Below are 65878 nucleotides of genomic sequence, written 5' to 3' on the forward strand. Positions count from 1 at the left end.
TCCAAGCAACAGAGAGGTTGCATGAAATTTCAGAGTGTAACTTCCAGGAGTCTTTTTTTTTTGTTGTTTTCTCTTGTGTTTTTTACCCCATGTGGCAGAGTAAACAGTGCTTGGTCATAGCTATGTATTTTTTTTCTTGCATATTTATTTCTTCCTCTACCCTACATTCACCTCTTCTGAGGGAAAGGTAAAACCATTGTTTTTAAGAGAAAAGAAACATCAGCTGTGGTACTAATAGGGTATTATTCAAAAATCAGAAAATCCTGCCTATTCTTCTTGAGGCTTCCGTATTATTTTGCTACAATTCTCCAAGTCCAGTTTCTCAGTGTGACACCAACAGCTATTGAGTTTTGATATGTGAGGCAAAAATAGGATCTGTGATTTGGTGAAAATTCCCAATCTTAAAGTAAGTAAACTAGTAGATACTTAAAAAAAAAAAAAAAAAAAAAAAAACAACTCAGCTTTGCGATCAATTGGGCAATTTTTGACAAACACACAACCTACTATTTGAAGCACGTGTTTACATAAACCACATGCATACAAAATCTTAGGCTTCACCCATAGTCCTTATTTCTAAGGATTCTTGAGCGCTCACTTCCCAAGGCAAATTTAATTCTAGGATTTCCATTTTAGTGCTACACAAATTACGCTCTGGGAACCCCATGCATCAAAATTACATGACAGCCTTCTCACGAAGTTGGCACTGAAAGTAAAGAAAGAAGCCCCTGCCCTTTCCAAAGCAAAAGATTTCAAGGCCAAGAAAGTAGGGCTGAAAGGCATCTATAGCCACAAGCTCCATATATCACCCAACTTTCAGAGGCCCAAGACACTATGACACCAAGGGCAACCCAGATATCCTCAGAAGCATGCTCCCAAGGGAACAAGCTGGACAATGGTGCCATCAAGTTCCCTCTGACCACTGATTAGCCATGAAGAGGATAGAAAGCACTTGTGTTCATTGTAGATGTCAAGGCCGACAAGCACCAGATCAAGCAGGCTGTGAAGAAGCTCTATGACACTGATGTGGTCAAAGCCAACACCCTGATCAGACCTGATAGAGAGAAGGTGGCAGGTGTTCCACTGGATCCTGAGATGCTTTGGATGTAGCCAACAAAATTGGGATTATATAAACTGAGTCCAGCTGACTAATTCTAAATATAATTTTTTTCGCCATAAAAGAAATACAAAATTAGACTATGGTTGCCACTCCATATCAATTGAGTCAGAATCTATTTATGGAGAATGTCCCAGGAACCTTTGTTTTCAAAGCTTCCCAAGTAATATTAGTATACCCTTAAATATGAAAAGTCCTATTCTAGAATTTTAGAGTATTACTGGGATTTCTGAGTTGTAGTGTAAGATATTTTTGTATCACTAAGGTAAGAAAAATTTCCTGTAAAGTTCATGAACTTTAGTTTGTCAGTAAAATATAATTAGCAATCCTTGTGGACCAAGTTCCTTTAAAGTTCTGTGACAAAAGCAGCTATACAAATAGTTACATGACACAGAAGACCTTCAAATTTAAATATATTCACTCTAAACAGGTCACCTATTAATGCACTGGATAAGTAAATGCCATTGTAACAGACTTTTGTTGTAACAAACAATACAATGTGGTATCGTTATAATGGGTACACTTCATGAACTGACATGATAATTAAGATGCAACTAAAATTAATCATAGATTGCAAAATTTTATAAACTCAATAGAGTTGTGAGTTTTCTTCCAAGCAAACAACTTCACCCCTTTAAAAACAGGACTTTGTTTCTAATCAAAACAAGCAATTAGAAAACAATGCACATAATCTAACTGTTCCCACTGCAATACAATAAAATTGCCCACAAAGTCCTGCAATTTAGAGCTAGAGGAGCCTTAGGAAATGTTAACTCCTATTCCTTTCCCTACAGAGGAGGAAACCCAAGACCAAGTCATACCTGATAACAGAACAGGAAGAAAAATCCAGGAGTCCTGTCTAGTCCTTTTCTCACTAGAGTATCAGGAGCACTCATGGATACCAAAGCACAGAATCAAATGTATCTTTGGGTGTGAGTGGAATAGAAAAAAATAAAATAAAAAACCTAAGACTTGAAGTATTGATAATTGCCACTCAGCCACCCTATTCCTTCCTCTCTCTTAAAATCCAGGCTACATTGGGGGAAACATTTTAAAAACCCAATGATAAGACAAATTCCCTATCAAAATCTGACAAAGCCAGAAGAAGAGAAAAATGTGATCCCAAAGTAATTGTGGGTAATTATTTGATATTCAGATTAGATCCAGTGTGGTTGAGACAAAACCTGGAAAGGCTTTTAAGCTCTTCTCAGATGATTTAATGAGCATCTGCTATGGGTCTGTTTGTGGGTTTCGTTTGCTCATTCTGTAATTCAATAGATATACATAAGCACTTACTAGGACCTAGAAGCTATTGGTAAGTCTTAGCCCTGAGATAAATAGATAGGGGAAGTAAAATTAAAGCCACAGGGCCTCCCTGATGGCACAGAGGGTTAAGCGCAGCACTGTGAAGCTGTCCGCAGCCTCTGCAGCTCCTGTTCGATTCCCGGCCCGCCAGGGATAAATCCACATGGTGCGGCAGACCTCTCCTGCCTTGCCCGCTGCTCCCCTCATCAGTGTACTTTGGTCCATCTGCCTGTTCTGCTCCCCAATCTGTCTCTGGTGAATCCTCTCACACTCCCGCGCATCTGGCCTATACCCCGTTCTTGTATAAAAATAAATAAATCTTTTAAAAAATTAAAGCCACAGTTACAAATGTGTTACATTATAGGTTACAGAATCAGGTGTTAAAGAACTAGTCAGTTAGGCTGAATAAGAGAAAGCTTTAATGACACTCTGAGTGAGTCCTGAAAGACCACCAGGAATTTATCTAATAGAATATGGAAAAGAAAGAAAAAAATCAGTCTAGGTAAGGGGAAGAGCATATGCTGAGGCACGAAATGGTGAGATGTAGTCAGACAAACAGTTGGAGAGAGGGATCTAGGTTAAAAAAAAAAAACCAACAATATTATAGATACAAGCTTTGTATTTCATGCTACCTAGATGAATGTGGGCAGAGCCAAACGATTTTTTTTTAATATTTTTTTAATGTACCTTCCTTGGGCAAGAGAGTCCAGTCTAGTGCCTAAGCAAGTGTGCCCTGGAGAGCTGGTTTCAATAAAGAAAGAAAGAACATCTGTTCTTTCACTACCTACTTGTAATGTACACCTTTCCAGTTCTCAAAGGCTACCTTCCAGAAAGACTTCTGAGGTTTCCAAATTCTCAATAGAGTTCTTGGAAGGAGGAAAATAAAGGTGTTTTAATGATGAAATTAATAAGAGAACTTATGCATTCTGAAGTATATCCAATTCCCTTGTATACATATTATTAAATTGATGGAGAAAGTAGATGACAGACATGAGTTCAACCAGGTTTCCGAAGAAGAAGTAAGACCATTCACTATGTGAAGATTACAGAATATACATACATAGAAAACCCTAAAGATTTCACCAAAGAAACTATAAAAATAAGAAATCACTACAGTGAAATGGCACACTACAAAATCAGTCTACAAAAGTCTATTGCATCCCTCTATGCAAATAAGAATCCAGAAGAGGAAGAACTCAACAGAACATCCCATTTACAACAATATCACAAATATCAAATAAATAGGGAAAACATCAAATAACAAAAGATGTAAAAGTCCTTTACAATGAAAACTATAAGACTTTGCTAAAAGATTTAGAAGAAAACACAAAGAAATGGAAAGCTTTTCCTTACTCATGGACTGGAAGAAAAAGCAAAAATAAACAAAGGGACTACATCAAACTAAAAAAATTCTTATGTAAATCACCCATGTCCAAAAAGCTAGGAAAAAAGAGTTTGTGAAGGTGTGGAGAAAAGGAACCCTCGTGCGCTGTTGCTGAAAATGTAGACTGTTCTAGCCCCTAGGGAAAACAGTATGGAGGTTCTTCAAAATATTAAAAATAGATCTACCACATGACCCAGCAATTCCACACCCAGGTGTCTATAAGAAGAATGCAAAACACTAATTCACAGGGATCTATGGACTCCAGTGGTCACTGAAGCACTACTTACAATAACCAAGTTATGGAAACAACCTAAATGCCCAAGGACAGAGGAATGGATTAAGAAAATGTGCTATATGCACACAGTGGAGTATTACTCAGCTATTTTTTAAAAAAGATGAAATCTTGTCATTTGTAACATGGATAGACCTAGAGGGCATTATGCTAAATGAAATCAGAAGGAGAAAAACAAATACCAGATGATTTCACTCATGTGTGAACTATAAAGAAAGAAAACAAAGGAACAGATAAAACTAACCAAAACAAGCCCTAGACATATAACTGCAGAATTACTAGCTGGTAGAGGGGTAGAGTGGGGGAGAGGGAAACAACTGGGGGATGGGGAAGGAGAGTGTGAGAAACCCAATGGACTGTGGTGGAGCATGATGGGTGCTTTGATGTTGGGTGTGCTGCTGGGCTTGATGTTGGGTGATATGAACCTATACCCCTAAACCATAAACAGTAACATAAATCAATGTTACCTCCCAAAAAAGTTACAAAAAAAAAATAATAACTACATTGCAACCACCCTCTCAGGTAGGTGTTTGTTTATAAAAAGAAATAAACAGGGTGCCAATACTCATCAGCTATGTGGCTTCAGGGAATTCTGATGCCTCTCAGAACATTTTTCTCGTTGTTGACAGAGACTCATTTACTGAAAGATTGGGCATGAGGTGAGGGAGACCTCCTGGATGGGTCCCCCAGTGGGGCAGCTGCTGGATACTATTATTTTAGTCACTCAACAGCTCTTTATTGAGGACTTACCATGCAGAAGCCAAAAAGAATGCAAAAATAATAAATCTGGATTGGACTTTACTCTCTAGAAGTTCACAATCCATACTGGAGCTAGAGAACAGACTCAAATTCTACACTATAAGGGGGAAGCAGTTACTACCCAAGAAATCTCTAAGGAAATGGGGAGGCCAGAAATTACCTGTAGTGTGGAGGGAGCTGGAGAGCAGAAAGGACTCGGGACTGATAATGAAGGGGCCCTGAGCTGGGCACTCACACCCCCTTCTGCTGTGGACGTGGCTAGTGTTTCCCCTCTCACAGGCGAAATATGAGAGGTTCTGGGAAGAGACAACCTACATTCACACTCTGGGCACAGCAGAGCCAGTATGAGAAGTCAGAACTGCCCCCCTCTGAGCTCAAGCATCCACCCAGGACCACTTTCCACCCCATAAGTAGGGTCAACTGCCAATGTGCAGGGCAGGACAGGGAAAGCAGCAGACAGGAGGCCACAGGATCCGAGGCCTCTGTCCCGGGTGGAGGCAGAGCAGAGACTCCGGGTGCCGGCGGGGTGGGGCGCAGGGGAGAGACCGGAGCGGGGTGGGAGGGCCTACCAAGGGGCGGGGAGAGGGGCGCGGGCCAAGCTTCGCGGCTGTCGGAGACACCAGCCCAGCTGAGAGAGCCGCAGTCTCTGGCCATGGGGCGGCTGCCCCGCGAGCTTCGGCCGCCGCTGGCGCTGCTGCTGCTGTTGGCGCCACCCCAGGCGCTGCGCGGGGCGCACTGCCCAGAGGCCTGCAGCTATCAGCCCCAGGGCGCACTGCGGTGCCCTGGCCCTCGAGCTGGCCTCACCTTACTGTAAGTAGGGAGCCCCTCCTGGGGGATCCTCGTTCGTTCTGGGTTGCCTTCCCTCCTGCTCTTTGGTTTCTCTGCCTAGAAACTGGAAAAAGGCAGTTCCCCAATCAAACTTCTCCAAAGCTTGGGGGGCTTCTTTGCCAGCCCAAGCAGAGCCTTGGATTTCAGCCCCACCAGCCCTGTTCTGTACCCCTTGGTTGGGGCCAAAGCAGTGGGCTTGGAACTTCCCAGAAGCCAGAGCAGGAGGACTCGCTCCCTGCAGCTGTGGGCAGGAGGCCTGGGTGTGATGCTCCTCAATCAGCAGCTGTCTCTGCCAGGAGAAGCCTCCCATAGTCTTTCAGTCTTGGCTGAGCCAGGTCAGAGGTTACTGTGGGTTCTGGCTGCCTGTGGTTTTGTAGCATGTGTTGCTCAGGGACTATGTTAAAGAATCAGATGACCTGGCCACCAGTGCCCACCAACCAGTGCCCACCTACCAGCACTGAGGATAGACGCCTCTGCACCACCCAGCCCAGGCCACTTGCTTTTCTGTCTCATTGTCAGACCTACTTGCTTTGCCATGTGGTTGCCTAATGAATGAAAAGGCCTTGTGTGCCATGGGCAAGCCACCCAGCCTGCAGCAGAGATGGCTCCAGGAGCTGTGGTATCAGCAAGCAGTGGGGGGTGTGGTTTACTGCAGGGACCTGGTGAAGAAGTCATGGGGGGCTCATGGGTAAGAGGACCACCAGGACGCCTCTCTTTGATTTAAGACACCACAAAGTTTATGATTCTATTTTCTGTGAAATGTTCAAATAGAAAATAAATCTGTAGTTGTCAGGTTGAGGCAAAGACCCCAGTGAATACCAGTGATTGTGGCCTTGGGGGTGGGGGGCACGGGCAGGATAATATTTGTCTGAAGTTAGATTGTGGTGGTGGTTGCACATCTCAGTGAACAAACACACTGGAAACAATTGCTTTGTACACTAAATGGGTGAAGTATATGAATGACATCTTAATAAAGCTATTAAACCAGAAACTGAAAGGGGTGGGGAAGGGAGAGAAAGGGTGTGGAGGGGAGAAGAGAACTATAAAATTATCCAAAGGCCGCAGGCTGCTGGAGGTCTTGGTTATGTTCTAGCCATTAGAGGTGATGGAATTCCACACTGAGGGAGGAAAGAGACCCCCATTTCCTTGGGCCCCCAGCAACCTGTCAGGGGCCCTCTTCACTGCTGGAGCCCCCCTCTCTCCTGAGGGACTGAGCGCCTCCCTTGGAAGAGCTAGTGGCCTTCAGGGAATGTTTGCAGTTGAGAGATACAGTTTAAAGGTTGGGGGATTTCTGTTAATTAGGTTCCATTAATTATCTTGTCAGTTCAATTCCCGGGAGGTGAGGACTGTGCTGACAGAATGTGCTTCACTCAATCAATCAGCAAATCTGTAGAAACTGCCTTCCAAGTCACAGGTCTTGTCCTTCCTGGCAAGCCTCCCATCTAGCTCTTGTGAACGATGTGACAGCTTTCCTCACTTGCTTGGTGCTTACACAGATCACAAGAAACAGATCCAAAGAGAGGGACTAGCCTGCTCAAGATCTCAGAGCTTTGAATAGTAAAAACAGGGCTTTCATCTGTTAATTATCTTCTTAAATTTGCTATCTTTGCAAGAAAGTTTTTCTTCTCCAAAGTTAGCCCTGAGTAGAGAACCTTTTGGAAGAAAGAACGCGAGGTGTGGGGTGGGAAGCTCAGATGCCTGCTGATGTTTGAGAACCAGGGTATCGCTCTCCATAGAGGATGTCACCCTCTGAAGAGCACAAAGTATTTTGTAAGCTTCTTACTGTCATACGCTTGCCTTCTCGAGACATCCCATCACACACACAATGCCTATTTTTTGCAAAATGCAGATGTGATCAAATTAAAACCCCAAATTCAGAAACACAAGAGAGAGACAAGATTTGAGAAAAATTTTGTTTGTTTCCAATGGGGGAAGGAATCCATGGAGAAGGACAGACTGAAGATACAGAGAGGAATAGTATTTGATGGAGAAGATCTCAGTGGCTAAGGGCACAGCATCAGCCTAAGATCAAAGGCGTTGGGTTAATCTTAAGGGGCGGGTTATCCCAGCATTGGGGCAAAGGACAGAGAAAGTCAACAATTCCTGCTGAAATCCTCTTTTCTTGATGATGAATGAATGAGACATTAAAGAGTAATTACAAGATAAAAAGTACTATGAATAACAAGTTATCAGGAGTTCATAAAAAGAAAGGAGTTGAAATTATGAAATAAGGCTTCCAGAGAAGAGGGATGTTGTCTGCACAAAGTAATCCATAGGGTTTTTGACTCTGCAGACAGGAGTAAAATCTCCATTCTGAAGGCTAGAGGAGGCGAGTACCACACCTGAGAATTCATCAGCAGCCTCTCAGTAGATACTAATTTATATTTTAATCATTTCAGGCCTTTCTAGCCTTACCTTCTGTGACTGCTATCAAAAGCTCACTATTTGATTTTTAAAGAAATGTAGATTATATCCAATCACAAATGATAAGCCCAATGCCTACAAATTGTGAAAGTGGCAACATTCAATCATTCTTATCTTTCTGCCCCTTTCATATTTTATTAAAAACTTAAATATCTCAAATCTAAACTGTGATACAAAAAATAGCCTCCCACAGTTTCACATTTTTTAATTGGGAATAAAAAAATGTGAAAGAAAAAATTAATTTTAAAATTTTCCTTTTCTTTCCTTATTAGTTCCAGACAACTGGAAAGGAGAGGGAAAAAAAAATCTCACCTTGCCCATAGTTATATAAAGATCTTTGTCTCTATGACAACAGAAAGGTTGATCTGCTTGATATGGAAACAGCTTCTGGAAAAGTCTGTTAGTAAGAAAATGCTAATAATAATTATAGCAATTTATTTTTTGCATGTTGTGCCTACTGAACAGAGATTAAATTTTGAGGCTTTATTGTAAGACACGATCTGGAGACTTTGAAGGGATAACATGCTACATGCACAGGATGATATGAGTCTCTTGACATCTTTCCTGGATGTCTTTCTCCTCCCACCTCCAGTGGAAATCAGGGTCCAGAACAGAGTTTAGTGCTCTAGAGGAATGTCCAAGGGGAGGATGTAGTCTCTGTCCTGAGTTCACAATAGTGCTGGAAACACCCAAGTGACTGGTGTAGAAGGGGAGAGAGGCAATGAGACTCTAAGAGACTCAGAGAAAGACCAACCAATGTGTATTGAAAACTCCCAGGGAAGGTTCCATGAGCCAAGGGTCCAGAGGCTGACCCATGAAGGAGAAACTGGTTAGAGTAGATGGAGGTCCTTGCTGTGAAGCAAAGAATAAGGCTGAATGGATTCTTCCATTTCATGCTCATCGCAGGTTTTTGGCAGAATTTTTAAGGAAAAAATATAAAACCAACAGAAATATTTTATAAAGCTTCCCAGAGGGTTGTGCAAAAGAGGATCCCAATATGTAGTTCTTAGTAAATAAACTTTCAATCAAAGTCATTCTTAGACAACTGGCTACCAAGGAATTAAAAATTATGACTTGGAGTCACTTTCCCATGAAGCTTTCCCCGAGGCCCCTCTTCACTGCCCTCCCGCCCCCTCACACTCACTCTGATACCCTGTGCTTGGACGTGTCCCAACATAACTAACATTTATTCTATGTGAGCCGCCTGGGATAGAGCAGTGTTTCTCAACCTCAGCACAGAGGACATTTGGGGCCAGACCATCGTGATGTAGAGGGCTGTTTCGCTTGTAGGATGTTTGGCAGCATCCCTGACCTCTACCCACCAGATGCCAGGGGTACAGCCTTCCAAATTAAGACACCCAAAAATATCCCTAGGTATTTGCCAAATTTCCTCTGAGGGGAAGGGAGCAAAATCCACCAATAACACCCACCTTGGCTTTTGATCACTATGCTAATGTGAAAAGCTCTTAAAGGGGTCATATTGAATTCAGGATTCCCAGAATTTCACACATGGTAGGATTAAAGTGTTTATTGAGCTACATGATGGGCAGACTGAGTAGATAGCTAAACAGGAACAACGAACCAATGCAAAAAGGAATCACATGTTTTACTTAGCATGGACATCGAAATGTCGTTTTTAAAGTCTCCATCCTAGAGAAGGGGAAAGTGAGGGCGTGTCGATGGCTTGTGGAGAGAGTTGTGTTATATCAACATCTAGGACCTAGATTCTGAAGATCCCGATGTGCCCTTTGAGCCTAATAGATAAAGCTTCTGAGAAACAAGACCGCAGGCTCGCCTGTATTAGTACATCCCAGGACGATTGCTTTGATTTTTCTTGTTTGCTTTAGCTCATTCATTAGAAAAAATCAAGCCCCAGTCCAAAATCTATAATATTAGAAACACACACACCAAGGCTACTTGAAAGGAGACTCATGGGTTCAAGGATAATCAATTCGATAATTTGGGGGCTGTGTTGCTGTGTTGTGTTGTGTTGTGTTGTGTTGTGTTGTGTTGTGTTGTGTTGTGTTGTGTTGTGTTATACCAGAGCCCCTTGAGTGACTGACTAAGAGAGAGGTGAGAGTCCACAGGACAGAGGGAAACCTACCAGGCTCTTGCAAGTAGGACTGATTGATCTTACCCTCAGCTTCTCTGCAGCTGAGTCAGTCAAAAGTATCTCTGCATTCAGAAAAACTCACGTCTGCCTCCCTACCACACCTCACCCCCAGAAAACCCAAAGGGCCAAGTTAGAGGTTGATCTGGAACCCCAGTTCTGACTCAGCTCTCCCAGCTATGCCTTCAAGGCAATTGTTAAACCTACTACCACTATAAACAGACTCCTGGGGGAAGATTCACTAAGACCAGATTTTATTAGTTTGAAAATCATCCTTTGGGGGAAAGTGAGTGACAGCCCCTAGCAGGACAGTAAAAACCAAGCAAAAGAGTTTCCCAAAGTCTCAGTGCAACTATATAGCTGAAGAGGTTCACACACAGGTATCCTTTTCACTGGACCCAGCTCCCCTTGTGGAGAACACTCTTTGGGCCTTTTCTTCCTTATTCTTTTTTATTTCAGCCAGTCAGATGAATTCAGAGCTCCTTTACCCACCTCTATCTTCTTTCCAAGTCCCTCAATTCGGCTTCTTTTCCTGTCTTGAAATGAGGCACAAAAGGTTTCTTTCCAAAATACAATCTCCCAGAGTGGCTGCACCAGACGGTGTCTTGGCCGTGTGCAACTGATCTCACACATGGAATTTTAATGTCAGTTGAGTCATGGTGGTGGAGCGAGGCCCTGCTGCTCACTTCCAGACCCAAGAGGGTTGCCTCCATGGAAGCAAATGTGTTCTGTTCTGGCAGTTCCCCTCGGTGTGCCAAAAAATCCCATTTAATTCAGATTTTAGCAAATTTCCCACCAACAATTTTTTTTTTAAGAAGGGAGTTAAAATAATCCCACCCACCAGGCAGGTGGGCTCTCTGACTCAGTGGGCAGCTTCTAGCAGCTTCTCTCTATGGTACTTATTTACTCCCAGCTTCTGTATCACTGGGAGATAACACCTCTCCAGCCAGCAAAACCCTCCAGCTGCTCGCTGTGTGGCCCTGAAGCACAGCTCTCTAATGCCACCTGAGCCAAATTCAGAAAGGTCCAATTTATAAATAAAACTTAACTTTCCGAATGAAGGTTTTGTCCCTTGCTGCTGTTAAATTTGTCCTTGACTCTGATGAAATGAGGTTATTCTTGGGTTCCTAATTCTCCCTCCTGAGCAACAGCAGACTAGCATTTCTGCACTTGCACTGGTGGCAAAGCTCTGGTATGACAGGGGAGGGCCCAACACAGACCCCAATGACCTGAACTGATCAATAGGACAAAGACCAAGCAGACCTGAGTCCTGGTGCATCCGCCTTTCCGTAATTTGCACTGTGGGTTCGGGCACGGTGATAAAACTCTGTGCTGTCTGAGGATCCCTGCTCCTGAACAGGGCTGACTGTGGGGAAGACAAACGAGACAGCAGAGCCAAATGTACTCAGAAAGAAAGCTTTCACATAACTACAAAGAATTATTGTAACTATCTATTGATGCAGAGATGTCTGAAAAGCCCACAGCCCTTATATGAGGTTGAACAGGAAATATCTATCATCCAAGAGACAAGCCTGATGGAATAGTTTTGTTCCTGGGAGGTGTTAATTAGAGAAAATGACCCAACAGGTCTTCTCAGCCTGGAGGGTGAATAAGTTAGTACCCTGAAATAGCAGACCTCATTTTTGCCTGGAATCCCATATGCTGGTCTTTTCAACCCAGGCAAAGCTGCCTCTCCAATATGCCACCTAACATGTGATTATAGGCTATTTTCTGTCATTCAATTAGGTCAGTCCTATCTACCTAGCTAGACAATCCAAGCGCATTTTTGGTCTTGCTCCCCGCGTTGCCCATCCTGAAGCCTCAGACTGCTGCATAGAAAAGCTTCCTGTCACTTGTGGATCACTCAGAAATTACAGACTGAAATGTACAGAACAGAGTTCAGGGTCCACAGCCACTGCTCCTGCCCTCCAGGAGCTTAATCTTCCAGCCATAGGAGAGAGAGGACCCTGTCTCAGATGACTACAGGGAAAAGCAGAAGGGGACAAGCCCCAGGCAAAGCTTAGAACCAAAGTTTATTGGGAGTTCAGAGGAGGGAGTCTACCCATCCCTTATGGCCAGAGTAACAAAGAAATCCTGGTGGAGGTGCCACGGAGCTATGATTCTTTTCATCTCGTGGTTATCCTCTAAGCTCAGCCTGATAGAAGAGGCCACTGGGAACCACTATTCGAAGCCTCTGCCCTCTCGCTGACCACTAGTGCAAGCCCTGTCTGTGCCGAGGATCACCAATGAAACAGTGACCACTTCCCCCTGATTTTGCAAGCACCAAAATCAGTTCTGACAAACGTAGTCATAAGATATGAACTTAACAAAAGAATAAGAAGGTAGAAGGCTGTAGAGGCAAGACCCAGAGATAATTTGGCATCTTTGCGACAAGAGGCCAGGAAGCCACTCTCAAGATTTCACCTTTACAGTGAAATCAGCTCCAAAGACTCCTCTCTATCTATGAAAAGTTTTAAATTCCCAAGAGAGAGAATCAGATTGCCCCCTGCCCTGGCCCAGAGATGGGGACATGGGAACAGAGGGATAGAGTCTATGAGATGCTTCCAGAGATAAGCAGCATTTGAGCCAGGCAGTCATGCAAATCAGGGTCCACAAGAGCAGAAGAGTTAGCAAAAAGTGAAGGCACATGGACCAGTAATTTCAAGCACTTCCAACCCATCCTCAAATTCATTAAAAGTGTGTGGTATATCAGTTGCAGCCAGTTTTGACCAGCTTACTAAAAAAAAAAAAAAAGAAAGAAAGAAAAATTTTTTCAGTGTCTGGAAACAGAAGTTTATAATGAAAGGGCTTCCTGAAGCATATCTGCAGTGTCACTTCCCTGACAACATAACATCTTCCACTTTGAAAAAATATTTTTGAGAAATCATTACAGATGATGCGGACATTCCCTGGGGAGAATTCAATGTGTAGTTTTATTTATCAGAGTTATTCTTGTCATGTTCTATTATTGCTAGAAGAATTCTAGTTTAGAGGGTAAAGATTGGGTTATTTTGTTTTGTATCTTTAAAAAACTTTAAATGGGTTTTGAGTAAGGGCTTAGATGTGTTTACCATTTTCCTCTGAGGCTTTATGTTTTTAATTTAGTTGTTGTAAAAATGACTTGGAAAATCCATTATCCAGGGAACCTTCTTGAACATCTTGGTTTACATTATAATTCATAAACTCCTTGCAGCTTCCTGAGTGCTCTGAAATGGGTGTCTTGGAGGAGTCCCTCAAATTGCACCTTCCAACAGGAGAGCTTCCACTGACTGAACTTTTTAAAGTCAGTGCACAAATGCAAACTCTGCCGAGTCCCTGCAGTTAAAATATTTAATAGAAGGTTGTTTTTTACCATTTCTTTAAAAGACTATCAGTTGAGGCTAGTAAGAGATATCTGAGCCCAAGAGATAAGAAACACTGGGAGTGGTTACTCTCCCTCTTCTCGGTTGTCCTCGGAAAGTCAAAGGTCAGGGACAAGACATTTTATAGGCTCAAGGGTGACCCATGACGTACAAAAGAGTCCACTCCAAAGTGCTGAACTCACCCTACCCCCCCACCCACACCGAAGCTTCCACCCCCAACAAGAAAGCAGAGTGGTTGTTTGACATAGTTGGGGTAGCTTGCATCTTTCACAGCTGCTCACTGTGAATTAAAAATACTTATTGAGCTCTAGAGCCAGATGCTGTATTAGTATATTATAAACATTTTCTTACTTAATCAAAAAAAAATCTCTGGGGTAATTAGGATCATCCTCATTTTGTAGATGTGGAATGAAGCTATGATTTGAACCCAGATGCTCTGGTTCCAGAGTCTGTCGTCTTCACTACCCAACTCTGCTGCCTCTAGACGTCACATGCCATTGGTCATGCAGACACATTCCATAAAGTCCACAGCACCTGGGGCAGATCTATAACCAAGGGAAGACCTGGACCAGCAGGGAAGGGTGGATGCACCAAATGGTGGAGAGAGGGTGAGTGAAGGCAGCAAAGCAGGGGGGAAATTTATGGATCACGGTGGTGTGATTTGTCCAAGGAGGTGCTGTCCAATAGAAATATGTGAGTCACATGTATAATCTTAATTTTCTAATAGCCACACTTTTTAAGTTTTCAAAGCTGAAATTAATTTCAATAAAATGTTTAATCCAGGGCCTCCCCTGGTGGCTCAGCGGTTGAGCGCTGGGCTGCAAAGCTGCCCACAGCCTCTGCAGCACCGGTTCAATCCCCTGCCAGCCAGCGAGGGTCCCACATGGTGCGCAGACCTCTCCTCCTGCTCACTGCTCCCCTCAGCAGTGTACTTCATCATCAGTCTACCCGTTCTGCTCCCTGTTCTGGCTCTGGTGAATTCCTCACCCTCCCACACTTCTGACTGTACCCAATGTTTGTATAAATAAATAAATAAAAATCTTTTAAAAATATGTTTAATCCAATATGTATATGATCATTTCAACATGTAGTCAATATAAAAGTTAATGAGATACTTGGCATTCTTTTTCCTCCCCAAGTCATTGACATCTGGTGTGTATCTCAGTTCCACCTGGCCATATTTCAAGTGCTCAATGGTCACTGTAGCCAGCAGCTGCGTATTAGACAGCACAAGTTTAGTGGACTTACTGTATGTGGGAGTGGTGAGTGATAAGACTGACAGTGAAGTTTGAGTCTTCATTTGGACGGGCTTGAATGCAAGACCCAGACATCTATAGGTAAGTAGACAGGTCAGGCAGAGGCACAGGCCAGAGTGTAAGAGACACCTGGTGGGAGTTGACAAGAAGATTAATCTAGTGTGGGAAGGGAAATCCAGGATGGGATGAGGGGAAAGCAACTTGGGGACTATAGAGTAGTCTAGTTGGAGAAAAGAGTGGCCAAGAAGGGAGGCAGTGGGAAAGGAATAAAGAGCTGGAAGCAAGAGACAGTGTGAAGACAGAATCTACCAGACACTGAGAGGGCACAGCCACACTGGTGGCACAGAGGCAGCATTCATATAGGGGACCCAGTGAGTTCTCAAGTAAGAGTCCAGGGGGAATGGGCCATTCAATGCTGTGGAAGACAGAGGAGAAGAGAAAGACTCTGGCAGACTCTGCAGTAAGCAGAAGAACGGGAATTTGAGCAGCATCTTTGAAGGTGAAGACGGTGGGGGTATGCCCTTAAGATGCTAGCATCTCCATCAAAAGGCCAGGTTTTCAAACAAGAGCCACAGGATTGTGTATGGGGGGGTGTTTCTACAGACCTTAGAGGATCAGTACTGATGTGATTTGATTAATAAGCCCACAGCACTGGGCCAGGAAGGAAGTGGCCTGTCCTCTAGTTCAGATCTGCCACTGAACTGTTATGTGCTGTCAAGGACATCATTTCACTTTTCCTAAGACTCTTCGTCTGTAGAGTAAGAGCTTGGACCAAACCATCTGCAAGAGGCCCTTTCCCTCTGATTCACTGAATCTAATACAATAAGTGCTTAAAGGATTGGTCAAGCAACAATCAAAATCAAATGAGTTAATTTTCAAAGCACATTTCCAAGTTTGGGGGTGTTAAACTTAATATATTTGATGTCCATATAAAATTAACACGTTAACATAAACGTAACATGTTTGATATCATATTGACTCACATGTCAGTTAAAGTGAGTCTCGGCTGCCTCTACATAAATGCTGAAGAGAGGAGCCCATAAAGGAAGGCTTGCCTGATAATGAAGTTGCCAAATAGAGCAATGTATTGATATTTGAAAGTGTAAAGATTTGGAAATGGGGAAGCTATTTTATTTCATTTCAAGATGAGAACAAGTTTATTATAATTACTGAGCTGCTTTAAAATACAGAATTTCTTCTAGAATACAGAAATTTCTAGAATACAGACACTCTTACGTCTATTAAGTAGAGAACAAGTGCTACGTAACAAACACAAAAATATTAAGTCTTTTTAGGGCCTCTCCTGGTGGCACAGTGGTTGAGCACTGGGCTGCGAAGCTGCCCGCAGCCTCTGCAGTGCCAGTTCGATCCCCGGCTGCTGGCAAGGGTCCCACATGGAACACAGACTTCTCCTGCCGCCCGCTGCTCCCCTCAGCAGTGTATTTCATCGTTCTATCTGTTCTGTTCCCCGCTCTGGCTCTGGTGAATTCTCTCACCCTCCCTCGCTTATGACTGTACCCAGTGCTTGTATAAATAAATAAATAAATCTTTAAAAAAAATTAAGTCTTTTTAATTTAAGTATGATAATGCTTCCCCCTTCTATTCTAATGAGTTCCGTAGGCAAAAAAAGACTCTGACCATCTTTGATTTCTCTCCCCTTTCCCTCTTGATGGTATGTTAGTGTTTTAAAATTCCAGATGTGCAGCTCTAGCAATAAATTGTCTGTGAAAGATGGATGGGTATTATAGGATCTTACATCGATAATATAGATTTTTTTTCCTAAACAAGTAGAGGGAAGTGAATAAAAACATTTCATTTCTGTCGTACTGGGCAGAAACAAAGCTAAAAGCGCCACCAACGTGACCAAAGATCCCATACAGGATTTGGAAACTCTAGATTGATATTGGATTCTTTCCCTGATTCCGGTCTCCCTCTGGCCCTCTCAGCCTGTGGGCTTCTGAAAATGGTCCTGTCATGGGGACCATCTATGTGCTCTAAGCTCTGAAAAACCAAGGGTAGGTGGGGAGCCTTCCTTGTAGCCAGGCTTGTCAATGCCTGTCTTTAAAAGGAGAGAACCATATTTTCCATTCATCTAGAGAGTTTGCTTTTTAAAGGCACCTTTCATGGAATCTCTCTGTAGAACAAAGAAGCCCTTGATAATATGAATGTCTCCCAATTGCTAGGTTTTTGTAAAGGATTTCCAAATCTTAGGTTTCTTTGAAAGGGGACACACAACCTCCTGACTCTGAAGCTCTCCAGCTAACATTATTTTGAGTATTCATTCACAATCCTGTGAGTCTGACAGATTGTCTCCTTTCATCATCTGTGTTATTAAACTAAGAGAAGGAAAAAAGAAGAGGGGCCCAAGGCCCACCCTTGTGAACTCAGGAGACATTAGGAATAATTAGGAAGGGCCTGGCAATGTGGCATCCACCTCTTCTAGATAATTGGGTTCCCCTGAACGCAGAGCTTCCGGTGCTAGGCTCTGACACGTGGTGCTTTCAGGGCTTGGTAGCTGGGATTGTTAGGAAAGGGACTGAGTCGAGGCCCAGGTGAAAAAAATTGATGGGAAGGAACTCAGAAGGTAGGGTATTCCTTGGCAAAGGGACCAGACCTTTATTCTGTTCACTGACTGGCCACTGGATGCAGGCTGTGCAGACAGAAGGCATGATTTGGGGTAAGGTGGCAATCTTAGGAATACTAGGAGAGCAACTCAGCTGAGAGCTTAAGCCACTTACCCTTCCAGTCCCTGAGGGCTAAGTGCCTCCTTCCGAAGGGTGACTTGGTAGTCCACCATAGCATCCACTACAGGGAATAATTCAACTACAGTAGAGTCCCCATGTGTGGAAGTCAGAACCCAGCAGTGAAAGCTAGAGATTGATCCTAACCAGAGAGCAACTGGGAACTGTTCTGGGACAGCAGTGTCCTCCAAGGAACAGAGATACCAGCATCAGGATCTGGTGATAAGAGGCAGCATAGTAAGATTCCACACCTGGATGGATTCTGGAGAGACCAGGCAAGCCACAGGATAAAGAATCAAGGCAAAAATTAACTCCCACATGGGACAGGGGGAGCAAGTGTAGCTCAAGACTTCTGACTGCTCACCTATTAGTAGGGCATGTGCCATCCACACTTTACCAGCAGTGGACACCCATGTTGCCTCCAGATGCCACAAGGCTGGGAAGAACATCTTTGTGCAGGTTCTCCTAAGTATCAGCATGAGAATTTCTCTGGGATACGTAAAGGAGAAGCGTTGCAAGTTATTAAGACAATTGCTCACTTTACTAAAAATGTCTGGCTCGGTGGAAAGAATCACAGATGCACACATCAGAGAAGGGGGCGCCTTTAAGGGAGTACATTCAAATGGTGATGAGCAAATCACAGGCCCCCTGATCAAGCAAGTTCAACCTGGGAGACAGATACTTGACTGCTCTGCTGCCAATTGAGAACACATCAAAAAAGTAGACATGACAACTCTGAAATAAAAATGTAAGTCAGTGGGAAAAATGGTTTTGGATTCACAGAACCACATTTTCCACATCACTCCACAGGACTACATCTGTTTTGAAAGGCTCAGTCTACCTGCCTCCTCCCAATACTTTCCCAGCATCTGGCCCCCAGGCTTCTTTCCAGCCCCAGTCACATCCACGCAGCTACCTGCTGTTCACTCAGTGGTTCTTTTATGGTAGGGACTCTATTTTTACTCTCATCACCGCTGCCTTTCCTGCTCTGCAGCATCAACATCAACTCTGCAAAATTTCATTTTGCACCAGGGCTGTTCCATAGTCACTGGAGACAGCCAGTGCATGATCTACAGCTTCTCTCATTTCTGGCCAACCTTTGCTCCTCGTCCGTCATCCTTATATCAATCAAAAGCTCAGGCAACCTCTCTGGTCAAATCTGAGCCAAACTGCTCTCCAGGGGGCCGTGCCGGGCTCCCTTTTGGAGGAGGAAGCTGCCTGTTGAGAGGCTCCAGCTTCTGGGCTACATTTGCATGAATAAACAGCTCTGAAGGGTTGGTTGAAGCATCTATGTAAACACTCTCCAAAATGTGTTCTGCACTGCATTATCCCAGCAATAAAGATTCTGGAATCAGAATTTGGCTGTCAGTTTTATTGATGTTACATGGGGTACAGTAGAATACAGCTTTCTCTTCTGGAAATTTATTGACTTGGCAGTGCAGAGAGCAATAAAACTGTGTTTTTAATCAGTAAACCAAGCAGTCGTGATTCCAGAAGAAATATAGGATGCAAACAGGCCATGTTAAAAAGATTTTCCCCCCACCACCATCCCTGTTCTATTTGGATGCCTGTTCAATGAGTGTGGGCACTGAACAGTGTGCTTGGTGGGACTTTGTTTTGAGGAATAGAATCAGAGGACCAGTAGGCTGTACCATCTATAAGAGACAGTTAAGTGAAAGCATTTTTCTGAAATGAAATTTTCTGTTAGTCCCCAGAGAAGAACTGTGGATAAGCTGCTTTGCAGGCGAAATAGAGAGTGTGATACTCCTCCTCCTGAGAGAAACAAAGTTACAATGCCTGTCCCAACACCTTGCTCACTGACAGAAAGAAGTTTACTGGGGTATAAATTGAAAGGAAATTAAATCACTATCTCAAAAACTGATGAATGGATAAAAGAAAATGTGGCACATACATACAATATAATATTATTCAAGCAGAAAGAAAGGCAATACTGCCATGGATGCAACTGAAGGGCATTATACTGAGTAAATAAGTCAGACAGAGAAAGAAAATACCAAAGGATATATGTGCAAACAAAAATCAAACAAACAAACAAAAAAATCCAATTCATAGAACTAGACAATAGAATGGGAATTACCAGGGGTGAGGGGAGAGGGAAATAGGGAGATGTGGGTCTAAGGATACAAATTTTTTGTTGTAAGAATATGCTCTAAGGATCTGATGTACAGCTGAGTGAGTGTAGTTAATAATCTGGTTTTGTGTACTTGAAAGTTGATTAGATCATAAGCATTCTCACCACAGGCACACACAGAAGTTAGCTACATAAGGTGACAGATGTGTTAATCATCTTGAACTTGTTAATCATTCCAAAATATATCTTCATAGCAAATAATCGCATTGTACACTTCAAATATATGCAATTACATTTGTCAATTATTTTTCAATAAAGTTGGGGGAAAGAAAAAACAGAGTGAGATAAGAATTGGGTGCTTTGGCCCAATATTGCTCAGTTAAATAATATTGCTCAGGTTACTTAATTTCTTTGTGATTCATTCTCTTCTGCCATAAAGGGAAATACTTATTATTATACTATATTATATATAATAATATGCATTATTATTAGTGAATAAAGTAAGATTATAGATGGGTGTGCACCACTTCCCAAGCACCTTATAGCAGTAGCAAGTACCTTCCAGCACTGGAAAACATCTCACTGATTCACATCTACTCATCATAGAGAAGATCCTCACTCCCAACAACTATGACATCACATCTCTGCTACTGACACATGAAAAGCAAAACAGCATCTCTCACCCTGTTCTCATATTCCTGGTGTTCACTTCCACCTGAGATGTCCTGTCTACTCCTCTCTTCTCTGCCATTTCCTGGACTAAAACCTTTAACCATTGTAGATGCTTGATAACTCCAAGTTGGACATTCATCCCTGCCTTGGTGATACCTTCTCCTGTGTGAGCCCCAAGCTCCTTAGCACTCATACACTATCCTGTTCTGGTTGGGTTCTTGCTGAGTCGTCACTCTTTTCTCAACTCATGTGATACATAACTTTTATCTCAATAAAAACATTTGAAATGATTCTCTGGATAGAAGTGAGTACCTGAAGGAAACACTCCATAGATGCTTCCCTAAACTGGCATAAGGTGCCTATGTGATTTGAAAGGGATCAGGTTGGAATAATACTGAAATAGGCTGCATGGGAAGATGGTATGGGTCAAAACAGGAACATGTGCTTCGTGAGTCTTCCCCTCTCCTACCTACCTGGTTTCCAATTGCATTTTCACCGTTGCTTCCTCCACTCTAGCCAAGAAAGCTTTTTCAATCCTTCCAGCCAAGCCTGTAAGGCCACTCGAGAAGTATGTATTAACCATTTGTTTGGTGCCAAACTTTGTCCTTTACATAGGGTATCTTGATTAATCATATAGTAACCTTGTGAAATAAAAACTATTATTCCTAATTTATAGATGAAGAAAGTTAAAGTGAGGACTTAAGTAACATAACCAGGAACTGGAGGAGTAGGGATTTGAATCTGGGTGTGTCTAATCCCAAAGTTCAGGATGTAAATCACAGAATACACACTGTTTGATAAAGACCAGAAATGGATCATGACACATCTCTTTACGGACATAAATTAGAATTCTTGACCTGAATCCAATTGTTGGGATTTTCTAGTCACTCAAACACACACACACACACACACACACACACACACACACACACGCGCCCGCGCTCACACACATTTTATACATGAACTGAAAAGGCACCCTAATCTTAAATTTTTTAATTCTTGGCTTTCCTTTTTTCTTCTCTAGATCACTCACCTATCTCCCTATCAAAGTAATCCCATCTCACGCTTTCAGAGGACTTAATGAGGTCGTGAAAATGTAAGTAAGATACTGCGTATCAAAAGACATTCATAATTGGGGTAATAAATTTTTTTCCAAAAAATCAAAGTTCAAATAAGAAAATTTTTCTGGGAGAGAAATTGTGTTTAGGAAAACCTAGCACTTTTATCTTTATAATACAAATAAAAACTGGGAACTTTTAAAGAATAGGTTTGATTTTTGAGTCATTAAAATCTGAATAATTAACCTTGCTTCAATAAATTGAATGCATTTTGATAAACTTCTCAAGTAGAAGAGGAAAAAGATTCCAATCATAAAAATCTTCCTTCTGCTAGAGCAGCTATTCCCTTGTGTCACATTTTTAGATAACACCCACATGTAGGAGAAAATGTGTTGGAAGATTATTGTGCATCAGAAGATAATCTTTGTATCTAAACTATAATAAGTGCATGATATAAACACAGTATTTATAGGCATATTGATAAAAAGGCATTTATCAAAAGTGTAAAGCAGTCTGATAATGCAGGGTGATCTGTATGCATCAGATCTAATTTCAATCTTTTGCCAATCCAGCTTCCAGGACAGACCCATACATGAAGAGAGAACCGTCTCAGTACAGTATTCCAGTATTCTCCTAAATGTTAGTCTGAGTGAAAGGACCTCAGAGGCTGTTTAGTTCCCAGATAGCATATATAAAGTTAAAAAATCCACTAGGTTTTAGAAGCTCATTTGCATCTGTAAAGAAGATGCTCTTTAGAACATCTTAGCTCCTTGGGCCTCTGACTGCTCTTCGGGGCATTAGCAAGAAATAAGGATATTAAAAATAATTCCTCAAGAATGAGTGCATATTATAGGAAATTCACTGCAGGTTACAGAAATATCAGTTTGCTTGAGTCTAACTCTTACTCTTCTGCTCTCAAGTTTATAAATGCTACGTTTTGATAACTTTTAATGCATTAAGGCCTCCTAGTGAGAAAAGCAGTCACAGTTAAATAAGCAAACTATTAGGTAGGAATAAGATGAATCAACCCAGGAACAATCCATTACTGTGCTGTTTATAAAAGACATTAGCTGCCTGAGGCTCCACCTTTCTGTGGGCCGAAGCTCTCAAGTCTGGAACTTTTGGTGAAAGTGAACCTTCGAAACATACAAATGTACAATTTGTGACTTTGAGACTTTTTTCTCAGCTGGCAGCAAACAGTAGCTTCATTGAGGTTTCAATAATTACCTCCCTCCTTGGGGGTGGTACATGGCTCTTTTATTTTTGTGTCTTCTTTTAGAAATCCACTTATTCCTTAATCCATGCATTCATTCACACTGCATGCCAGGCAACATGAAGCCGCCAGGGATTCACAAGTCACAGGCCATGCTCCATGTCCTCAGTTTGCTCACAGAGAAAAAAGAGCAGAAGAACTAGACAGTCACAACCCAAGCAGGATACAGTGTCGGTAGTTAATCACCTCATGATTGCCTCAGAACAGGATTTGGGGAGGAAGGTTAAGAGTTTCGAAACAACGAATTAAAATCTCATCCGAATGATGGAGTTGGGAACCCAGACATCTTGCTCCTAATCCTAAACCTCCCCATAAACACTATTTGCCTCTCCTTTCGGGGCCTCAGTTTTCAAAGCTGTAAAATAAGGGACTCAGACTAGATTTCCTCAAAGGGCCTGTCTACTTCTAGCCATCTAAACAAGAGAAAAAAAAAAAAAAAAAACCCTGTCAGAGAAACTGGGGTTGCTGAAACTTGCATCTCAATTACACCTGGGTTATAGATGCCCATCAGTGTTCCCAGCAGATGTCAGTGCTTTACGATGTGAGGACAACTTCTGGCCTCCCTCTTCTTCTTTATAGGGACACACTGCAGCCCTCGGTTTTTTGGGTCACACACAGTGTATTATCATGCAGACATAGTCGTTTTCTTCATGTTTTGTTTTTTTTTCTTTTCTCTCTCCCCTAGTGAAATCTCTCAGAGTGATTCCCTGGAAAAGATAGAAGCTAATGCCTTTGACAATCTCCTCAATTTGTCTGAAATGTAAGCATCAGCTAACAGATAGTTTATTGCTGTACACTATTACCCTCGCTGACTGGAACCCACTCAGTATTTGTATTCAAGCATCCACTGCTAGGAATCCAAGAGGAAAAGACCACAGCAATTACGAGATCTGGGCAGGCACTAATTTCTCTCACTGCAGTGGCCTGAAGGTTGCCATGGTGACAACTGCTTCTCTCTAGGAGCTGTATAAACTCTGAAACATTACAACACAAAGTTGGAAATTAAAATTGACGTTGTGGAGTCCTGCCAAGTAGCCTTGCCTCCTGGAGGGAAGGAAGGATGTAGAGTATTTGGGATAGTGGGAAATTTTGGCAAGGAGCTTAGAGATCATGAATTGGTCCATTGGGGGCTGTTTGGGCATATTCATTCATTGGGTAAATGGTTCTTGAATACCTACCAGATAAAAGCCCTGTGACAGGAATGTGTATGTTGGATTTATTGTTGTTGTTGTTGTGATGTTTTTGAATTGGTTCTTTAAAATAATCCTTTCCAAATTCCTCCCAAAATACAAAAAGAAAGGGAGAAGACCAGCTCAACTCAGTTTCAGATGATGAACCTATGATCCAAAGAAGTTAATTGACTTGTCTGATGTCACATAGCAATTACCAGAGCTGGGACTAGAAGTCAGGTGATCTGATCCCTAAACCAGGGCCCTTTGTTTGGCCCAAACATGAGCTTGTACAAGAGAACTAAAGCTTTATTTATGTAGGAGTTTCAACAGTTAAGGGAAGATAATGGATGTTAGGCACAAACATTTCTTAAATACTTATTTTGGCATGTATTTCCTCTAGGTTGTGACACGTACTCCTCACAGCCACCCTGCAAAGTGGAGTAATTTCCCCTTTTGTTCAGGAGAAAGAATGGAGGCTCAGTGAGTTTAGTAATTGTACCATTATGGCACCTTAGACAATGGCAGGGCTGGGATTCAGCCCCAGCCTGTCTTTCCTTAGAGCTCATGGATTTCCCATAAACCACAAAGCCTCCCTATGAATGGTCCAATTAGTAATTATTTGAAGAGAACAATTAATTGATAAAGTATGTGAACACCCACCACATGTCCAACCAAGGTCAAGAGCTGCTAGAATACAGAGGAGTTAAAATATCTATCTCCCCCAGGAGAGGATAGTGTTGCCAGGGAAATGAAGCTAACTCACCAAGTGATTATAAAGAAATCCAGTTTCCCCATATGATTATGGGAAAATCCAAAATAATGGGCATATAGGTGCCAAAGTCTGAGCTTGAATATGGAGTAGAATTGGGGGGAGGGGGAGCTCATGATAAATACAGATGACAGTCCTTTCACACACCTGGAAATCTACAGTCTTAACAGACTTCCCAGGTGATACTGCAGCACGACTTATATTGAGAACCCACCAGAGCAGCTTAAGATAAAGATTTTCATGATGCAAAGCAGCATTGATCAACATTTAAAAATAAAGTGCTCTAAGGAAAAGATTATGGAATTTTCCCAAAGGAGCCTCTCCTCCTTGGTTCACAGCTGTATCCCCAGCACCTAGAGCAGGGCCTGGGATGTGTAGGTGGTCAATAAATTGCTGAATGAATGAGCAGATGCGTGAGTGATCTAAGATTCAAAATATCCTGAAGAGATCAAAGTCCCTTTCATATCATCCACATAATGCCTGTATGACCCACTTTTGCTACACTCAATTGTAAAAACAATTACAACAAAATGCCACTCACCTCTGAAAAATCAAAGGCAAAAGGTGGAAATAAGCACAAATGGTAGGTCATTACAAGAAGGTAAAATGAGCACTAGACTTGGAATCGGAAAATTTGGGTTCCCACACAACTTACGCTATTTCTCAGTCGTCTGACTAGAGACCAGTCATTCAACTTCCAGATTTCATTATCTATGATAACAATCGTTACCACCAGTTGAGGCTGGACACACACATACACTCCTCAAAAACCACTCTATGAAGAAAACAAGCTTTAGCAGCTAGTAAAACCAGGATGTAACACAAGCTGACTCCAGAATCCATTCACCTAACCAAAGCTCTGTATTTTCTCTACAGAACAAGAATAATAATCATTTACTCAAATGGTGATTGCATGGGTTAAGAAAATCAAAGCCGTTTACTGGCCTTTTATTGAATCCAAAGTAGACAGGACCCGACAACTGTGGCTACTTCTCAAACAGTCAAAGTCACAGGGCGGGAGGGTTGGGGGAGATAGGGGTAGAACCCTAATAAATATAGGGTAATGATACCATTGTGCTACTATGGCTGTACTTTCATACTTGCAAAGTATATTATCTCTACTTCATATATTATCACATATCACTTTATCTATTACTTGCTACCCACCAACATGTGCGATAGGAAGGGCTCATATTATTTTCCCAGTTTTATAGAAGGAAACCCAGCTTGAGGAAGTTAGGAGACTAGGCATCTTCACCCAGCAAATTATCAGTAGAAATCCCCCAAATACAAGCTTCCGCTCTGACTGTTCTAGAGTCTGAACACTCATCTAGATCATTTTTCAGAGGACACTAGGAAGAGGACTGGTTTACCTATAGGGAGAGGATAGGTTTACCTGCAAGGGAAAATAGCTAAGAGGCTCATCTCTCCCACCAAGCTCAAGTGTGCCAGCTTCACTTTGGGCAGGACGTGCATGGCCATGAGCCCCAGATGTTGTTGCTGCCCTGGGGAAGAGGGGGTGGAACAGATTCCCATCTATGGTGTCTACACCTGCCTCTGCAGGAGGTTGAGAGCAGAACTTCCTGAAAATGATCAGCTGGCTCTCCTGGTGCTCTTGCCATCCTCAGGGTGGTAATCACTCCTCTCAGGCATAAGAAGGGCACTTGATTCTGTTGATGCCATTTTTGGCCAGCATCCTCTGGTGACCATGGTCTTGGGCATTCCAATCAATACTCCTCTATTAAATGGTTGCCTGCTTTTTCCTCTCTCTTTACAGACTGATCCAGAACACCAAAAACCTTGTGTACATTGAGCCTGGAGCATTTACAAATCTCCCCCGGTTAAAATATCTGTGAGGAATTTTCCTTTTTAAACAATAAGGGAGGGGAAGATGGGCATCTGATGAAAATCAAAGCAATTAAAAGGCTGGGAAGAATTTTTTAACAATATTCCTAGCATTATTTGTGTGTACTTCTTATAATTTAAATTTAATCAGCATTACTCGTCAGCCACCATGCTGGGTGTTTTGAATGTATGTAAGTGGTTCCCAATATTTTCTCTGTCCCAAATACCCAATAAGAATATCACAGCTTTGCAAGTCATTTTCAAATTTGGTGGTGAGGATGGCCAGTGGGGGTGGGGGTAGAAATGGTTGGATGGTCATGATTCTTAAAAAGTGCAAAGCAGGGGCCTCCCTGGTGGCGCAGGGGGTTGGGACACAACCTATGAGGCTGTCCGCGGCCGCTGAAGCACGAGTTCAATACCTGGCCGGCCAGGGGGCATCTCACATGGCGCAGCAGACCTCTCCTGTCTCGCCCGATGCTCCCTTCAGCAGTGTGTTTTGGTCGATCTGCCTGTTCCCCACTCTGTCTCTGGTGAATCCTCTCACCCCCCCCCCCCCCCCACCACATCTCTGGCCTGTGCCCCAGTTCTTGCATGCATAAATAAATAGGTCTTTGAAAGAAAAAAAAAAGTGCAAATCAGAATCTCAAAGGTGAGGTGAAGTTCGAAAGGCAATTTTGATTTGAATCCCCATCCCTAGTTGAGAATTGCTGACTCCCTTTATCTCACTTGTTTATTCATTAAGTAAAAAATTTTAAGTATTGCTTAAGTCAGGCAGTAAGCTATATAAATTAAATCATTATTTTCTATTTCCCATTAAATCACACTGAGTCCTCTGGTTAGAATTTTGAGTACCACAATAGCCCGGCAGGTTCGTGGCCTGACAGCAATACCAGCACTCCTGCTGTGTGAGGCAATCTCTAAGTGTATCGCTACAGACCTTCTCACACATCAAGTAATCCCTTATTCACACGGGAAAACATACATCTCCCTAACATAGATGTCCTCTGTCTCCTCTTCCTGATGACTTAAATTTCATAAAATCTCCAAAAGATATGACGACCACACTCCCCACCACCGCCAAAAAAAGGGGGGGAGGGCCTCCCCGGAGGCGCAGAAATTGAACGCTGGGCTAAGAAGTTGCCCGCAGCCTCTGCAGCACTGGTTCGATCCCCGGCTGCCAGCGAGGGTCCCACATGGCGCGCAGACCCCTCCTGCCGCCCGCTGCTCCCCTCAGCAGTGTATTTCATCAGTCTGCCTGTTCTGTTCCCCGATCTGGCTCTGGTGAATTCTCTCACCCTCCCACACTTCTCCTGTACCCAGTGCTTGTATAAATAAATAAATAAATCTTTAAAAAGGGGAGGGAGGGAAGGGAGGCCAGGGAAGGCCATCTTGTCCCTGTGGTCTCTTGTCACCCGGTCAGGCTTGCTCTGGGGTCTCCTGCAGGAGCTGCTTTGGGAATTAGCTCCTTTGGCAGCTCCACCACTGGCTTATTCCTAACCTTGCTTTTCTAAACTCCAGAGGAGGGTTATCTATAGGACACATAGCATCTGCACCATCAACTGCTTCAGGAAAAAAAAAAAAAAAAAAAAAAAAACATTTTAGGGATAAAAAGAAAATTCCAGAAATATATTTGACCACTGCAGCTCCTTGATATCTGAGAATAATCGTCTTTTATTTTTTAAAGGTAACATTCCCCAGTCCCAGTACCCACCGCAGCCTAAGCCCACACAGCTATCACCAGCCACAGACCGAGCAATGTGACCTGGGGTTATGGGTAAAGGAGATCCAGCAGGAGCCAAAAGAGAAACCTGGCTTCCTCTCACTGTCACCAGGTGCCAGGCAGCTTATTCAGTTGTCCAGAGTCCCTGACTCATGATTTTAAAACTCACCAAATGCCTAGACTCCTTGAAAAAAAAAAAAAAAAAACTCCCATTCTTGTGTAAAAAAATATTTTCCACTCAGCATATCACTGAATTTATTCTCTTCTTTGAAGGCTAAATAAGCAGTGAGAGGAAAAGAAAAGGAGCTTTGAGTAGCTCCAATAACCAAAAGAACGTTTAATGACTTCAAGTGAGATGCAGGAAGAACTTCCTAAATTGCATGGTAGCTTAACAAAGAAAGGTGTTTAATAATGAGGGGTATAGATTTCTCACATGGAGATTAATCTATCTGAAGTATCTTAGTTAAAAACCTGTTCCAAAGTAGGGGGGTGCTTTCTAGAATTATCAAGCACATGGAATAAACTAATTACCAAAAGGAAATGAAATACTTAAATGCAACTGGTGCAGTAGGAAAAAACAGGCTAGAAATATAAATAATGAAAAAGACCTAAAAGTTTAGTCCCAGCTCCTAGATCTCTAAATAGGAATCATTAGAGCAACTTTCCCCATACACTCAGGACTTTTAAATTCTAAAAGCTTCAACAGTTAAAAGTGTTACTGATAAAGCCAAACTCAATAGTTTTTAATTTAATGTGAAAATAGTATTTTCACAGTGCTTTCCTACTGCTTTCTATCCTTATGCCTTAATAACACTTTTATTCACTCTCTGCCCACATCCCCACCCTGCCCCACATCACAGGAGCATCTGTAACACAGGCATCCGAAAGCTTCCAGATGTTTCGAAGATCTTTTCTTCTGAATTTAATTTCATTCTGTAAGTACCAGACTGATTGCTATGCATAACAGTTTCCTATTTGCAGCTAAAATTTGGAAAGTAAATATTTCTCATTTCATTCCTCAAGGGAAATTTGTGATAACTTACACATAACCACCATACCAGGAAATGCTTTCCAAGGGATGAATAATGAATCCATAACACTGTGAGTAAACTCCTAGATTCATGTTCTGCCATCCAACCCCCTGCTATTCTCACAGCCAGCTTGAGGCAAGCTCGTTTTCATCGGTAACACATTCCATACTTGCTGGTAACATTCTTTCTGACCTAAGACTCCAAAGGTGAGAGCAGTTGTGTGGGATGGAAGCTGGGTCATGTGTTCACATGACAACCAACCAACCCATCAGTTTAAAATTAATCAAATGGGCCCTGAGGAATTACAGTGACTGAATTTCCACCTTATGAAATTGTTCACTACATCAATGGAATGCTTTGAAGCTAGGAAGTGACAGCCTGGAGGGGAGTGGCTGGCCTGGTTAAAAGAAGGCACAGAAATTTCAAATTTCTACTGAGAAGAGTTTGGAAGGATATTCTCCAAGTAGGTAGAAAAGTTGATTAATGGAATCTGCACTCTTTCTCTGATTTTTCTCCTTCTCATTTGGATCTGGTTACTTTGTTTCTAAAGCAACATCATCTATGCCCATTCCCCACATCCTTTAATATTTAACAAGATGGCTATGTACATACTTGACAATCATTCATCAGGTTACCAGTATCCTGGACCCAATTCTTTTCATGTTCTTTCCTAAGGTTTTGCTATTCAAAGCACAGCCCAGTCTCAACATCATTCTGAGAATTGGTTAGAAATGCAGACTCCTGGCCCCATCCCAGATCTATTGGTTCAGAATTTGCATTTTTTGCAAGTCTCAAGTTACACACAGGCACCTTAAAGTTACAGGAGCATCATACTAAGATAACACAACACATTCTCCTCTCTGTACACCTGCCTGGCTTCCATCTCTGATGTGAACATGGATCCCTGCCATCTACCTGGGCACTCTCCTTTGCCCCCACCATTCAGAAGCAGCATCTTGAGCCCTTTGTCTCATTTATAGTCAATGTCCAGAGACCCAAATTCAATTCTGCTCCCTACATACCAACTTTCTGCTTTGCTTACAGCCATGGTAGGATTGTGGTGAGGCAGTAAATGAGAACAACCTTAAAGAGAGAGCATGGATTGAATGAGCCTGGAATGAGGACGTAGCTGTGAAGCAAGAGGAGAGACCATTTCAGAGGATTCTCTTTTCTAGCAGTGGGTTCTAAAAATTATTATCAATGGCACACTGCATTTGTATAGTGCTTTTACTTCTGTAGGTGTAATTCAATGCGTGCCTATCATGTTACAAAGCTGTGGCCAATGTAGCACCAACTCAGAATGTTGCAATCAAAGAATACAGAGCAGCAATCTAAAATAATTCCAAAACAACTCAAATTCCTTACTTGTAACTCAAACACCAGGAAAGCGACTGTAGATCCTAGAAAATTTTCTCTTCAATCTTTCTACTCATGTATTTCTAATGGGACATGATCAGTGAGTAATTCACATACTACAGCTCTTCTAGATGTTTCTAACATGTTTGAAACAGCATACGGAAATGGAATTACTCACTGATCACGTCCCATTAGAAATGAGGTATTCCTAGAGTGAACACTCAGTGCACTGAATGGGGAAGTACCGGATGCTTTGGGGTTCAAGGCCTTCCTGTGCCTTTATTGAGAACATGAAAGACATAAGCTCCAAGCCCTCTAGAAATTCATGATCTCCATGGAGGGAGGGAAAATGTGAAATAAAGAATAATATAAGCCAGTAGGTATTCACTATGAGAACTTGCAATCCACAGAAATGGAAAGTGTTGGGGAAATCATCAGGAGCTGGGGGAGTCAGCAGAGGCTGTGTTGGTAGAGCTGAGACTTGAATTAGACCTTATGGAATTGGTGGCATTTACAATAGGTAAATGTGCTAATGGTAGTTAATATTTATATGTACTTACTTTAAACACCTGTGTAGTTTTTAAGTCTCACAACAACTCTGAGTCTCACACCAGCTCTAATTTTACATGAAGAAACCTTGCCCAAGGTCAAGGTTTGGACCTAGCATTCCAACTCCAGAGTCAAGTTCTTAACTATTATGTGATATCACATACCGAGAAAAGAATGAGTAGCCCAAATCAGGGGACAGCATGAGCAACAGCACGTTGTGGGAAGGAGGAAAACAGGATGAGACTTACTAATCGGGAGTGCAGATCCTGTTTAAGCACTGGGAAACATGTTTAGACAAATGGCAGAGGATCGGGAGGACATTAGATTGCAGCTGGCCTTGTGTGCCAGGATAAGAGTGAAAGGCTTAGAAGTAGCTCTGAAAAAACCAATAAGAATGAACCACCCAATAGAGTAGCTTTTATCCAAAGATCACAAATATCCAAGACTCCCTGTGCTTTTGACCTTGGTCTAAAAATAATCAGGAACATTACCATAGGTATTTGTACAGTGATGGGAGCGGAATGGTGTAGGAACAAAAAGGGAGAGGACATGGAGGAAAGTTAACAAGGAAACAAATGTTGGGAGAACCTGGAGGGTTCTATGGGCTCCCCAGACTGGACCACTCACCAAACTCAAGGAATGACCAAACATTCCTTTTCATGCCCTCACATTGCAGCAGGCACACACATGATACTTTCATGATGGAGCCATTAACTTATGTTGGTTATGATGTGAAGAAAAATAGTACCTACCAGCAGGGCCTAATTACTCCACCTCTGAAGTTAATGAGGATTGCGGATCCATCTCTCCCAGAGAGCCCATGGGGGCATTGTGCTTCCATTCCCGCCTCTCTCTTGGCCCTTCATCTGGAAGGAGAGTGATTAGACATTTGCCAGGCACTTGCTCTCAGCTGAATGGGCCCTTCTGTAAGTGAAGGATCGTGTGGAGCACCCCACTGGAAACAGGGTATTACACTTAAAGAGGAAAGTCTTATTTTCTCAGCTATGAAGTTCAACTCCCTAATTAAAATATAATGAAAGCAAGCCTTCTCTTCTCACTACTAGTAGTATTTGAAAATTTTGCTTTCTGTGGAACCTTTCCTGCCCTTCCCCTACCCAAATCTTTACCAACTGTGAGCTCATTTAATAAAAACAAAACACTTCACTTGATGCTGGAGCAGCACAGTGGGGCGGATGGTAAAACTGTACATTATACTCTTATGTCCCTTTATAGCCACTTTGGCTTTTCATTAAATCTCCTCAAGAGGCCACCCTGAAATGTGCCCCCTGAGTGAGCAGGATTTGGCTTGCACCACCTTTAAAATATTATAGATGGTTAGTAACACTAGCCTCAAAAAAGATACAAACTTGATTCATATCTGAACTTCATAAAGAGAAGGAAAGGTCACTGCAATTAATTCTCTAAGACCCTTCAGAGAAAACGAAGTAGCCAGTCCTGGCTCTAGTGCCGGCTCTCTGTTAAGCCAGTGCACTCATGTCACACCACCTTGACACCCCTCTGTCCTGTCCATCCATTGGGGTGATTTACACTGCCTTCTTGTGTAAATGCACTCATATTGTGTCAATTACATGGCACCACCCCATTTCAAAGCCGATATTCAGCAAGTCAGTTCTTTTAGATCATTCTGAAAATACTGTCTTATTTCTTTTTAAATATATTTTTATTTTGAAATTTTAAACGGACAAATGGAATCACTTTCCATTTGTTTATCCACTGACAAGTGGTAGGAACAGTACTATAAACACCCCGAGATACCATACCTAGATTCACAGCTTGCCACACCCACTCCCTCTCTATTTAAGTACACAGAACACATTTCCCTTTTGCCAAACCATCCAAATGAAGTTTATTGACGTCATGGCACTTTATACCTAACTACTTCAGCATGTATTTCCCCCAAACATGGACATTCTGTATAACTACAACAACATCACACCTCAGGAAATCAACATGAATTTAATGACATCTTCCAACCTGTATTCACTGATCAAATGTACATGATTTTTATGACTTTTAGACGCAGAATCCCATCAAAGTTTATGCACTGCATTTTTGCTGTTATTTCTTTGTCTCCCCACCCTCACCTCCTACCCTGAAAACTGCCCTGCTCTTTTCTATATCACACTGAGTGCTGTGAGGAGCCCAAGCTAGTGGTCCAGAATCACGTGACTATGCTGCCATTTCTGCAAGAATCCTGCATAAGGCATGTGGGGTCTCTCCCAGTGTGTCAAGCCAGGAGGTACCTCATGTCACTCAGGAGCCACGTGGCCCAGGTCGTGACTGCAGACCTCTGTGTAAAGGCATATTTTTCCTTTGTCATTCAAAAAGGATCCATAGGATACTTGAGCTCCTTGTGGCTCTCCTACTGGCCAACAAACTTTTATCCAGTGATTTTGGCACCTATTGATTATTTACTTGTTACATATGGAGATACAAGATGGTAATTTTGAAATTCTGTCATTCTACATTAGCCAACACTCTTTTGTAAAAATCTTTTTTTCCCTTTTCCTCTCTCACATCGTTGCTCTCTCCCTTTTTAAGCATCACTGTGGAATATGGAATTTTCAAAAATTGTATTCCACATATATTATAGCCTATTTCAATGCCTGTCACCTTTTTGTTATTGCATATGGTGAAGTCATTTAAGTTGACATGAATTTGGTTTAGGTGGAGAGAAACATTCAAACTCAGTGCTGCTGAAAAGCAGGCCTGCTCATATCAGTGGCAGAGATCCCTTGCCAAGGAGACTGTGAGCCCCATGGAATTGGGGAACCCTCACAGACATTCAAAACTAGGGTCATGACAGCAGATAGTAGTGGCTGGGTAAGAGCTACCCACTCAACCACTGCCAGGGCTCCACTAGAGAAGGGTCTGAACACACAAGCAATTACTCAGATATAAAAGGATGTCAGCAAAGTGCACCCAGAGAAAAAAAGTGGTGAATTTATGATCCCTCTTCTTTAGGATAGTGTTGCATAGTCATTTGAGAAAAAAATGCTTATTGATATAACACCAAAGGCAGTTTCTAAAATAATATGCTTTGCTCTTCAGTAATGGGGACTCTTAAGATCTAGAGGTCCTGCAAACGTAAATTCAGCTTTATTCTTTGAAATCCAAAAACCGGGTGGCAACATGGTCCAAGAGGGATCTATGACAGAACATCCAGTATGGCTAATACAACCCCAAATGTTTTTAGAGTCCTAAGAATATTCAGAGTTTGTAATAAGGCAGCATTCAGAATTAGAGTATCATTTGTGACTTAGTTCTAAACCCTGAATCTTATTTTGAACAAAAAGGTAGCATTCACTTTGTTTGAGTCACAATTACTGACACTTGAATAGAGAATGCAGACAATGCTTTAAAGTAAGGTACAGCAATTGTAATAGAGGAAAAAGTTAGGGGGGATTCATTTCTATGCCCGTGACAGCATCCTCAAGGCAAAAGAAGCACTCCTCATTTAATTCTGACACCATGATGTTTTGGAAAAAAGTTATCTGAAGTGACTCTCCAGATGTTTTAAAGGGCATTGCAAGCATTGTGCAGGTCTGACAGCATGGGGGCTCCCACTTACATTTGTAATTTCTCCAAAGTAAGGAAGCCACTCGTTTAATCAAAACAAGACAGCACATCCTATTGTGTATGCCTGGGAAGAACAGAGATGAAAAGCAGCAGCTGAAAAGGAAATAGTGGAGACTTGTTCTTTGGGAAACTGGGACACATAGGACCAGGCTATTAAGAAATAAATGTCCAGATACAAAATTGTGAATGATGCCACCCTTTTGAGGGTGCTCAAAGCGTGAGTTCATTGGGGGCAGCCCATACCACTGAACTGGCCTGCGCTGCCCAGCAAGAGAAAGGCCAGTGGAGAAGAACAAGAGCTCAATTAAACAGGTCACTGTATTTCACAGAAATCCTTTCCAGAGGATGCAAAGAAACCTCTTTCCCTCTGTTCTGGTAAGAGAGTTGGAGGCCATTGCCAAATAGGAGTTAACGGGAGTTAATAGGAGTAACAGTAAGAATTTACTGTGTTCCAGAACCCAGTTCTAAGTGCTTAATATATGTTTACTATTTTAATCATCACAACCACCTTGTAAATCAATGGTATTATTATCATCTCTATTTTCAGATTAGGAAATTGAAACACAGAGATGCTAAGTAACTGGCCCAGGGTAACTGAGCTCGTAAGTAGGAGAGCCGGAGTTCAATCCCAGACATTTGGGCTCAGGGCTCCTGGACTTAACCACCAGGCTGCACTTAGAGCAATGGCATTGCAAGCCTCACAAAAATAGCATAAGACGGAGGAGCCCATCTTTATAAGTATCAAAGCTCGGGTCAGGGCAGCATAAAATAGTGATGAAGGATGGGCATCCCAACAACTGCAGGCAGTCTTGCATTACTAGGAAGAGTAGAAGCTAGTTTTTGCAACTCCACCTCTTCAAAGACACAGAAAGCAATCAGGGGACTAGACTCCAGACTCTATTCTGACCCACAGAACATCTGATTTGCACCATGGAGCTGCTGAGAGCTGTCCCCTCCTGGTACACCGTAGGGGAAGGAGTCCCACAGCGCAGGCCCACGTTCCCTGGGACTGCTTGCTATAAAAACGCATGTTCCTGGATACCACCAGATCTTGATGCCAAGGTCTCTGTGGCACCTGATCAGTAGATCGGACTCTGTTTTGGCAACAGCTTCAGGTGATTCTGAGTCCATGGATGGAGGTGTATGCTGTGAGAAATACTGGCCTAGAAGCCAAGATATCCAGCTTCAGGAAAGTTGAGAGAAAGACAGGTATGATTCCTTCATCTAAAAAAAGACTGCCGTAAAGGTATCCAACCCCAAATGACAAGAGACTGCCAAAGCACAATGTTCTCATTGTAAAATTAAAAAGAAAACAATGCTAAAGAATGCTAGTGAAATTGAGCTGCTAAAGTGTTAAGAAGATTGTAATTACAACAGGGATCAAACAAGAACTGATCCCCCACAGATTCCACATTATAAATGAACATGGAAAACTACTGAAAAATTGTGTCCAATAATCTATTGCAGAATATAGTAAAAGCCAGTGTGTGAAGGTGTAGCTCAGAAGAATTCTAGAAGAAAGCATGTAAGAGCAGAGAAGCCAGAGAGGCTCTTCCCAGAAAGAGCAAGACAACCACTTCACAAGCCCTGAAACTGAGCTCCTGCTAAGTAGTAGGCATCATGAGTGACCCACAGGCTTTATGAAATGAATTAAATACACTATCCTGCTCTCTTTGAATTCAACCTAATAAGGAGACTTCACTAATTATTTGGTAATCTATTTTCTGTATTCAAATATCATGCCTCAACATGAGTCCCACCAATATTTATTTATATGCCGGTTGGTCTCAGGTGTGCTGGGAGTTAATGGGAAAAACCACAGGCAGATAGACTGACATATCACACACACGAGACAGATTCCAGACTTGTCTTGCTTAAAAAGCCATAGGAACCTTACAGGCAACAACCCCTGAGCACAGGCAAGTAGAACATCTGTGTGAAGTATATCTCAACTCACACACCTGTTTATCTCTGACATGGCCCATGCAGCTGCCAGCAACCCTTTTAAGGGAAAAGAGCATCTTCCCAGATGCATGGAGCTTAATTTTATATCACACCAGGGCCTTTTCTCACTTGAGTCTTGGCATAGCAGGTTGAGCGCAGTACTGTGAAGCTGTCCGTAGCCTCTGCAGTGCAGGTTTGATTCCCAGCCAGCCAGGGAGATTCCCACATGGTGCACAGACCTCTCCTGTCTCACCCACTGCTCCCCTCAGCAGTGTTTTTCGGTCCTCTGCCTGTTCTGTTCCCCGCTCTGTCTCTGGTGAATCCTCTCACCCTCCCGTGCCTCTGGCCTGTACCCCAGCTCTTGTATAAAAATAAATAAATCTTTTTAAAAGAAAAAGAATGTAAACAAATATTCCTATTTAGGTTGTGGCATTCAAACTTTTTGGCTATCATTTATAATAAGATACTGATCTTCCATGGTCCCATTTCCTCCAATCCACTGAGCACATATTTATTGTCATTTCCCCGGGTGCCAGGCACTGTTCTAGAGATGGAAAACTCTGCAGTTAACAGAATAGGTTAAAATCCTTGCTCTAGGAAGCTTACATTCCGCAGGGGGAGGTGAACAGTGAACAAGTACAATATAATGTGGGTCAGATGGTGATAAAGCAACAGAGGGAAAACAAATCAGAGAAGGGAACTAGAGGATGCTGGGACACTGGGGGAGGGGAGAGCAGTAGTTTAAATATAGCAACCAAAAAAGGCCACACGGGGAACATGCCATTGAACATATTCCTGCAGGAGGAGGGAAAGGGGCCATCTGATATCTCAAGGAAGAAAAGTAAAAACCATAGCAAAACTGATGGGCTAGAAGTCACCCCAACAAAAATTGTGTTCTGGTCCATTGTTTGCCTAGTGTGGGCTTTAAACAAGTCACTTTCTGAGCCTATTTCCTTCTTTGTAAAATGAAGGTGCTGCTTGATCCTCTCCAAGTTCTTTCAGGAACATGGAGAGTTCCTAACTCTAACACTTGGCATCTGTGTTCTAAGAAACCTCTTGTGTTTTAATCTAGGCAGACCTGTATATGTGTGTAAACTTACACATATGTGACATACAAAAATGCTACAACAAAATTTCATAAGCCGGGCTACCCTATTTACATGCAACATACTTAAATATTTTAAACGCTGACTTCACCAAACTAAATTGATTTCACTATCCACCAATGGGTCTTAAAGAACTTACAGGCAACAACCCCTGTTCACGGGCAAGTAGAACATGTTTCTGAGCTATATCTCAACTCACACACCTATTTGTCTCTGACATGGCCATGCAACCACCAGCAACCCATTTAAGGGAAAAGAGCACAGACATGGAAATCTTCTTGGTGATGGCACCAAATATGGCATCTGCAAAGCCACACACTGATTTCCAAGAAAAACAAAAGCTAACTCGGTACTTGAGCTTTCCTCTGCCCCCAGCTTCCAGATGTATTCCGCGCAGGCCTGAAGCAGCAGAGGTGAAGTGCCAGTCTGACAGCTCCAGCCTCAAATCCCAGTGCTGCTTCCCTTTGACCCTAGACAAGCTTCACCACAACACTGAGGGTTAGGTTTCTTACCAGTATAATGGAAATGACAAGAAGGACTAAACCATAAAATATACATAGAATGACTAGTCAAGTATAACTGGAGGTGGTGGTGAGGGTGGAGGCAGAAGCAAACCAGACCAAAAAGAGGTTTATCCCTTAGCATCTAAAATGTTAGAGAAATAGACCACATTGTGAATGCCCATAATTTTCTGAGCAATGAATGTCACAGGAGGAAGCATGTGAGATTCCAAACTGATTCTTTTGTTTCTAAACCTTCCCTCCTACCTCCTCAGCAAACTATATGGAAATGGATTTGAAGAAATACAAAGTCATGCGTTCAATGGGACGACGCTGATTTCACTGTAAGTATGTGCTTATTTCCCCAGCTCATGAATAAAAATGAAATATTACTCTGGCTACCAGATCATATTCAATCTTCAGCAACTAACTCAGGACAAAAATAAACTTTCAAGTGGCTAGTCCTCAGTGTTTCACGCATGTTACTAGGCAACTGGCTGGCTGGAAACCCCAGAGCACCCTGATTTCAAAGATAGATGCAGCCTTTATACATTGAAGTTGACAGTTTGCTGAAATATTCAACACCCTACTTTAGGCTTCTCCATCTCACAGCCTCCCTCTCTAGCCCCCTCTTTCAGGTTGATGGTGTGTTCGAGGCAGCAGGATTTCAGAAAAGAAATCCTTCCCAGCCCCACTGCAGAGAAATCACATAATGTCATTTACGAGTTTAATCAACACCCCAGTCCAGGTCGGCTCACCCTTCTCCCTGCTGCTAAGGGGTTGGGGAGAGGGGGTTAAGGAGCTCATTTTCCACTGCACCCTAACCTTGGGAGCCATGGGAGCCTTGATTTTCACATATGCTACCCCAGCCCCCAGCGTTAACAGCCTTTTTGTCAAGAGGAACAACCCTACTATTTCCTGTATAGTCTCAACCTCCTTTTGGTGCTTCCTTTTTCTAGAAGAGTGGCTCGTTCTCAAAGCTTACAGGACTGGGGCTACTAGAACCCTAACAGAGTAGGTTCCCCTTTATTAATTTTTTATTAATTACTTAATTATGAATGAATAAATGATAATTAGATTTTTTTGTGCAGTGAGCACTAAGTACCTAAGAAATGGTAGCTTTTCTAAAAGTTGTCTTCCCTGTCATGGGGTGAATTGTCCCCATTTTCTCGCTGACTGGAATTTAATGAAGAGTTCACATTAGCCAACTGAATCTGTTTCTGCCAAATTTAAATCAAAAGCGCATCCTCTCCTGGCACAGCACTCTCAGATGCTTTGTTCTGTTGTTCACTCACCAAGTATTTGCCAAGCATCAGCTGTATTTAAAGAAGCAGCTATATTCTGAGGGAGAAGTAAAGATGAATAAGCCCTGGCATTGGCCCCACAGAAGCTCACAGAGGAGAAGGAAACCCCTTCACCGGGTATATAAACTGTACACTAAATGGTAACTAAAACAGAATGCAAAGCATGACACCTGCCTGAGAAAGGGAAAGCCCTCTGGGATTTAAAAGACAGAAAAGAAGGAAATTAGAAAAAGACTTATGGAGAGGTAGACTTTGAGGTGGGCCTAATTTGGACATGCAAAGATAGGGGGAAAAATGCATTCTGGGCAGAGGGCAAGGAGAAGAGTGGCTCAGAGGAAGAAGCATGGGATGTGCTCACAGATCAGCAAAAAGTGCCTTTTAGAAAGTTCTAGATGTGGGTTAAGGGCCATGCAGGAAGGGCCTTAAATACCAGATTAAAGAATCTGGGTTAAAGATTAAAGAATCTTCTGCAGAAAATGAGAAGCTGTTGAAAATTCTAGAATAGGAAGTGTGATAGAAGAGCATAAAGAAGTTTCATCTGTTAAAAGGGAGGGCAGAGGGTCATAAGTGGCAGGCCAGGGCTGGGAACAGGGGCCAGGGATATCTGATAGAAGGGTTGGCTGAAGTCCTTTGTGGTTGAGGTCACCTAGACCAGGGGGAAATGTAAGAACAGATAAAATATAGAATTGGGAGAAAACCAGAGATGAAGAAGAAAAGTAAGAGCAAGGACTAAGGTGAGACGGTGACCAGGAGAGTACATCCTTGGGCGGTCAGGAAAAATAGGACTTCAGAAGGAAGGGCCTTGGTCTACAGTGTCTCAGCTGCTTCAGAGACACAAAATAGATTTGCAGTTCAAAAAAATCCATTTGGTCAAGATTCTGTCTTGTTATATAAAAAAGAAAACTAAAAACACAAATCTCTTGGCCAAGAACAGAAATCAATTTCATTCAACAAACATTTATTAAGCATCACTGTTATGTTAGGCACTGTTAGGTGCTGGGTCTGCAATGGTAAAATGGAAATCATTCCTGCTTTCATGAAACTTCTGTTTTAGCAAAAGATACATCAAAGAGGAAAGCAAATAAGTTAATTTATGGCAGGTAGTGATATATACTAGTGGCAGAAATAACCTGTTACTGAAATTTGCAAAAATACAAGGGGGTGACTAGAAGTTAGGTGCCTCACATCTCCCTATGAGTTACGCCTACTGGAGAACCAGAAGTTCATGATTGCATAGTGAGGGGAAGACCATTACAGAGAGAGGAAACAGCATGTGCAAAGGCCCCAAATTGAGAAAGAAAAGAAGTTGATAAACTGGGAATCGAGAGGAAGGATAAGGTGAGAGGCAGGATAAGGTGCAGAGAAGCAGCACAAGGGCTGCCCTCAGAACCGCAGGGCCCAAGAGTCAGTCCTTACCATTCCACAGCACCCCAGTTTAGGAAGCTTTGCATGGACTTGGGAGTTTCCCCACTGGGCTTCATAAGGTCATGCTACCTACACTGCCACAGTGGAGGGCCATGTCACATGGGAGAGTCCCCCCAAAGTGACCCCGCCACAGTCTTGTAGATGAATTTGATTTATTCTAACCAAGTTGCATAATGCAGAGTTATCAGTAGTACCAAAAGGTCCAAGTTTTAATAAAACATGTGAAATGCTCTGTCATGAAGTTTGAACAATTAATTAGACCTGGCTGACATGAGGATTATTTGCTCACAGTGTCCCGTTATGATTTATGACCATAACTGAACATAATTAAAACAAACCAAATCAGGAAGAAGAGCCATAGAGGTTTGGGGAGGAAATTTTCTTTTGATTTAGATTTTAAAAAGCTATTGACTCTGGGCCTCCCCTGGTGGTACAGCGGCTGAGCACTGGGCTGCGAGGCTGCCTGCAGCCTCTGCAGCGCCAGTTCATTCCCAGGCCTCCAGCGAGCGTCCCACAAAAAAAAAAAAAAAAAAAAAGCAATTGGCTCTGACAACCTCATCTCTTTGAAGATGGAAATACACCCAAGGGATAGGATGAAGTGAGATGGACGGGTACGACCTAAGGAAAGGGTTGAGGGGTTCCCAGGAAAATCCTTAGCAGAAGCATATGGAAAACAGCCACTCAGGGTGTGAGAGGCAGGGCTTTTGCACTTTTTAAATGGCTGCCGTGATATGGAGACACACGGGAAGATGATGAAGATATAAAGCTATGAGATGAGCCAGGTAATCACCTAGACATCCAGTGGGGGAGAGAGCGGGGTACTGGTGCATTTAATTTGCCATGTTACCCCGTAACCATAGTGTACACGGAACATGTTCCCATGCTCCAAATCATCAAGCCAACAATGCATGTCTGCTGTGCCCACTGTCCACCGCTTTCCAAATTGCTTTCAATCACCACCCTTACCTTATAGGAACAAAGTGTGCAAATGAAGACAGGCAAGCTTGAGCCCAGGGACTCCTCTCCCAGCTCCATCGTCCACCCAGACAAGGCCTTTGCTTGGAGACACCAGCATCGGAGCCCAGGCAGGAGGCTGCTCAGCAGGGTCAGGCTGAGGTGCTTCTGAGCAGTTTGCACTGAGTTTCTCTGAGCTAAAGGGACAAGAAGCCCTTAATTAGCTACTGCTGTAGCAATTTCTGGCTTCTTCCATGGCCTTATGAGCAGTGGCCATCAACACTTTTGTTTCCACACCTGCACACCTGGCGATCATCTTCTGCACAGCACCAACCCCCAAGGCCCCCAGGGCACGTGACACCTTGCTACACGGGCTGCATTCCCTCCCCTTTCTGAGGAATGCATTTCTGAGAATGCATGAAGGCATGCATGTCTAAAAGAAAAGAGTAAAATGAAATGATGGAAGCACCCACTTAAAACGGCCCCTCCTTTATGTTTTTAAAGAAAGTATTTGCAAATTTCAATTTGTTACTATTAACAGACTCTGAGACCTCTGAAATCCAGCAGGAAGACTGATACAGGGCAGGCTGCACTCCTACCCTGGACACCTGAGCAGAATTTTTATCCTTGCCCAGCTGTCTGGCAGTAAATTTTCTAACCTCAGGAAGGGAGGAGCACAGTACTTTTAAGTTGCAGGGCCAAGGCATCCACCAAGAAAGAAGGCAAACTCAAGAGGGGAGGTGGGGCCCAACACACCAACAATGTCACGATTTTACCAAGTAGTGTCATATCTTTTCTCCACTTTACCTACAGTTGCCCCACCTTGTCCTCTCCAGCCCTGAGCACCATGCACACAGGCTGGTCCAAACATGTCTGTACACAGCTGCGACTGGGTACACATGAGATGCCAACTCCACTAAGGACACTGTCCTCCCCACAGGGACTTAAAGGAAAATGCACACCTGGAGAAGATGCACAATGGAGCCTTCCAGGGGGCCACAGGGCCTAGCATCTTGTGAGTACAGTGATGATTCCAACCGTGCACAGCAACATCCCTACTCAGAGTACATAACCATGTCCTCCCCAGCCGGGCTTTGCAGAGTGTCAGCCGCCACAGGTAAAAGGGCTGCATGACAAAGCATGGCAACCTGGGAGCTTCAGCAACACAAAGGCATTGTCTCACCATCGTGCAGAAGCTGAAGTCGGGCCTGGCAGGGCTGGTTCCTTCTGGGGGCTGTGAGGGAGAAGTCTCTTGCAGGTCTGTCTCCTTGCTTCTGGTAGTTTTTTCTGGTTGTGGAGTCATAACTTCGGTCTTCGCATAGCATTTGCTGTGTGTGTGTGATTATCTCCAAAGCACCCCCTTTTTATAAGGACAGTGGTCACACTGGATTAGGGCCCAGCCTAATGACCGTATTTTAACTTGATACCTCTGTACAGACGCTATTTCCAAATAAAATCACACTGTGACGTACCGGGAGATTAGGACCTCAACGTATGAATTTGGGGAGATACAGTTCGAACTATAATACCAAATATGGAGGATGGCGTCATGTGCTGACAGAGCTGACTCACCTGGCATTTGCTGGACAGGAGGACGGGACCGAGATGCTGTGCGTCAGTTCTCTGAGGGTGTGAGAAGCGGTGCCCAGTCCCTCCATTAATGGGAGTATCGTAAAGAACATCTCCATTCCTTTGTAATGAGCTTTACAGCTCCTTTACAGCTTTTCTGTAATCCTAATTTAAAATATATTACACTTCCCCTCCTCAAGAAAAAACCCACCAGATCTACAAAGAATCCTGCTCAATTCCTAACATACCTGAAATAATAATTCTAGAAAGCTGAATGAGAACACCAGCTAGGTAAATAGACAAGGCTACAAAAAGCAGCAAAAGTCTGCAGCCCTGGAGGCAAATTCTGCTGTCTTGATTATTCCGTCGAGGGTCTACACTAGTCTTCATTCTGTGTTGTCAAGCTCACCTGTCCAGCAATCATGATTAATGATTGCTCCATGTGCTGGAAGTACTGGGTCAGTTTGCTGGGTCAGAGAGCTGCTGTGCTGCTAGGAAAGTTTCATGGAGCACAGCAGCTGCCACTTAAGAAATACATTGGCTTTTAAAATTCCCACTGACTCTTCTTCCTCCTCACATTTGATTGTTTGGTGTTTTCTTAGACATTGCCTTAAATATAGAAAAGCCCAAGAGTTCAGGACCTTGTTTGCAAAACCTGAGCTTTCCACACAGTTCTGCTTGCATGGCCCAGTATTTGCTTTCTTTGGACTGAAGACTCCAGCTTGCCTTTAGAGAACCCGCCTTCTGTGTGCTGGGAGACGATGGCTATCGCCACACAGTGGCTCTTAACAGCCTAGCTGCTTTGCTTCCAGAAAATCTACCCTGCAGGCTTGATCAATTATAGACCTAGGCATCTGAAGTCATGAATATTTCCCCTGGGGCAGAGCACAAAAGCTGATGTCACTGACTGTGCCCACTGTCTCATAAAGCAAGTAGCTATTTCACTTCTGTTGAGTGGAAAGAGGTAGAAGGAGGTAGCTAGAGAGAAAGGAAAGCAGGAGAGCGAGTGAGCAATGATAATGATGTGTGGCAGGTACAAGGAGTTATACTCAACCTTGAAAAGAATAATGGGGTAAATATGAGAAAAAAAAACCACAGCACAGCTTCTTGAATTCAGATCTTAATGAGACTAACTGAAATGGAGCATTAGGGGGAAGGTAAGATGGAAAAAACAGAGCCCCAAGAACCTATACCAGGATTATTGTTAAGAGCTTTCATTTATGAATCATACATTGATGATAAATAAAATGCCTTTCTCCCTTCTATTTTTCAGGGATATTTCTTCCACCAAACTGCAAGCCCTGCCCAGCGATGGGCTGGAATCCATTCAGACACTAATTGCCACATCATCCTATTCTCTTAAAAAGCTGCCATCAAGAGAAAAATTTACCAGTCTCCTGTATGCCACACTGACTTACCCTAGTCACTGCTGCGCTTTTAGAAACCTGCCACCAAAGGAGTAAGTAAAAAACAAAAGGTAATCCTGACAAGCTGTGGCAGAATCTTCTGACTTCAAAATAGTCCCCAGTTGACAGCTCCCTGCTCCTTCACTCAATGCCTCCTCGACCAACTCCAGAGCCGTGGGGTCACTTTCGGATAGATGAGAAGCAAATGAACCACCCTGTTTCTTCCTGAAAAATGATTCCAAGTAGTCAATTCAACCTGAAGCCAGATCTCTGTAGCCTGTTTTGGCCTGACTGAATTATAACCTTGTATTAGGCTACCATTGCAGCTGTAAAATGGAGCGCAAAACTGCCATCTCAAAAGCCAATTAGCTTTTATCAGTGAAGAGCATCATTTTTAAAGAAGTTGGGGGGGGGATGCTCAAGAGGGTAAATTTTACCTTATGTCTTAGTCCCTCATAAAAGGCGCACACAAAACCCTACAGGAGGGTTATGTTGTTTTCTAAAAGCTATTTCTCTCCCAGCAGAGACTGCCTTCCATTTCAGAACAGAACACCAGCGCCCTAAGGATTAGCTCAGGGCAGGCACAGACAGGGCACCAGCCCCCAGCTGCTTTGTGTGCAGTAGGGAGCATCTTGCTCACTCAAATGATTTCACGTCAGTCCAGAGTGGAATGGCAGGGCGTGCCGGAGTTCATCCTTCCTTCAAGCAGTTTTCCAGATTTTTTCCGACTGAGATGCGTACTAGAAATATCTTTTTCACATTGCAACCCAGTACACATCACATTTGTAACTGATAGAAAACGCAGCAACTCTTCACGGGATATAGTCTGCTGTTTTCTTACCTATTTCACTCTGATTTTGTTTGGTTTCAATGCTAGTCTTGATGCACTCTTTGCACTTTCATGACCCACTGACAGGTCCAACAACTTGGAAAGACATTGCCCTAAGGACATATTCTGCAGCCTAAGAAGATATCCTCAGTGAGAATGCCCTAAGATAGTAACATTTGATGCTGCTGTCTTTGTTTAGAATCAACCTATTTATAATGAATCAACCAGCATATATTATTGTACACCTGCTTTGCTCCTTGCATAGATAGGTGGGTTCTGTTTGAAGCTTTTGAGGTAACCAAGAGCAAGGTCTCACTGTGCTTCTAAACCCATGTACATTAAGTGAGCTTCTAAGAACACTGAGTGCTTACCGTGTTCCAAATCATGTACAAGAGCCCAAAGAGACAAAGACAAGTAAGAGATAATCCCAACCCTCAGTGTCACAAATAGCTGTTTGGGGGCAATGCACAAGACAACCAGTACTTAAGTATAATACAGCATGTTATGTTAGAGCTGAGAACAGAACAGAGTATTCTGGGTGCACAGAAGTTTCTAAATGGCAGCAGGCCTTGTGGCAGTCCTTCTGAGGAAGTGTCTTCTGCTAGACTTGAAGCACAGGTAGGAGCTGGCTAGATGGGTGTAGGGGGAAGCACGCCAGGAAGATGGAATACCGTGTGTGAAGGGACAAAGGCAAGAGACGGAGGAATGAAAGTTCTTCAGGAAAAAAACTTGGAACAAGACTTATTCTTGCATATGGAGAAATGAGTGAGAGGAAATCAGAGAGAGGTGGTTGTGATAGGCTCTTAGTGCCAGGCCAAGTGGTTTAGAAAATGGGAAGCCACTGAAAAAAATCAAGAAAAATCTCCCAAATTTGCTTTTGTAAATACCATGCTGTCAGCAAAGTGGAGAAACAGATCGAGGAAAACAAATACATTGAGAGAACAATTATAGATGCTGGTTCATGAGGAAGGTGATCCTGGACCCCTCCACCTATGGGGCAAAGAGGTCACATCCCTTCTGACATTACTGGCATATGAAAACTTTACTTCAGAAGCTTTTTATTCCAGTAGCTGGAAAAGACGATCTCTGAGCAAAAATAAATAAATAAATAAGGGAGGTAGGGGGAGGGAACAAAACACTGAGGCCTCATGCAATTGCGGGACAGTATCAAAGTGAGATGTGAATGCAGTCACACAGAGGTTGTCTTGACTGGGATTACAAGCTTGACCTGACTCCCTCTGTGTCCCTAAAGCTAGAAACCTTGGATGCTAGGCTAGCAAGGATAGAGTGCCTGAAGGAGGATCAGTGGAATGTTTGTGCAAACTCTGAGTCACCCCTCTGCCCTGCAGCTGCTGAGCCTGGATAAAGCACACAACTGCCTTAGCAGATGGCCCTAAAGGCCTCCTTGGTATCTATGATAAAAATTTCAAAAAGATAGTATAGATGGAGCCCAGTGCTATTATCTGAAGGCCAAGAACATTTCCTGGGAACTGCAGGTTGGTTCACATTACAGTATCTCTAAATGACAAACACAGAGACAGCATCAAACACACACACAATCTGATCCAAATTTGAAGATTCATACTCTTGGCCCAAAATAACAAGCTGATTAATAGTTGGAAAGTTCAGGTCAAATAGTTCTGATATATTCTCCACCTTCCTGTTTTTACACAAAGTTTTTCTACAAGGAATTATCTTCTTGGTGTTGGAGAAGAAGAATGTAGACATGGCCACTTTGACTTGCCTTATTACCTCTTCCTCCCCAGGAAAGGTTCAGTTTCTCACAAACTGCTCTCCTTTCCTCTGTTTTTTCCACCCTGTTTTCCTTTGTGCCTCCCTTTTGTTTTATTTTAGAAATGTAAGTACAATCCTTTTACCTTCTTGACATTTCCCCCCTTTCTAGAAGTTAAACATCTTGGAAAGATGAAGGAGTTGGGAGAATCCACATATATTTCTGCACATAAGCAAAAATAAAAGCAGAAAATTCACACAATAATGTCAGGTCTGATATCTTCAAATCCTTTAAAAAGGATTCCCGGTTACAATTCAAAGCCATGAACTCTGAGTGGTTTTGCTCATCAAGGCCAATGTGGGAAGGAGCGTGGTGAGGAGCAAACTTTAATATACCAAAAAGGTAGCTTTTAACGAGCATTGAAACACCTATGATTCAATATGACAAATTTAAGTTTTTTCATCTATAGAGCCCACACAAAACACTTAGCTTTCAGATGCATTTTATCTAAGCTGGAAGAATTCTAATGACAATTCAAAGGCTCTACTCTCTCTCCGGGAAGCATTTCAGTAGGGACAATGGTTCAGAACACGACACTGGTGTAATAGGTAAAGAATATGGATGAACAAAGCATAAATAGACATGATCAGGTCTAGTTTAAAGAGCAAAAGCTCAATTGCTTTTTTTTTTTTTTTACCTTTTCTCTTTCAGGCAGAATTTTTCATTTTCCATTTTTGAAAACTTTTCCAAACAATGTGAAAGCACAGCAAGGAAACCAAATAATGAAACACTGTAAGTATTTGCATGCAAAGAAACTCAGGAAGCCACATCTCATTCTGTGTGCACCTTATTATTATCTGTGCCAATGATTTTCTTTTGATAAAAGTCTTGATTGGGAGGATGTTTGCAAAGCATTTTAATAGTTCTAAATTTGTCCTTGCAAGTAGCATCAGTTGATACAGTATTTCAACTGGTTAAAAAAAAAAAAAAAGCTTTTTAAAAAAATGTAACTTCATGTTTATTCTACAATTAAATTCTTCTCGGAAATTAAAATTTGTATTTGCAGGCATTTGGATGCAGGTATTTTACACTTTCACTAGTCATGTAACCAGCGCCCCACAAAGACTAACCTATTGTGGACCCCACACTCCTTCAAAAAGACTTGGGCTGCCAGACCACTATGTGCTAAAAGTTAAAATCATTCAGCCTAAATGCTATCACTAATATACACAGAATAGAAGCTACATAGCTATTGTAGTGGCTGGTTTTTAAAACTTTTTCCTGGCTGCCTTGGCATTTCACATATCTTCAGTAACAAAAGAGCATGTCTCAAAAGGTAATCCCAGATGTCCCTATGCTGCGTTTTTTGTGAGTTAGAAGATTCATTACTCCCCATCCCCAACCCCCAGTGTCCTGCAGGCTACAAAGCCAGATGCCCTAAGATTCTTGCCAATCTCCCTCTTCTATATCTTTTTTCTTTTCTTTTCCCTGCTACCAATCTGCATGTTACATAAAGACAGCAGGTTGGTGTGATGGGAGGACCCTGGGCTTAAGGGCTCTTCCGAGTTGGATTTGAACCCTTACCGTAATGTTTCTTATAACACTGGGTATCCCTGGGCCATACTTATCTTTTTTTTTTTTTTTTTTTGATACTTCTTTCCTTGTAAGGAATATCCTTGACTTTCAGAACTATCAGAGTGAAGGGAGTGATATACTCTATCTCCTTCTTGTCTTTTTCTTCCATTTAGATCTGACACCACCTATCCTCCAGTTTCCTTTTCCTCCCCCTTCTGTCTTCTCTCTTGACAGTCTCTCCATCAGAGAACTCTTTTGAAACATCTGCCCTTTTTTCCCCCTTACAATATGAAACCACTTCTGTTAGAGTCGATGGTACCACCAGAAGGGGGGAGACGAGTCTTTACCCCAATCTCAATAATCCTCACCAGATTCTACTCAAGCCTTCCCAAATGGATATACACTCTTCAGTTTGTTATGCTAATCTGCTTTTGAAACAAGTCCCTTAATATTCACCCTCCCCAAATCCCTTGAAATTAATATAAAATCCAAGAAAAAGAGAGTGCGCCCTGCAAAAAAGCATTTTTTAAGATAAATCTCATTCTTCTCCTTTTCACCAAATTGTTATTCCTGAGTCCCTGGAGTTTGGAAATTCTAGAGCAAACTACTAAACCTTAACCTACTCTACTGAGAGGCCTTGGCTTCCTTACCACTACAACTGGATCCCTGGCCTTCGGAGAGCCCCATCTTTTCTTCTTTCTCTGTTCATTGTGACTGAAGGAGCGGTGCTCTGCTTCTTTCCTCTGGCTCAATGTGGGTAAACCCACGTGCGTCCATTCAAACTCCCTACATAGCCTTCAATATGAAAGACAGCTCTGTGCTGTGCTTTTGTCAATAAGCATGCTACTACCCTCAGGAACCATCCCAGGACACACATGTAAGTAGCAGCAGGCAAGTATTTGGTTTGAAGACAAATCACAAAGGAGAAGAACTGCTAAGACATATGCCCAGTAGGGCAAAAAAAAAATAAAGGGCAAAAGAGCAGGGGAGTGGGAGAGGAAATATACCTCAACTCTTACTGATGAATTTATTCAGAAATTATGACAGAATTTCTAGAAAATTTCAGTTGGTGTTTCTAGCAACCGAAGTACTTCTGCTAAGGAGAAAGGAGTAAAAGAAATTGAGCAAGCGATAGTTGGAAGGCTTTCACTTGATTTAAATATAGGCTATTAGTGTAGGGATCATCCAGCAGATGTGCTTAAAACACAATTTCCTGGTCTCTACCCCTAAAAATGTGATTCAATGTTTGAGATAAAGCCAATAATTTGCATTTTAACAAATACCCTGGAGATTCTGACGGAAGTGAACTAAATGCCACACATTGAAAAACACAATGAAGTAGATAAAAGGTCTCTGGAACTTGGATATGAAAACCTCACACGGTTACCACTAATATACCAAGTGCTGAGGGGTCTTAGGCAAGTCACTAACCTCCTCAGTCTGGACTGTCTCACCAATGAAATGAAGGATTCAGTAGATGGTTGTCCCGACCCACGGGATTCGGAGGCACGAAAAGAGAAGGGCTGAGGATGAAATGAGGGACTTGAGGCAACTTGACGCTAGCGCATGCTTCTTTATTTTTCCTTTTCCTTCTCTTACTTTTCCATGTCTTTCTTGTCCCTGTCTTTCTACCTTCCCTGGCCTTCTCTCTGCTCCTCTCGCAGCACTCTCCTCTCTCATGGTTCTCCTCTTAAATCTCTTTTCTTCTCCCCCTCTCTCTCCCAGGTTCTCCTCTTATACCCTCATAGCCCCTCCCCCCGTACCTCCCAGTCTCATGTGACTTACAGGAAAAACCTGTGGTTCTCCAAAAGCTAAACGGTAAAGCGAAACTTAACTCATGGCACGCATACGCAACACGGCGCATGCTCCGGACGGCTCCGGACAGATGGTCTTAAAGGGCCTTTCCAATACTAAGAGATAGCATTTTCTTTAATTGTTCATTGTAACCACTATATCTCTTTAAAGATTACAAATCTGGGTAATTATATTGATGTCCACAAGATGAGGACAAATGTGTGAGAGGATCCTAAGTAGACATCTGCGCGTGGCCTTTCTCTAGTTCCAAATTGTTTTCTGCAATAATCTAGCACCTTTCTGGGGTCCTGAGTCATTTTTTCCCTTCTTTTTTAATGTGTTCTTCCCCTTTTCATGATTGTATTGGTCAAATATAACATTTCATCTACTCACTATAAAACATACACACTTCCTTATAGATAACATGAAAAGCAAAGTTTTGAGAGTAGAGAAAAATACTCTTTAAACCTGTGAGGATTCCTAAAGAGAAATACTTATTTGTAATGGCCTTAACAGAAACATGCCCATCCCACCATTCCCCACGATTATATTAGCAGAACTATGGGCAAATGAAATTTGTTCAATCTACATGCGCCAAACTGTAGACACTCACTGACCTGTATCTTCTTAGAACCAGGATCGTCCTGGTTTATTTATTGCATAAATAGTTACTGAATGGATACTCTGAGTCAAACCTGTGTGAGGCATTAACATTTCGAAAATGAATAAGATCTTGTCCCCTGCCTAAATAAGACTACTAAATATACACATGCATCATCACATAATAATATAGTTTGATAATTATAATACTTAAGTGCAGCAAAAGGGACAATAAACTCCCTGGAGGTGCAGATCAGTAAAGGTTTCATAGATGAGCTTATTTTACAAATGAGGAAGAATTCACTAGAGAAAGGAGACGAGGAAGGAAAGAAGAAACAGAGATGTCTTCCAGGCAAAAGAAATCTCATACACAAAGACAGAGAGTTGAAACAATAGAATTTATTTTGAGTCACAAGTCATTTCATGCGACCAAAGGGATGGCTGCATAGGGATTTGCATGCAATAAATTGTAAGAATCCATAATGTTCACTGAGCACTTAATATGTGTCAGGCATTATTCTAAACATTCTATGTGTGCTAATATATTTAATCTTTTGCACAGACGTAATAAGGGAGATATATTATTTGACAAAAAACTAGAGGGAAGAGAATTTAAGTAACTCTCCCAGGTTTATAAACACATTCCGTAAGGACTGGACCCAAGCAGTTTGGCTCCACAGCCCATTTTTGCACATCACTACTGCTTTTTAAAGATGAGACTGAAGAAAGGAACAGAACCCAGTTCAAGGGGGGACTCAGAGGTCATCTCAAGGATTCTGGTATTTATCCATAGCCAATGAGAACCTAGGAAAAAAGTGAATCAGTAGACTTGTGCTTAAGAAAGTCCATCCAAGTAGGAACATACAGATAGAAGAGAGAGAGAGTTAAAATTGGAGGAAGGATGGCAGAAAGAAAACTAATTGTCCCATTAAAAGAGGATGAAAAACCTGAATTCTGAATTCTGACCACAGCAGCAACTGTGGCAAAGGTGGGCCTGTTCCCTCACTAAAGACAGAGTCCCTCTTCAACCCACTCTGAATTTGACTCATTCCTCTAACAAGTATCCAGTTTCACCATTTCTTCCTATTGCCCATGATGATATTCTTCATCTGCTGCTAAGTTTGTAGTACTCTATCCTTGGTTTCTATTTCTCAGCAGGGCTATTTGATTAACCAGGGACTCAAGTGCAAACAAGTTCATCAGTAGCTGATGATCGTCAACAATTTGAGCCTTCCAATCCCATTTGTGTTTCACTACAAACAGCTTGATAGCAGTTTGGTTGGCAACTAAATGAGATAAATAGCTAAGAAAATGCCAAGAAAGGATTCTTTTATATTTAGCAAGCATATATTGTGCCTCTAAATTTCTTTTCCAAAGAGAATTATCCTATGTAAACAACTTCATTAAGACTTTGCATCAATGTGCAAAACATATATATATATTTTAAGTCTAAATGACTTTTCATTTCCTTCTTTTGGAACTCCTACATCAATTAAGAGTTCCAATAATTTAACAAATAAACCTCAGGCCAAGGCTGTTGTGGTTTTGTTTCTTAGGCTTAAAAAAAGACATTAAAAATGATTCTTGAATTTTTAGTACCCTGAATCACTGAAAATCTCTTAAATTTACATAAAGTCAAAATATTCTTCTTACAGATATTCTTCTTATAGGTATTCTGCCATCTTTGATGAAAATGAACTGAGTGGCTGGGATTATGACTATGGTTTCTGCTCACCCAAGATACTTCAATGTGCTCCTGAACCAGATGCTTTTAATCCCTGTGAAGATATTATGGGCTATGACTTCCTTAGGGTCCTGATTTGGCTGATCAGTATTCTAGCCATCATGGGAAATGTGACTGTCCTCTTTGTCCTCCTGACCAGTCGTTATAAACTGACCGTGCCACGTTTTCTCATGTGCAATCTCTCATTTGCAGATTTTTGCATGGGGCTCTATCTGCTGCTTATTGCCTCAGTTGATTCCCATACCGAAGGCCAGTATTACAACCATGCCATAGATTGGCAGACCGGGAGTGGATGTAGTGCTGCTGGGTTTTTCACTGTATTTGCAAGTGAACTTTCTCTATACACCCTCACAGTCATCACACTAGAAAGATGGTACACCATCACATATGCTATTCAGGTAAACCAAAAGCTTCGATTAAGACATGCTATTCTGATTATGCTTGGAGGGTGGCTCTTTTCCACTCTGATCGCTATTTTGCCCCTTGTGGGTGTCAGCAATTACATGAAGGTCAGCATTTGCCTCCCCATGGATGTGGAAACCACTCTCTCACAAGTCTACATATTAGCCATCCTGATACTCAATGTGGTGGCCTTCATCATCATTTGTGCTTGCTACATTAAAATATATTTTGCAGTTCAAAATCCAGAGCTGACAGCTACCAACAAAGATACAAAGATGGCTAAGAAAATGGCGGTTCTCATCTTCACGGATTTCACCTGCATGGCACCTATTTCCTTTTTCGCCATCTCAGCTGCCTTGAAAGTGCCTCTGATCACAGTAACCAACTCTAAAATTTTACTAGTTCTTTTTTACCCAGTCAATTCTTGTGCCAATCCATTTCTATATGCAATCTTCACAAAGGCATTCCGAAGGGATTTCTTCCTGCTGTTGAGCAAATTTGGCTGCTGTAAATATCGGGCTGAACTTTATAGAAGGAAAGGTATTTCAGCTTATAACTCCAAATGTAAAAATGGCTTCACTGGATCAAAGAAGCCTGCTAGCCTACCTTGATGTTGCCCACATTGCACTGTCAATATACAGCTGTGCTAGACAAAACTTGTTGTAAAGAATGTTAACTGTTATATCAGTAACCACTTTGTTGAACCGTACTTAAACGGGTAAAAAAAAAATTTATTTTTAGGCACATTCTGTAAAAACAGATCTCCACCTCCTTCAAAGTGTAGTCCATGACTACTGCCAGTCTAAAAATTATTTTTTGTTGGTACATGATATAAAATACAGAAGTTGATGATGTTAAGAAACTGTTTTAGCAATTTTGACAGAGTTTTTATGTCAGATGAGTCTGCTATTTAAAAAGTGGTAATATTTTGTATGTCTTTTTTTTTCATTTCATCTTTGTCGTAATTATTTTTTGGGCATTTTAGAATAGGATTAGTCCATAACAAATTTGAAATTTAAAATAAATGGTCCTTTTCCTCAGATATTTTGAGAAACACACTCTAGAGCTGTTTTGTCTAATCTGATAGCCACTGGCCATATGTGGTTAAATTAAAACGAAGATGTAGTTTCTCAGTTGTACTAACCACATCTCAAGTCTCCCTGGCCCCACATGCTTACTGGTTACCATATTAGCACCGTTGTAGAACACTTTAATCATTACAGAAAGTTTTATTGGGTAGTACTGTTCTAAAGACTTCTATCTGTCTAGGTTATACTGTTTGAAATTTAACTTAAGGTAAGTATCTAAAGGCAAGTTTCAGCCCATTTGCTTGGTTTGATGTTTTCCTTCTAAGTGCAATGAGACGTTAAATAGTAGACTATACACTCTGTTTAAGTAGGAACCCTGTCTCCTAGTTCAGCATCTTGGCAATGGTACACAACAAATGTGCTGAATTGCCCTGAAGGTATACACTGTATAAGGGGGAAAAAAAAGGTTATTTTTTCCCTTTCTAGGCCCCCATCTTTTTTTAAGTGCAAGTTTAAAAATGTTATTTAGGTGAAATATTTAAAAATATTTAATTCTCATAATTTCTATCCGTTGGAGGTATAGAAAAATATATCCTATATTTGCTAGAAGTACTGTTATCAGAATTGACTCTTGCTGGACAATGAAACTATGGCTTAAATTCCAGTGGTTTTTTTGAATGTATGCTCCTTGACTTTTTAAAATAACTTTTATTGAAAGCTTATTATGTGCCAGTATTTTATATAATACTTGATAAGTATTTTATATAATGTAACCCATTTAATCTTAATAAAACTCAATGATGCAGACATTATTCACTTTTTTTGCATCAATAAGAAATTTACTAGTGTTTTAAAATTCCAAATACTGGCTAGCCTGGAAAAGTTCAATAGTGGATTCTTGAGGGCTTTCTCCCCTGAACATGGTGACTGGTTATCTTTTGGCAAAGTTGTTACACATTTTGCATGGACAGCACACAAGTTGGTATCTTCAAAAGGCCAAGCAGATAGACCTCACTTGCCTCCTACAAAACACTAATAGCAGTGCTCTGGAAGCTCAACTCTGTTTTGAAGTTGTGATAATTTTTTTCACACCAGAAGCGGGAAGTTTGAGAATCAGAAAAGTTCAATGGATTCTGATAATGCCTAATACCAACAAGTGCCACAGTACTAAGCATGTAATGATGAGGTTTCTTCACCCCACCAGTAGAGAGCACACTCTGGTCAGCAGCCTTTGTAGGCAGGTGCTTGCTTCTTTACCACCAGCTGGTTTGTGGACAGTAGGCTTTGTATGTGTCATGGTACAGAGACCTCCTTTCTAAACATCCTTCTCATTGGCCTGAAGCTTCTGGAGCTAGAGGCAGAGCTGGGGTTAGGGAGTGATGGGCAACTGTGAAACCCATTATTCACATTTTATAGAGCAGGAAAACCTACTAAATTAGCTCAAGTTCTCAAAACTAGTAAAAAATACAACTAATACAATTCAAACTCAAAGTTCTGATTCAGGATCCCAACCTCTTAACCACCGTGCTTTACTGTCTCCCTTGCAGGCAAATCATAAGTTTACATATGGTGAAATAGACAAATCCTAAGCATATCATTTAATGAGTTTTAAGAAACACATACACCCAGGTGACCCAAAACCTCTGTCAAAACATAGAACATTATCACCCTCAGAAAGTTCCCTCATGTCCCTTTCCTTAATCCTTCACCCATCACTCCCCAGAGATAACAGCAGTTCTGACTTTTCCCCCATAGATAAGTTTTACATGTTCTAGTGTTCATAGAAATATAATCATACATTATATGCTCTTTTGTGTAAGGCCTCTTCAACTGAGAAAACATTTTTGCTTTTCATCAATGTTGTTGCTTGAGTCAGTAGTTAATTCCACTTCATTCCTGAGTAGTATTCCACAGTATGAACATATCACTCTTCCATTCTTGTACTGATGGATATCTGGGCTATTTCCAGTTTCCAGCCTTCCCTTGACATTTTATTTAAAAAAAAAAAAAAGGTATAGCCATAACAAGACTCTCTATACATTTAGTCTCCTTTCAATCTTTACATTGTTGTGCAAAGAGATTCAAAATAGATTATAAAAGATCATAAACATCACAAAATATCCCTTCTCTATATTTTTTTTTACATTTCTCACTTTCTACTCCATAACTAGTTACTTGTCTTTACTCAGATAAGTCCTCTTTCTTATACGGTACTATTTAGAATTTGTCTCAGTGATATGGAATACTAGTCATGTTGTATACATACATACAGAATAAACTTTTTGATTGCTATACAATCTAAGAATCAAAGCAAGTAGGTAAGCAGAAAATAAAACAACAGAAAATAAATCCTTGTAGAGAAATTTTAGCTACATACTCTGAAATATTATTTGCATTCAAAGTGCCTCTACACATACTCTGAAAATAAGTTCTATAGCTTTTCCGCATTATTTTCTATACTATACCTTGTTTTTACATCCAGTGTCCCTCATTCTCATAGTCTTTCATTCACTGAGACTTACCAGTTATTCCTTTGAATTGTGTTCCGCATCACTTCTTTATTTTGCATTACTACATCCCAGGCCACTTCTCCACACCTCTGGAGTACTACCCTAATCTCCCTCATTTTTATTTATACCCAGTCTTTCCCAACTCCACACTCTCATACCCACCACGGATTAATCTTCTTAAAATCCTATTGCACCTTATTGCATATTTACCAAAAATCCTGAGCAACTTTATCAGTACCTATAAATTTAAGTTTTAGCTCCTAAACACTGAAAGAGCTTCAGAATCATTATAACACTGAAAGAGCTTCAGAATCATTCCTCACATCTGCTCACTTTTATCTCCTGCTGTTTTTCTACATGAAACAAGTTGTTCCACTTATTTTTCCCTAGCTACACCCTATGTATCTACATTCTGGTGTCCTTGCCATTCCTACTATCTGGAAAACCTCCCTTACCTATCTTCCTTGTGCATCTGTGCATCTTTTAAGTCCCCAGCAAAAGGTTTATGTTCTTTATTAAGTTCTCCTTAATTCACTCCCTCCCTAATCCAGTACAGTTAATATATCTCCTTTACCTGAAATTAAGTAGAGCATAAATAATAAATATATAACCCAGAATGGTTTCTCTTCGGATTCTTTTAGCACTTGTCACCTGTATCACTTGTTCACCTTTTACCCAATACTGTCATGTACTAAAGATCTACCTTTACATGCATATCTCACCCGTTACAAATTTCTTCAGTGATAAACTTGTCTCTTTTACTCCTTTATTTCTCCCACTATGTCTATCCTACAGCATTATACATACCAGGTGAATAATGAATTTTTTTTCTTGCTGATTCACTTTTATATGTAATTAAAATATGAAACAATCCTAGTTAAGAAGTATTTCCCTTATGAAATGGTGTCACAGAAAGCATGTGTATGCTTTATCGGTATAATCTTGATACATAAATCGTAAGGCTAGCAAATGCTCAAGAAATGTATATTCCTATTTTGTATTTTTTTTTACTGTGTTTGATACTATCACTGGTAGGTTGCAAATGACTAAAAAGGGTTAACCAATCTGTACTAACTCATCTAAACTTACGAAATATTTTTAAAAGGTATTTTGTCCTCCATTCATGCCCGTGGGGGACCTGGTTTTATCGTCCTCAAAAATATATTAAATCTACATGTAAATTGAGAATATTTATGTCACAAATATTTGAATAAATATGTCCATAATTGACAATAATATTTTCTTAGAAATGTTTGATATTGTTATTGAGTTTTTTCCTAAGAGTTTTATCAGGGGCTTGCTATTTATAATTTAACTTTCCACTTATAAATCATAAAACTCCCACCTGCCTCAGAGTGTATTTACATGAAAAACAGCATAATATTAACCTACGAACATGAGTCAAAAGAAAATCTCCTACTAAATCCCTATGCTCACCACTCCAATTAACTATTGCTATTCATTCTGAAGTTACTAGTTCTCCTACACAACCTAAGTGACTAAAACTGAGTTCCTCATCCAAAATTAGGACCTTATTGCCTAATGGAGTCTGAGCTATCGAGGTGATTTTTACATGTTATAGTACACTGAATAAAATATGTAAAGAAGGCATTCCGGGCAAGGTCAGCTGCAAACTCAGTCCTAAAATACTAACTGCAAACTCAGCAAGATCTTAGCCTACAGGGAGAGGTGGAAAGTACATAAGAAAGCACAGCAGGATGTGAGCATGAGCAAAAGTTTGAATTAGGAATTAAGATATATGATACTTTCACAAATTTCATTAACACAGCAAACTATATCATACAGACACTTTCTCCACATATAAAAGGGCATAAAGTGAAATTCACCAAGATATCCTATTTATAAGAACTTAGAACCTAGCTTATGGTATTCTGTTATAATATGCAACAAGAAATGTTTAGCTTGGACATGATGGAGAGGCTCCTGACAGTGACTGTATTTTCATATCAAAGCCAAGTATTAAAGCCTCTTTATCAAGTCAAAGGCCTAGAGGGGGGTACATTTTAAGGAAGACACAAAGAATAAATACCTTCTTTTTGCATTCATGTAGAAAAGACAGATATATCGGATAGGCAACATTCATAAAGAGGACCCACAGTTCCTGGAAGTTCTTAAGAGCAAAAGATTCAGAATAGCAGTGGTAGGGAAGAAAAAGACAATCACTGAAGATGAAGAGGGCACAGCTGGAGAATCTGGACAGGGGACTATCCCATTCACGAATACTAATTGAATTGTAGGCCAAAGATAATCCCCCACATATGCTGTCCAAGGTGCAGGAGAGATTTATCCAGATTTTGAAAAGACCTACCAGCAGCTAGGAATGCAAACTGGTCCAACCACTATGGAAAGCTGTGTTGAGGTTGCTCAAATTACTAAAAATGGAGCTACCATATGAGCCAGCACTTCCACTCCCAGGAATCTACCCAATAGACACAAAAACATTAATTCAAAAGGAAACCTGCATTCCTGTTTATTGCAGCACTATTTACAATAGCTAAGATATAGAAACAATTTAAATGCCCCAAAACAGATGACCATATCAAGAAGATGTTGCATCATGTATGGAGCTGGAGGGCACTATGCTCAGTGAAATAAGCCAGAAGGAAAAAGAAAACTATTGGAGGATGGCATCATTTATAGAAGGAATAAAAGGGAATAAGGGGTCGGGGGTGGGGGGGAGACAAAACTAGAAAGCAACTATAAATATGAGACATTCAGCAGGAGAGGGGGAAAGAGAAATTAAAATCGTGGGGCATGGAAGAAGAGCACAGGAGACTATGGTGATGGTTCACGGGTGACTTGGTGGTGGGAATTTTATGGGGATTACACCTGAGAGGAGAAATCAAACATTGTACAAAAATGAACAATGATGTAAAACATACATATATATATATATATATATATATATATGTATATATATGTGTGTGTGTGTGTGTGTGTATATACACACACATATAAAAAATAAAAGATCTACTGGCAGCTGAGTTGGGTAGAACAGGACAGTGTTGAAATAAATTAATTCCAAGTGGGGCTGCACCAAAAAAAGAAATGGGGAATTCACCCTAAAAACAGCTAGAACCAGGTATCTGATCCTCAGGGAGATTTCACAACACACTCATCCCAGCACCGCTTTTTGTGTGATAGTTGCAGTGCTGGAGAACACCATAAGGGCCAAAACCAGAAAATCATACTTGCTCCACCTATTAAGAGAAGCAAAATTATGGAAGAAATATTCCTTTGAGGGATTTAAATCTACTAAGGAAAAGAGAATGATGGAACAGCCTATAGAATATTGATTTGTTTGCTTTTTTTTTAATTGCTGCAAGAAACAAGAGCTATTTGTGCTTTACATTTTCTTTCCCTGTTATCTTGAGGAGGAAAGAGTTTGCAAAAGGGTCTTCCATTCTAAGAAAAATAGAAAAAATGTAGGAAGACAAGGAAAACCCATCATGACTGAAAAAAAGGCAGAAGTCTGAAATTTCAAAAATAGAATGGGAACCTAGTCCACTCTCTCACAATTCCCCAGGAAGACAACAGCTTATGAAAAAGAATGCCCAGACCCTAAAAGCTCCAGGGGTGCTGGCCTCACCAAAGATTTCCATATTCAAGTATAGTATATATAAGTTCAACAGAGGCAGCAACCTCCAAAGGACCATCTGGGCTTGCACAATCAACATAGTGCCAAGTATAGACTAAAGACCCAGAGAATTCTTAAATGTTCCACTACTGTCAAGACTCCCAGGATCTTTTGTAGCATGTTTTGGGAGAAGCAGAAGAAACACTGGCCTCAATCGAATAACTGATTCTTGCCTTACCAAGAAGGGGGACTGGAGACTGATATAAATTTTACATCAAGAATAAAGTGACATTTTTTCATGTTCTATCACATCTAATTCATATATGTTTGGTAATGGTATAGGTAATAAGGATTTTTCTTAAAAATATACAAAATTTGAACCCACCACCGGGGCAGCCTGGGCACGCAGGGGGTGTGTCCCGCATCACCATTTTAGAACAGGGACATTTCTTCAGTAAAGACTGCCTGAAACCAGCAGAAGGCTCCCAGAGGAGCCAGAGGTGAGCTGGGAAGTTCGCCCATGCCAGGTCCCTACTGGCCTGCAGTCCCAGCCCAGAGGGGGAGCAGGAACCCAACACTGGGGCAGACCAGGCGCGCAGGGGAGCGTGTCCCCGCATCGGAATTTTAGAACAGGGACCTTTCTTCAGTAAAGACTGCTTGAAACTGACAGATGGGTCCCGGTGGAGCCAGAGGGGAAAGGAGAAGTTCACCCAAGATGCCGGCCAGTCCCAGTAACACAATGTCCCAATGCATACGGCAAATTAGAAAACAGATAGTAGGGAGTAGAAGAACCACATGCAACCTAACAACTCCTCAGGAAAGAAGCACACCACAAAAAGAAAACCACCCCCCAGATTGCAACGACAGTAACTTGGAAGAACTTCTGAGCCTTCCAGAAAGAGAATTTAAAATTGCCATGATTAAAAAAGTGACAGAACTCATATAGAAAAACAATGATCAGAAGAAGGAAATTGAGTCCCTGAAGAAGGAAAACAATGGTCAGAAGAATGAAATTGAGTCTCTAAAGAGGGAAGTAAAAGAAATGCAGGAGATCAAAGAATTAATGCAGGAACTAAAGAACTCTGGGAAAAGCAATGAAAGCAGAATAGATGAAATGGAAGAACGAATAAGTACTCTTGAAGACACAGAAATAAAAAGAACCAAAACAGAAAAGGAAAGAGAAGTACGAAGGAAAAAGAACGAAGAAAGACTTCGGGAAATATCTGACTCCATGAGGAAAGGAAATATAAGAGTTATAGGAATTCCAGAAGGAGAGGAGAGAGATGTAGGAACAGAGAAAATATTCCAGGAGATAATTGAAGAGAACTTCCCAAATGCAAAGAAGGAGCTGAAAATTGATATACAAGAAGCAAGAAGAACACCAAACTTCCACGACGAAAGGAAAAATACAGCAAGACACATAATAGTAAAGCTCCCAAGAATCCAGGACAAGGAAAAAATAATGAAGCTGACAAGAGGTAAGAAACAGATAACATTCAAAGGAAAACCAATCGGGCTAACATCAGACTTCTCTGAAGAAACACTATGGGCAAGGAGAGAGTGGAGGGACATAGTCAACAGACTCCAAGAAAACAGACGCCAACCAAGAATACTTTATCCCGCAAAGCTCTCCTTCCTCTATGAAGACAGAATAAGGACCTTCCCAGACAAACAGAAACTCCGGAATTTCATTACGACTAAACCCCCACTCCAAAAATACTACAAGGAATCCTAAAGCCAGAACCACAGAGGGATGAATAACAACGAAGGAAGACCAACAAAAAAAAAAGTTATTAAAAGAATAAATCAATAAAATCAAAGGAAAGACAAACACAATGGCAAATACAGATGCTAACATATCAATATTAACTCTAAATGTAAATGGACTAAACTCTTCAATAAAAAGACACAGAGTTGCAGCCTGGATTAAGAAAGAAAATCCAACCTTTTGCTGTCTCCAGGAAACACATTTAGCTACAAAAAATAAAAATAGGCTCAAAGTTAAAGGATGGAAAACAATCCTACAAGCGAATGGACCAAAAAAGAAAGCAGGAACAGCTATACTTATATCAGATAAAACAGACTTCAAACTCAAAAAAATAAAAAGAGACCCCAATGGTCACTACATTATGATCAAGGGGACAATATTTCAAGAAGAAATAACACTCATTAACATATACGCACCAAACGAAGGAGCACCAAAATATATCAGACAACTGTTGTCCTCCCTGAAAACAGACATCAGAGAAAACACATACATAGTGGGAGACTTCAACACACCACTATCAACAATGGATAGATCAACAAGACAAAAAATAAGTAAAGAAACTAAAGCTCTAAATAAGGACCTAGAGCATTTGGGCTTAACAGACATCTATAGAACACTAAACCCCAAAAAAATGGAGTACACATTTTTCTCAAGCGCACACAGATCATTCTCCAGGATCGATCACATACTGGGGCACAAGACAAACATCAACAGATACACCAAGATTGAAATCATACCAACCATCTTTTCTGACCATGAAGGCATCAAACTAGAAATAAACCATAAAAAGAAGGCAAGGAACTATCCTACCTCATGGAGATTGAAAACCACACTACTGGAAGACCACTGGACTAAAGTGGAGATCAAAGAAGAAATTAAAAAATTCTTTGAATTGAATGACAAGGAGGACACCAATTTCCTAAATGTATAGGATGCAGCAAAATCAGTAATAAGAGGAAAATATATAGCAATAGAAGCTCACATCAAGAAACAAGAAAGAACTCAAAGAAACCACCTAATCTCGAAGCTCAGAGATTTAGAAAAAGAACAACAAAAACCCCAAAACCAATAGAAGAAAAGAAATAATAAAAACCAAAGCAGAAATAAATGAAATTGAAACTAAAAAAACAATCCAAAAGATCAATGAAACCAAGAGCTGGTTCTTCGAAAAAATCAATAAAATAGACAAACCCCTAGCCAGGCTCACAAAGGAAAAAAGGGAGAAAGCACAAATAAATAGGATCATAAATGAAAGAGGAGAAATCACAACGGACACAGCAGAAATCAAAAGAATTATCAGTAACTACTATGAACAGTTGTATGGAAACAAGTTCAACAATCTAGAGGAGATGGACAAATCCTACAACTCTACAATCACCCAAAGCTAGATAAAGAAGAAATAGAACACCTAAACAGAACAATTACAAGCAGCGAAATTGAAATGGTAATCAAAAACCTCCACAAAAACAAAAGCCCAGGACCTGATGGATTTACAAATGAATTCTACCAAACATTCAGAGACGAATTAGTGCCTATCCTTCACAAACTCTTCCAAAAAATTGAGAAGGAAGGGACAATACCAAACACGTTCTATGAAGCCAACATTACACTAATACCAAAACCGAATAAGGACAACACAAAAAAGGAAAACTACAGGCCAATCTCCCTAATGAACAATGATGCAAAAATCCTCAATAAAATTTTAGCTATCAGAATCCAACAATGTATCCATAAGATAATTCACCACGACCAAGTAGGATTCATTCCAGGGACACAAGGATGGTTCAACATCCAAAAATCAATCAACGTTATCCAACACATCAACAAAAAGAAATATAAAAACCATATGATAATATCAATAGATGCTGAGAAAGCTTTCGACAAAGTGCAACACCCATTCATGATAAAAGCCCTTGAAATTCTTGGGATACAAGGAACATACCTCAACATCATAAAGGCCATCTATGACAAGCCAACAGCCAGTATCATTCTCAATGGTGAAAAGCTGAAAGCATTTCCATTAAGATCTGGAACAAGACAAGGATGTCCACTCTCACCACTGCTTTTCAATATAATACTGGAAGACCTAGCCAGAGCAATAAGACAAGAGAAAGACATACAAGGAATCCAAATAGGAAAAAAAGAAGTCAAACTATCACTATTTGCACATGATATGATAGTATATATAAAGAACCCCAAAAACTCCACAGAAAAACTAATTCAACTCATCAATCAATTCAGTAAAGTGGCAAGATACAAAATCAACACGCAAAAGTCAGTAGCCTTCCTATACATAAGCAATAAATCTGAAGAAGTAGAAATCAGAAAAAAAATCCCTTTTATTATCGAAACAAAAAAATTCAAATACTTGGGAATAAATCTAACAAAAGAGGTAAAGGACCTATACAAAGAAACTATAAAAACACTGTTTAAAAGAAATAGAAGAAGACACAAAGAATGGAAAGACATCCCCTGTTCATGGATTGGAAGAAAAACATTATGAAAATGGCCATCCTACCAAAAGCAATATACAGATTCAATGCTATTCCAATCAAAATTCAATGTCATTCTTCAAAGAAATAGAACAATTATTGATGAAATTCATATGGAATCACAAAAAACCCCGAATAGCCAAAGCTCTCCTGAAAAAAAGAAGGAAATGGAGGCATCACACTACCAGACTTCAAACTATACTACAAAGCCATAATCATCAAAACTGCATGGCATTGGAACAAGAACAGACACACAGACCAACGGAATCGAATAGAAAATTCAGAAATAAACCCACAAATTTATGGTCAACTAATCTTAGACAAAGGAGCAAAGAGTACGCATTGGAGCAAAGAAAGTTTGTTCAATAAATGGTGCTGGGAAAACTGGGTCGCTACATGGAAAAGAATGAAGCTTGACCGCTACCTCACCCATACATACACAAAATCAACTCAAAATGGATTAAAGAACTAGACAATAAGACCTGAAACCATAAAATACATAGAAGGAAATATAGGCGAAATACTACGTGATATGCACATCAAAGACATCTTTACAGACACATCACCCAAATCAGTGATAGTGAAGGCAAAGCAAAGATAAACAGCTGGGACTACATCAAATTAAAGAGCTTCTGCACAGCAAAAGAGACAATAACAAAAACAAAGAGAAACCCCACCGACTGGGTGAACATTTTTGCACACAACACTAATGATAAAGGACTGATCACAAAAATCTGCAAAGAGCTGATGAGACTCAACAACAACAAATAAAATAATCCTGCAAACAAATGGGCAGCTAAAAAGAAACTTCTCTGAAGAGGAAATGCAAATGGCCAACAGGCATATGAAAAAATGTTCAACATCACTTGTAATCAGGGAAATGCAA

General features: G+C 41.3%; 1 protein-coding gene across 1 annotated transcript; it reads left to right on the forward strand.

Annotated features, from left to right (window-relative positions):
- The first annotated feature begins 5477 nt into the window (after window positions 1–5477).
- LHCGR (luteinizing hormone/choriogonadotropin receptor) lies at window positions 5478–58379 on the forward strand. The gene is given in 12 exon segments (XM_037528085.2): window positions 5478–5664; window positions 21364–21435; window positions 23356–23430; window positions 26389–26463; window positions 29037–29111; window positions 29200–29277; window positions 38538–38606; window positions 42886–42960; window positions 44788–44973; window positions 48193–48273; window positions 53121–54196; window positions 54199–58379. Coding segments are annotated over 12 exon segments (2094 nt in total). The 5' UTR covers window positions 5478–5506; the 3' UTR covers window positions 54273–58379.
- Window positions 58380–65878: the final 7499 nt, after the last annotated feature.

This window comes from Talpa occidentalis, unplaced genomic scaffold (assembly GCF_014898055.3).
Source record: "Talpa occidentalis isolate TD23 unplaced genomic scaffold, MPIMG_talOcc4v2.1 talOcc4.5, whole genome shotgun sequence".
Classification (NCBI taxonomy): Eukaryota; Metazoa; Chordata; class Mammalia; order Eulipotyphla; family Talpidae; genus Talpa; species Talpa occidentalis.